Genomic DNA, 72,089 nt, shown 5'->3' on the forward strand with positions numbered 1-72,089 from the left:
CTAAAAGTTGGGATAACTTGTCTTTTGTTTTATAAATCGTAAAAAGTACCGTCAATTTTAGTTATTTAAATGTAAAAAGAAAACATTTTTAATTTATATAAACCAAAATTTTGGATCAAATACATATAAATAGTTGATGAATTTTAAGAAGTAAAATTATATATTTTTAAGTGAAAATGTGATTATTAAATATAATATATATATAACTTAATTTTTTTTTTTTGAAAAAGAAGGGAAGAGAATGGATAGTAATGGCATTGGATGGTGGTGGCCCGAAGAAGAGAAGAAACGCGAAAGAGAAAGAAGAAAGGAAGTAAGGGAAAAGCAAAGCATTGGATTGGTATTGTATTGCTATTGCTATTGCAATTGCAATTACTGTTGTTATTGCTATTGGTGGTTCACCGTTCCTCTCTCTCTCTTTTCTCTTTCTCTCTCTTCCTCTCTCTTCCTCTCTCTTCTGCCATCTCCAACTCTGATGCAACTTCCATCTCTCACTTTCACCCTAATCCAAATCTCAATCCTCGATCGCTTCTCTTTCCTCCCAACCACATTTCCCTTTCACTCTCAATTCTCACATTCTAGGGTTACTCCGCCCTCCCATTTCTCAACTTTACTCATTATTTTCTCATAATCTAATCCAATTCCACCCTCAATTTACGCTTAATTCACCAGCTAGGTTATTTATTTATTATTGTTTCTGTTAACGGAGAATAAGTTCTGCTGATTCCAAAGTCTCAGATCTCGTTACTTTTACATGGATTGGGGTTTAACTATCCCTTCCGCCACGCTCGATTTGTGTAGCTGTGTTGATACAATGCGATTGGAGAAGTATTCATGAGTTCCGATGAGACCTTGCTATTGGAATCGGATCCACGTCCTGTGATTGTTCACCGCCGCGGGAAATCGGGTTCCCGGACCTACCTCTGTGGCCATGGTTCCTTCTCGTCTTCGGTGTTCGAGGCGGCTATTGCTGACATCGGCGATTTGGATGTGAAGGAGCGAAACAAGGAGGTTTTGTCTAGCGATTGCAGCTTCCAGACTGCGTCGTTTAGTAATAGTAACATCTCTGATAGGTGTGCTGTCGAGTCGAAGTTCCCCTGGCAGTTTCCCTTGGAATGCCCCACGCGCGAGAGGAGGCGCTCGGCATCGTGGGGTGCAATGGAACTGCATGGTGCTGATAACCGGAGTGTTCCCTTTGAGATATCCGGAGCTTCGTCTCATGTGCAGGATAGGTTGAATAGTAAATCGCAGAGGATTAGGCATAGGAGTGTGCAATTTGATGATCCTGCTTTTCAGGAGGATGGTGCCAGGTTGATCTATATTAATGATCCCAGGAAGACCAACGACAAGTATGAGTTCACTGGGAACGAGATCCGAACTAGTAGATACACCTTTGTTACCTTTTTGCCCAAGAATCTTTTCATTCAGTTTCATAGGGTTGCGTATCTGTATTTCCTTGCTATTGCAGCGCTCAATCAACTTCCTCCACTGGCTGTGTTTGGGAGGACTGTGTCTCTTTTTCCTCTGTTGTTTGTGCTTTGTGTCACGGCTATTAAGGATGGCTATGAGGATTGGCGGCGGCACAGGTCAGATCGCAATGAAAACAACCGGGAGTCTCTGGTGCTTCAGTCCGGTGATTTCCGATCGAAGAAGTGGAAAAAAGTACAAGCTGGGGAGGTTGTTAAGATCTTTGCTGATGAGACAATTCCGGCTGATATGGTCTTGTTGGGGACGAGTGATCAAAGTGGGCTTGCCTATATTCAGACCATGAATTTGGATGGAGAGTCAAATTTGAAGACAAGGTATGCTAGGCAGGAAACAGCTTCGGTGGTTACTTCGGAATCTTGTGATGTTTTTGGTGTAATTAGGTGTGAGCAACCGAACCGGAATATTTATGAGTTCACTGCTAACATGGAGTTCAATGGACTTAAGTTTTCCCTTAGCCAGTCAAACATTGTTCTCCGTGGCTGCCAGCTTAAGAACACGGATTGGATAATTGGTGTTGTAGTTTATGCAGGGCAGGAAACAAAAGCAATGCTGAACAGCGCAGCTTCTCCTTCCAAGAGAAGCAGACTTGAAAGTTACATGAACAGAGAAACCCTTTGGTTGTCTGTTTTTCTTTTTATCATGTGTTTGGTTGTGGCCATTGGGATGTGTCTTTGGCTGGTACGCCACAAGAACCAGCTGGATACCTTGCCTTACTACAGAAAAATATACTTCACCAACGGACCCGATAATGGAAAGAAATACAAGTATTATGGGATTCCAATGGAAGCATTTTTCTCCTTCTTGAGTTCTGTTATAGTGTTTCAGATAATGATACCAATATCTCTTTACATCACAATGGAGTTGGTTCGATTGGGTCAGTCATACTTCATGATTGAAGACAGGGATATGTATGATGCCAGCTCTGGGTCAAGGTTTCAGTGTAGATCATTAAATATAAACGAAGATTTGGGTCAAATACGCTATATATTTTCGGACAAGACTGGAACACTCACAGAAAACAAAATGGAATTCAAGAGGGCAAGCGTACATGGGAAGAATTATGGGAGCTCCTTGCATGCTGTTGATCATACAGGTATTCAGTGTCTTCTTGAGATTAACAGAAAGTGTTAATTTCTTGTGAAAGTCTGAGAAATGTATCGGATAGTTATGAATTTTGATTGCCTTTTCATGATAATGATTGTTTTGCTGGCATGAAAATTGGGGCCAAAGTAACATCTGCTCTTTGGCTGCTATTTTTCATTCAATTAATTAAATTTGATTCTGGGATAGACCTTGCAAAAATGCTCTGTGAATATATAAATCTCTGTAATTATTGTACGAGGAGAAGAGCTTACTATGAGCAAGATGATATTTTTCTATTCATTGTTCAATTTCTTCTGACTGGTTTGCGAATTTGATGAAATGGATTTGTCTGTAACTTAGGATTCAATCACATATCTTGAATTCCTGGTCTAACGTAGACGCTGTCATCTGTCTGAGTTTTTGTCAGAAGTCATCTTTAAGCTTATGATGAATCGACAAAATGCTGGTACATATGTCACAAAACTCTTTTTCTTTTGACTGCAGCTGTGGATGTTACTCCTAAACGCAGATGGAAGCTCAAATCTGAACCTGTAGTGGATTCTGAACTGATGATGATGTTACGGGAAAACTCCAATAGAGAAGAAAGAGTTTCTGGTCATGAGTTTTTTCTTACACTGGCTGCTTGTAACACTGTAATCCCTATACTTGGTGATGGTGGATTTTCAAGACATGGAACAAATGAATTAAAAGATGATATTAGATGCATTGATTACCAGGGAGAATCTCCTGATGAACAAGCTCTAGTTTCTGCAGCCTCTGCATATGGATATACTCTTTTTGAACGTACATCAGGACATATCGTTATTGACGTCAACGGTGAGAAACTCAGGTAGATGGTAACTTCTTTTTGGTGGGGAACTATTTGTTTTACTTTGTTTTGACTATGTTTCAAATATATAATTACTAAAAATTTGTTATGTAATTGAATAGCCTAAATATTTCAATAACATCAGTATCTGTGATATATAGATTGGACGTATTGGGTCTGCATGAGTTTGATAGTGTGCGAAAGAGAATGTCTGTTGTTATTCGGTTTCCTGACAATGCGGTAAAGGTGTTAGTCAAAGGTGCTGATACTTCAATGTTTAGCATTTTGGAAAATGGCAGTGAGAGTAACAATAACATACTGCACACAACTCAGAGCCATTTGAACGAGTATTCTTCACAAGGTTTGCGCACTCTTGTGATTGGCTCCAGGGATCTTTCTGATGCTGAACTTGAGGAGTGGCAAAGCTGTTATGAAGAGGCAAGCACTTCGTTGACTGACAGAGCTACTAAACTAAGGCAAACAGCAGCTCTTATAGAAAGCAATTTAAAGTTACTTGGAGCAACTGGAATTGAGGACAAGCTACAGGAGGGAGTACCAGAAGCCATTGAGGCTCTACGGCAAGCTGGAATCAAGGTCTGGGTTCTTACTGGTGATAAGCAAGAGACAGCAATTTCAATTGGTCTTTCCTGCAAACTTCTTAGTGGAGATATGCAGCAGATTATTATAAATGGCACTTCAGAGGTTGAATGTAGAAGTCTTCTGGCTGATGCTAAAGCCAAATATGGTGTGAAATCTTCAAGTGGAGGTCGTCGGAGTTCGAAACACAAAACCAATGCTGGACATGGAGATCTTGATATTCCCAATGGTTTCCCCAAATGGAATCCTGGAAAGGAAGAGGGCACTATTGCTCCATTGGCACTTATAATTGATGGCAACAGTTTGGTTTATATTTTGGAGAAGGAACTAGAGTCAGAGGTAAAATTGTCCTTCCATTCTAACTTTTTTTGAAATATTAATAACTTATTGGACGTGTAAAACTTACTTTTTATCTCAGTGTTGTTCTATTGTTGTAGATTAATATACCACAGATTTTGATGGAGGTTGTTAAATAAAATTTTAAGGGTAAATATTGACCGATTTCCTATTTCCTTTCAACAGCTTTTTGACCTGGCAACTTCCTGCAAGGTTGTGCTTTGCTGTCGTGTTGCGCCCTTGCAAAAGGCAGGAATTGTTGATTTGATCAAGAGCCGGACAGATGATATGACACTGGCTATAGGCGATGGTAAGTTCTTTATAATTTTATGAAATGGCAGTTAATTTTTGGTTTTTCTTGGGGAGCCTGCTCACTGGTTGATAATAATTTGCCCATAAAGTTGAGGTCACCAAGCTTCGCTAGTTTTGCCAGGTGGATTTTAATATATAACTTGATTTAATGTGAACTAAATCTTTTTCGTTCTGATTACTTTCGACAGGGGCCAATGACGTGTCAATGATCCAAATGGCAGATGTTGGTGTAGGAATATGTGGGCAGGAAGGGCGCCAAGCAGTGATGGCTTCAGATTTTGCAATGGGACAGTTTCAGTTTTTAAAAAAATTACTTCTGGTTCATGGGCACTGGAATTATCAGCGTGTTGGCTATTTAGTTCTGTACAACTTCTACCGCAATGCTGTCTTTGTGTTGATGTTATTTTGGTATGTATGGTTACTCGTGTTTGTATGAGTTGGCCACTCTTAACTTCATTCTTTCAATATCCCTGATATTGCAGAATTTGGACAAGCTTGAATTAAAAGCATGTGATTTTCAATATTTATTCTCTCTGCTGATGATATTAATAGGCTGTGTGCAGATAATTGACCAAAGGATTTTTCTATATTTAGATGTTAACTTATGTTTATACAGCTCTATCTTATGATATTGTGATGCCAACGTGTATGGGGGAGATATATATATCTTCTCTCTGTTTTGCTATCCTTGTTGATATGTGTAATATGTAGGGCGTGCCATAAATTATGGGTTCAAAGATAAAAGTTACATTATTTTAATGATAGTTACATGTTTTTATGGGATTGTAAACATTCTGATGTAATAATGTCTTTCTATGTCTTAGGTATATATTATGCACGGCTTTTTCTACAACTTCTGCGTTGACAGATTGGAGTAGTGTTTTCTATTCTGTGATATACACATCTGTACCTACTATTATTGTTGGTATTCAAGATAAGGACTTGAGTCATAGGACACTCTTGCAGTATCCTAAGCTGTATGGTTCAGGTCACAGGCAAGAAGCGTACAATATGCAACTATTTTGGATCACTATGATTGATACAGTATGGCAGAGCCTTGTTCTTTTCTACATCCCATTGTTCACCTATAAGGACAGTTCAATTGACATATGGAGCATGGGCAGTTTGTGGACAATTGCAGTTGTTATCCTTGTAAATGTGCACCTTGGTATGGACATTAACCGTTGGGTATTAATTACTCATGTTGCGATCTGGGGTTCGATTATCATTACGTATGGTTGCATGGTGATATTGGATTCTATACCTGTCTTTCCCAATTACTGGTTAGTTACATAATTATTATGTAATATGTATTATTGACCTCGCATTACTGTGGGGTATAAGATATAACTAACTAATCCCTTGAAAACATTGCAGGACTATTTATCATTTGGCAAGGTCCCCTACATATTGGATAACAATTTTACTTATAATTATTGTGGCATTGCTCCCTCGCTTTATTTGTAAAGTTGTCTATCAAATTTTTTGGCCTTCGGACATCCAGATAGCTAGAGAAGCTGATTTAATGAGAAAACGACATGCTACTTTGCGGCCAAGGCTCCAAGTTTCCAGTTAACATGTGTTACTGTCCCGTGTCTTGTAGAAATTACGGAAATCTCAATTGAAGTGGCTTCCCTTATATTTTTCCATCACAATGCATTCTTGTGAGAGTTGGTTGCATAAGTTACAAGGTATGGGCATGCTTTCTCTATTTTTCTGTTCTTAATGTTTGCTGTTATTATTGTTATTATTATTATCACAATGATGATGATTTTTCATTTTTCTAATATTATTTTCAGCACACTAGTTTTTTCGGGTTTGGTGGTTGTCATTATCCAATAATAAATTCATTTTAGATTGCAAATTGACCAACCCATGTTCATATTAGCCTGTCTGAGGTTAGAAGACATCCATTTTTCCATTAAAGTGGTAATTTGTGAACCAGGATAGATACAGAAATTGCCTAAGGAGTGGTAGAAGGCTTAGACATGCATAATATTCAAGAATTATAGCTCAAGGTACTTGGTTGAATAATGAAGTACCACTTCTGCTCTGCTGCGTTCACCCTCCTCATTTGTTCTTCAGGAGTGTGTGGACTCTAGGCATAGTCTACTCTAATTGTATGTGGAATGGAAAGAGTAATGTTTAACATATAGGATAGTTGAGATAGGATAGGAATTTATTTAAATTTGGGTTTCTTAAAGAAACTAATTGGTTTATCGTAGAAACTAATGGGTTTTATTAAAGTTTGTGCTACTGTTTCAGTGCCTTTTTTCTTAGGATGACGAACAGACACATAAGTTCTTGTTAAACATGAAGACGGAAAATTGTTTTTTTTTTAAAGAGTTGCATGGCGCAAATTAACATACGTTAAGCAACTCTTCCGACTGTTACAACGTGTCACTCAACGGATAGATGAATCTGTCTTTTTAATTGTCTGTATTCATACTTTTGTTTATGTAGACGACTATAGATTTTAGTGATAAACAATGGAGGTTTTCCCCCCAACGCATCTTTGCATCTTTTAATGTAGTAAGTTGTGAATAAGGGACCAAATGTCTTTTGGCGTCTACAAAGTACTGCTAGCATAATTTGCTGGTTCTGAGACAAGGATCTTTCCATCCTTGTATCCGAATGGGTTGAGAGTTAGGTAAAAAATGTGCACCACTTTTGCAGTCTGGCTTTAGTTTTATTGGCCATTTGTGTATAGGAATCTACATTGGCTCACTTTAGTTTGTATAATCACCGAGCCTCATTTGGTCAAGAATGGATTTTGTTGGATCATGGTGTCTTGTCAGCGCACACATTTATCATTTCTTTTTTCTTGCGAGTGTTGGTAGATTTTTAGGGAAATCTACATTCAAAGATTTTTGCAGTCGAAGTTAGGCAACTAACTGAAATGATTCTGTCACAAGTTTGTCTTTCCCAATCTCTTCATGTCATACAGTTTTTTTTTTTTTGGTGGTTTTAAAAAGCAGTATGTCTCATTGTTTATATTGTGCTTACACTTCCTACATGTTTAAAATTTGTCGACCACAAAAGTAAAGATCACTCTTGTAGTATGTTCAAATTTTGCTGCACCAGTCGTGATTTTTGTGGTCTATATTTTCCAGTTGAGAGATGGTGAAGCAGACTGCTGTGGTGTAAGACAAATGCTGGGCATCCGAAATAGTAACAGATTATGTCGTTGGGAAGCACAAGGCCAAGGTTGGCATATAGCTTGCCTGGTTTTTCAAATGCCTCGGGTCAAGACAGGAAGGTAAATAGATGGAAGTTGGACAGACTCAGGTATCTGAATCATCAACGATTTGATGTGGGTGGAATTTTAGTGGCGACTTGTTAATAATGATCCACGATCTATAGAAAATAGTGTGGGAGAGAGAATAGAGTGTAACTAAGTGTACTATATTTCTGTAAAAATCAGGCTTGAAAACGTCCTTTAAAAGGATAATCTCTCAGGAAAGGGCATAATGAAAAGAAAGAAAAGGTAATTTTTACAATCTCTGCATCTCATCTATTACAATCTGGGGTCTTATGTTTCCTAGTTTCATTTAATTGCTATGATTAGGATGTACCTTTTTGGCGGTTAGAAAATGCTTCTTTGGCTGAAATTAAGATTTATTTATTATTAGGAAAAAGTTATTTTGCGTTGAATACTAAATTTAATGATTTTTTTTAATTTTCAAATATTTTATTAACTATTATCTCAATAACAATAGTTAATAATAATAGTTAATAAAATGGATTAAGAAGTAAATCGTGCTTCTTTTTCATAAATATGAAGATCCATTAGTCATTTTGGAATTTCTTGGAGGTTGGAGGTTTTCCTCGGAAGTGAATTAGCATGAATCTTTAACTTTTAGAGGGATAATGTAGGAAAAAGAATAAAAATGAGGCAAAGAGATCAAAAGTCATGGAAATAAGAGAAGGATATTTTCTCTTCATTTTTTACTATCTTTCAATATGATTGTGGTGCTGAAGAGTAGTAATTTATCTTGGGCAATTAGATTCAAAGAAAATAAAGTATACAATGGACAAATAACTCTTTTAAAACTATGATTAGATTTATTTATACCAATTTAAACGTAATATTACATTATGATGGGTGGATGAAAAAATTATGAAGAAAATGTACTTGTGATATATATATTGAAGTAACGAAGTCTCGCGAATGAGGAAGATTATATAGTTTCTTCAGAAGTTATGTCAATTAGTTTTAAATTGTTTTCATTTGTATATTCTACTATTGTATTTTAAAAGCTTTCTTGTCAAGTTAAAAATAATCTTAGTAAAATTAAAAACTTAAGTAAACGTTTCACTGTGTTGATTTCTGCAATGGTAAAAATATAATAAAATCCAAATTATTTAGAAGGATGAAGTATAATTTTAAAAGCTTTTTAAAGAAGAAAAAGAAAATACATACAAAAACTGTTACCTTGAAGACAGTAATTTTTAAAAATGCTACTTATCATTTTAACAAAAATGTAATAAGGTAGTACGGTTAAATAAACTTGTTAGGTGTTAAAAAACCAATAAAAGACACTTGAAATGTCTTTTGTATTACAGGCTAAGGTTATGTTTGAAAATATAACTGAAAAATTAGTTTTGGCATTGATACTAGAGATTTGTTAACTAAATAATTACATTGGAATTATTTGTTTGAAGTATGGATAATGATATTTTGACATGAATTTTTTACAACATTTTGACACTGTCATATGTCGTGATGTTAGTGGTCTATGTGTAAAAAGAAATTAGAAAACGTAAATGATATGGAAATGAAGGACGACAAGGGTTTCAAGTGCTCGACTTCATTTTGGGATTTCAAAAATAGAATATCTCTTTGCGTTGGAGAGAATCCTAGAGAGAAGGAGCACCCAACAGACTCGCGTCGTGGTGAGCAGAACCATCGTTTGACAAAGTTTTAACCATTTCGCAGACCGACGTGTTCTCCGCAGCACATTCCGCCGCCGTTCCGTCCTTTGGAAACAACGTCCACTGAAAGCGTAACCTTTCCGCCATTCCGTCTTTCCGTCGTTTTGCCTTTCCATCGTTTGACATACAAGTGATGTTCAAGCAATTATTATGACATTTATATCAAACTCTATCCTCAAGGAACCATTCTTTGTAAAACTTTTGCTGTAGAAACTGTATTGGTATCAAAGGCAAAATCATTGGGGACTTTAGGCAAAGCTTTTGCACATGCAAGTCAACTATGAAAATGTTATTCATTTTGAAGTGTAGAAAATTTTTTCTTAACAGTTATTGCACATACAAGTGATGTTCAGGTAATGATTATGACTTCAATATCAAACTCCATCCGCAACCAACCATTCTTTGAAAAACTCATGGTGTAGAAACTGCATTAGTACCAAAGGCCAAATAATTGGGGATTTTAGACAAAGGTTTTGCACATACCGGTCAACTTTCAAAATCGCATTGAATTTGAAGTGCAATTGTTTTAAGACTTATTGCACATACAAGTGATGTTGAGGTATTCATTATGACATTTATATCGAACTTCATCCCCAAGGAACCACTCCTTTTAAAACTCATGGTGCAGAATTTGCATTGGTACCAAAGGCCAAATAACTAGGGACTTTAGATAAAGGTTTTGTACAACCACGTCAACTATGAAAATGACATTCACTTTGAAGTGCATAATTTTTTTCTTAACAATTATTGCACATACAAGTGATGTTAAGGCGATGATTATGACATTTATATCAAACTTCATCCCCAACAAACCATTTTTTGTAAAACTTTTTCTATAGAAACTACATTCGTACCAAAGGCAAAATAATTGGAGACTTTAGCCAAAAGTTTTGCATAGACAGATCAACTATGAAAATGACATTCATTTTGAAGTGTAGAACTTTTTTCTTAACAATAATTGCACATACAAGTGATGTTCAGGCAACATTTATATCGAACATCATCCCTAAGGAACCATTCTTTGTAAAAATTTTGCTGCAGAAACTACATTGGTACCAAAGCAAAAATAACTAGGGATTTTAGGCAAAGCTTTTGCACAGATAAGTCAACTATGAAAATGTCATTCATTTTGAAGTGCAAATTTTTTTGCCTTAACAATTATTGCACATACAAGTGATGCTCAAGTAATGGTTATGTTATGACTTCAATATCAAACTCCATCCGCAACCAACCATTATTTGTAAAACTCATGGTACAAAAACTGCATTGGTACCAAAGGCCAAATAACTGGGGACTTTAGGCAAAGGTTTTGCACAGACATGTCAACTTTCAAAATGACATTGAATTTGAAGTGCAATTTTTTTTTATACTTATTGGACATACAAGTGATGTTGAGGCATTGATTATGACATTTATATCGAAATTCATCTCTAAGAAACCATTATTTGTACAAGTTTTGGTGCGGAAACTGCATTGGTACCAATGACCAAATAATTAGGGACTTTAGACAAAGGTTTTGCATAGACAGGTCAACTTTGAAAATGACATTCATTTTGATGTGCACAATTTCTTTTTTTAACACTTATTGGATATAAAAGTCATGTGACACTTAAGGCAAATATTTTGAATATGTTCAACAAAGTTCATGCCATTCATTTTTTAGTGCAAAAATTTATTTTCATCATTTAATCTACATACAACCCTGTACATACCGCATTGAAAACAAATAATCACATCCACATTTCGTGGGGGCTGCAGTATAAACGTCCAAAAATGGTCATTCTTCTATTCAACCCTCTGCTTATCAACACCAAAAATAACACAATGATCATTCTTATCTTCAAATTTCATTATCAATAAATGTAAGCAATACATTTCCTTGAACATTTCTAACAAAATATATGTACATTCAGACCTAATGAATACATTTTGAAAAAGTTCTAAGAAAATCACAAATCACATTGCAAGAATCCCTATTGTACAACATCTACACAAGTCCTAAATCTTGCAACACTTCATCCCTCAGCACATTGTCAACATCCAAAATCCAATCGCAAACATACTTCTACCTAACCTGTTGCAGTTCCTCCTACAAAGAAAAAAATGCACACAATATCTATAAAATGTCCAATCTTCTATCAAAGCTCCAAACCATCAAAATTTTTATAACTTACACTTGTGTAATTAGGCATTGTTTTGCCTTCGTATTTCTCAACACCATCCCTCAACTCCATAAATTTCAAAACAATAACTCCACAATCATATTTACATCAAACAAAGTCCAAAATACAAATAATGTAATGGTACTTCAATGAAACAAAAAATATTATAATTAAAAAAAACAAGATTAAAAACTTACGAGTTCGGTTGGATTGGAGTATGCACGTGTTGCACCTGCAACTACGGTTTGTTGTCTTCATAACGATTGAACAAATGTCCAAAAAACAATTCAAGATTATGGGCCTTGGTGTCGCACCATGGCTGCAATCGAAACTACAAAAAACAAATGTCCAAATTTTCTTAGTATACCATTAACCTCAACTATGACTTTGGTGTCGCACTACGACCATAATCGAAACTATAGATTATTTTCAAGATAAATAACCATTAACCAACACTTTTCAAAGAAACTAATACATTTTCAATACATGACATTTACTTATATTGTTATGAGCTTCTTCTTTAATGCAATCAATTACTATCAAACCAAACATAATACAAAACCTAAGTCAAAATAACCCAACAACAACCACAAACCCAAAAAAAATTCAAACTTTCCACCTAAAAACCACATCAACGACAAAATGTTCAACAAAACTTCAAACCACACTTAAAGATACCATAATAAACACCCAAATAACACAACAACCCCTAAATGCCCAATTTTTTTTAAAGAACTTAAACCCACTAAACAAAAATAATGCATTTCCGAAAAGAACAGAGGCAAGCTTCAAAAACCACCTCCAATGGCAGTTTTGGAGTTTGGTGGTTCCAAACAGCGGAATGACGGTGTGTACAACGTTGCGATCAACAATGACACTCCGACGAACTTCAAACTCCGTCAACGACGGAGATGCTTATGGGGAGAGGGACGCTTGTGGGTGGGTGAGAGGAGGGTTCTCTAAAATGCTCTCGCACAAATCATCTTCTCTTTTTTCAAACCCCTCCAAATGAATCTCACCAAAAGAAAACCCTCCAACCCTTCAATTTCCACCTCATTTTCAATTTTTTAAAACATTTTTCACATGGACCAATAGATGAACGACACATGTCCAATGTCAAAATGTTATCAAACATTAGTGTCAATGTATCATTATCGTTCAAGTATACTATGTTTAGGTGAATGTTTGTGTGTGTGTTTGCGGCATAGGTGTATTACTTTATTCATAAAAATATTTTTTATGGTGTCTATAATTTAATTTTAAATGAAATTTTAACTCTTTCTTTTTTATTTATACATCAATCATTTTGATCTTGTTTTATGCATATTCAATTTTGTTTATTCCTTATTCAGTAGGAATTATTTTAGAAAATATATATAATGATGAAAATTCTAAATTAAGTTTAAGTATATAAAATATAATTTTACATATTAAGTTATTTTTTTCTAAATCTTATCCTTTATTTAAATTTTTTATGTACTTTATTAGGTTTTTTTATAGCTTTCTAAAATTATTCTTTATCCTTTTCTCTAACGGCGACTTTGAATATACAAAATAATCATGTATGATAAGAAAAAGTTTAATAGTCAATTTTGTCCCAAGTTTCGTTGATAAATCTCAATTTAGTCCCTCGTTTTAAAAGTGTTTGAAATAGGTCCTTACTTTCAAAATTTTGTTTCAAATTAGTCCCTTCCGTTAATATAACTAAACGACGTTAATGGATTGATGATCTGGCACAATGCAGTGGTGCATGTCGTTTTTAAATTGTAAGCGTGGTGACGTGTTACGAAGTTAGAGTTGAGCTGGATATTAAAGATTGGGTATTTGAAATTGGGGAAAAATTGATTTTAGGTCTTTTTCATTTCTGCGAGATTAAGGCATAGTTCTTCACCTACATTGCATAGAGTTGTTCACCTCCACTGCGAACACAGTACAATTGCTCTTCTTGTTTATCTTCTTTTTGTTTCTATTGTTTTTGTTTTGGGCTTCAATTTGAGTGTTTTATGTTGGAAGTAGTGTGGTGGTTCGTGGTTGGCGAAGACGTGTTCCCTCTTTCGAAGTTGCTTGAGGAAGTGTTTAACGACCCGAGACGAAACCAGCGAACACGCCACCACTGATTGTGCCTCTACCATCGCGAGAGCGAGGACCACCGTGACGTAGCGCCGTCGTGACGCAACGTGACTCCTATTGTCTCGAGCAACCCAACAGGTGCGAAGCACCAGATCTCGCAGACACATCTGAGCTGTTGTCACTCACGACCAAAGTTGTTTCTGCGTTGGCAACGAAAGACGTTGCCAATCGAAGGAGTCACGTCTTCACCAGAGGAAACTATCGCAACTCTAACAATCATTGTTGCACGAGAACCCCATCGTAGACGAAACATGCCAGCTTGAAAACTCAAACCACCGCGACCTAGTTCTCCTCCGTGACAAAAAATGCGAATGGAGAAGAAGAAAACCATCGAACCAGAAATCAGAATTTAAAGGCCATAAGCGTGGTGAAGAACACCGAAGGAGATGAAGTCAGTTTCGCAAAACAGAAGTGCGATGCACCAGAAGGCCAAGAGTCATTCCCAATTTTAGGGTTCATAAGCTTAGGGTTTCAAATTGGAATTTTTCCTTTCTGATTTTAATTAGGGTTCTTAATTTAAGGTTTTCTGAATAATTAAAATTGCATAAACATAAATGGATTCTTAATAAAAAAAAGTCTAGATTTCCTTAATTAAAATCATTGAAAGAGCATTTATGAAACATTTATGAAATTGATTACATAAACAATTCATAAGGTATTCATCGGTATCAGAAAAAAGGGTAACATTTATTAGGATTAAAAAAACCCTACAATTCATAACCTAATATCCCACAAATCAAAATGTCCTAAATAAAAACGACACGTCACCATTGCATTGTGCCAGATCATTACTTCATTAACGTCGTTGGGTTATATTTAACGGAAGGGACTAATTTGAATCAAAATTTTGAAAGTGAGGACCTATTTCAAACACTTTTAAAACGAGAGATTAAATTGAGATTTGTCAACGAAACTGGGGACAAAATTGACTATTAAACCATAAACAAATACTTCTTTATTCTAAATGTTTTCTATTTTTTTTTCACTTTAATTACGTATGAGATACATAGGATTTCAGTAGTTCTTGAGAATGTTTTGTTTTAATTAAATTTATTTCCTATCAGTACTTGATGGGTTAAATAAGTGGTATAGTTTAGGGTTATAAGAATCTTAGGATTTTTGAACTCTGGTCCCTACTTTCAAATGTTTTTTATTGGGAAGCAGAGAACTCAGATAAAGGGAGATAAACTTAGGTAACCATTTTTTAAATTCTTTTTAAAATGATATTAAATTGTATGCTAAGCAACAAATAATTAATGCTTGAATTTGTTGGATTGTACTGGTTTTGTCAGAATATTGAGATTTGATTTAACATATTTTTAACTTGTGTGGTTGACAAGTCTTATAACTACTCTTATATGTCAAAACTTCCTATAGCTTATGATCTTATTATGATTATGTTTACAAGAACATCATTATTTTAGAGGTTTTGATGGTGAGGGAAATACGTAAATAAATTAAGATATTTTATATTTACATTTTTTATTTTTACGTGTATTTATTTGAAGTATGTAAAATACATGTATAGTTATAGTTATGTGAAAAATATACATGTATTTTTTTTTCTTTGAATGTATTCCAATCATTATACTTTTACATATAATACTTGTAACATCCCAATTTAGTAATATAAAACTACTAAAATGAAACATTACATAGATAATGATATAATAAGAACTACAAATTAACTGTGAACTAAATTCTTCACCTGAAGAATTAAAGGTTCAACCTAAACGGCAAACTTCACTCCTAATCTCCCGCTGCGACAACTGAAAGATTGTATCCTTAAGCTCACACCATCAAGGTGATTATTGCAAAAGAGAAAACAACACACAAAAACATACCACAGAAAAACAAAGGTAAGCTAGTGTAATTTAATAGTCATGTAAGCATATAATTCAAACATACAAGTCAGATAATAATACACATGTATAAAACATATAAACACATATTGACTGACCACTTTAACTTGACTATCCGGACTAGTATGAATACATAGCTTTTGGTCATTCGTGCACTCGTGGGTGTAGTAACTGGAAACCCATCAGCTGCCACACGAGGTTAACCCATTATAACTCACCGTAAGACCCCCCCCCCCCCCCCCCCCCCCCCCCCCCCCCCCCCCCCGGCTAGGGCCTCCTGCTATTCTCACGACATGACTTACCCATCTCTACTTGAGACTTGGTAATCATTAGAATGTCAGGATGAACACCGTGGATTTCGTTGTCCATATTCATACTATAATACCACCTTAATAACCAATCACTGAGACATTCCTCCTTGGAGTTCTCTTTTATACCAGTTGGAACATTATGCCTTCTTCGAACATTAATACAATTTCTCATACATAGTAGATTAATGCAACTATAATAATCAATCAGAGCCAACCATGAAATCAACACTTGAATACCAAATAACATTTCGTAGAAGAAGACCAAACGACAACAATACAACCCCTGAACATGACCGAACGGAAAAGATCAATATAACCTACGAACAAGACTGAACGGGAAAACTAACAACATGCGAACATGACCGAACGATCATTTAAGGCTCAAGCATAAGCCTAACACAGTTTGAGGACCGAACCCTAAAATTTAAACCGAACACTTATGTAAGACTAAGCGGTCTTTCACTATCCACAGAATAAGACCGAATGGTCCATACTAGGTAAGGCTGAGGAAATGGCCGAACACTATTAAGGACCAACCACCAGGGAAAGACCAAACACTAATACAAGTCCAAGCACTACCAAGACAAAGCACCCACCTAAAGCCGAACACTCTGGACTTAGATAGAATACTCTGTTAGGACCGAACACTAAAGCATGACCGAACGGTCATTAACAGGTAAGGCCCATCAGAGGCCGAACACAGTTAAGACCGAACACCAATACCAGACCGAGTACTAGTGTAAGACCGTTCGGTCATTAATTGAAAACTCCACAGAAGCATAACTCAGTTAAAACCGAACACAAGAGGGAGACCTCTCCACACCTAATACCGAACGGTCATGAATTGGTAAGACTCTAAAGAGACCAAACCCAATTAATGACCGAGTACCTAAACACGGCCGAGCGGTCAACAGCGCATGGCCGAAGGGTCAACAACGCATGCTCCGCGTTCTACATAATTCTGCAAAAATATATGCAGAATTATGAACAACTCCTAAGATAATGAACTGAGTGTTTAGAAATTTCTATTTATACTGTTAGTGTATTTCAACATTAAAAGCTCAGTTCAGTTATTTTAATACCTCTATCTACTCTGTTATTCTATTTTTTGAGTCTTTACAGTACTAAAACTTTTATTTTTAATATATATTTTAATTAAATTTATAATATAAAAAAATAACATTAAGTAGAAATCATATTTTCATTATGTGTGGTTAAAATTTTTGTGCAATATAATATTATGTTGAAATAATAATGGTAATAATATAAATAATATAAAAGTTAAGTTGTAAGAACCTAGAAAATAGAGTATTAGAGTTAGTAGGTGTATTAAAATAATGAGACAAAGTATTTTATTTTAAAATAATTCAATAATATAAATAGAATTTTCTAAACTCGTCTCATTACTTAAAATATCATCTATCTCTCTAAACCTTTTCTCTTTGCTCTCTCTCACATCTTTCTAAGATTTCTCATCCCTTGATCATCTGTTTGATGATCACGAAGTTCTTAGGAGATCACAACTGAGTTATCTCCACATCTAGCCAATCAATTTCAAGAATAGAGCAAGTAAGTTTTGACTTTTTTTTCCTTTCATTCCAAATATATTTTAGAAGAATCTGGTATTGCTGCATGTGTAATCATGTCTCTCCTACTCATTCTTGGTTCATCTAGAGTTCTAAGGACTCTGTCCGTTTTCAATTTGGTGTTTTGTAGGTTCATCTAGGTATTCCTTGTGGTTCGAGTAATCAGCGAAGCGTTCTATGAGTTGGGGCTATTTTTTGTAAGGTAAGAAAAGCTAGACCTTGCCTTAGTTGTGTTTGTAGTATAAATTTAATATTTCTATGATTTATAGACATATTAGTGAAATTGGTATAATTGGGTAAATGTTATGTATGTTAAATTGATGTTTTAATAATATGGTGTTGTGTACAATTGATGTGATGAAATAGTGATGTTGGATATTGTTATAATTGTGTATAATAATGATGTGTCATTGTTTAAAACTAAATTCAAATGGTTGTTGAAAGTATTGGTTAAGTCTCTTAGGTTTCAAGCTTAAAAATACAGGGTTTTGGTTAGTGAAATTGAGAAATAGGTATGAAAGTGTTATGGTAATTGATTTGGTCTTGTCATGAGGTAAATTGGGATTTGTAGTTGAAGTTTTCAAATGTTTTTGGTGTAAAAAGGGGATTTTGAGTAGTGACATTTTGGAGTAATGAGTATAAACTGTTTTAGAAGGTTAGATGTCTATTATTATACCTATTAGGACTTGTTTAAGAGCTAAAACCAGTAAAATCTGTTATAGAAGTGTTCATGGCTTCATAAGTTAAGTTTTTAGTCCATTTTAAAGGTTTTAAGGGTTGGAAATGGAAAGTAGGAGAGTTGGGATGAAACTGAGGTATTGGAGTGTGCTAGTTTATGTAGGTTGTAAACTGGTATGGAGTTTGGGTAGCTTATAGAAGTGAAATTGGGTTTTAATGGGTCATTTTAAGTTACAAAAGTGTTTTCAGAACTTTTTTACACCACTACAAAAAAGTGCATAGATAGCGCTTTTTTTTATCATAGATAACGCTTTTTAAGCGCTATCTATACGTGCACTATTTATTAATAGATAACGCTTCTAAAAGAAGGGCTATCTATTGGTTGCTGACAACAGATAACGCTTTTTTAAAGAAGCGTTATATATTGGTGGCTAACAATAGATAACGCTTTTTTAAATAAATGTTATCTATTGATCTAAATTTTAAAAAAAATTAATTTTAAAATAAAATATAAAATATTGATTCTATTATGTACAAACCCACATTGGTTCTATTATATACAAAAAATATAAAATATTGAGAAAAATATGACAAATGTCTCATAAAGAATGTTCATTCATATGAATAAAAACTATTGATATAATAATATTTTAAAATTTAATCGTTAAGTCGTCTAGTACGTGTCATGAGATGAGATGAGATGATATTACTTTATAAGATAATATATACAATCATAACATATATATCCTATAAGTACTTGTAAACATGTACATCGCCGTAAAAACAATAAGTAATCTAAATAGGTTAAATGGTAATGAGTATTACAACAAAGAACTTGTGAACTAATTTCATCACTGAAACATGATGACGATGGTAGTAGAAACCAAGCCTCTAAAAACAAATAGAAGAAAGAAATCAATGATATCTTTACCTATATCATTCTAATCATAAAGCTCAGCATAAAATAGATATATTATCTTCCTACTGGATACCGGCATGACTGCAAAGATAAAAATCAAATCCTGTTGGATGACTGAGCAATATATTTACTCATTTATTTGTTTACATGAGCCATTCAATTCAGGTACACTCATCATACCAGGAAATATATTTCCACTCTTATTTGTACTGTTTCTGTCCTTGTGGTTGTTTGCAAACAACCGAGTACGGTGTCTTTTTTGTACAACTATGAAATTTACTAAAGGTTAATAGTTTGGTTCTAAAGAAGCACATGCCTGCCAGCATATACATATATGTATTCTTGTCACAACATGTGGTATAAATTGAACAATTAGAATGTATGTGGGAATGTGTAAAAGATTCTGATTCTGACCTTCCGAATTGCATTCAACTCATACAGTAGAACTTGGTAAAATTTCCCTTCACTTACACCATTCTTGTTCGAATTTCTTGTTAGCAGAATAGTTTCAACAAACTATAATGTTTAAAAAACTAGCCCCTGCATCATAATTAACATACATTAAAAATACATACCTATAAAATATAATCCTTAAAGGCTTTTGTCCTGTTACTTTTTCTAAAGGAAATCAACAAATCTATGAAAAAAAAAAGACAAAAAACAAAATATTTGGATACAGGGGAAAGTGAATCTTGCATTGTCAAAATCCCATCATTCCAAAAAAAAAAACACAACATTGAGAATTAGAAAAGAGGATGTCAAATCTCTAGTATTACCCTATAATTATCCTCTTAAAGAAGCAAAAACTGTAGCAATTCATTTTGCTGTCACATTCAAACATGCAACACTGCTATAATTATCTTCTTCATCTACAAATAGCTCCTCTAATGCCCTTTCATTATTTGTGATGAAACTCTGTATTAACATGACAAAAAGAAACCCAAAAATTGAAGGCACCCATTAATGAAATGATGATGGCATTAGAAAATAATAAAGAATTCCTAACAAGCAAGTTGAAAATTGATATTCGAAAAAGAAAGATCTCAACAACCCAGATCACCAATAATATAGAAGATAAACATGGTCAAAATTGCCCATTTGTAAAAGATAGACTTCCTAATCCGCATACTGGTTGTTAACGAGAAAGAGATATTGATTCATCACTTGAATCTAATTCACGACTAAGTGTGGAACTAGACCAACACAAGTAAGACTTCTACATGTCATAAGTTCTAATATTTATTATTGACCTTATATGGAAAATAATTACCATGCCAAGTAAAGATATTGAAGGGAGAAAAATCTTGAACTGCAACAAAGAAAAACGAAAACCTTGAGGTAGTATAGCAATTTCACCCATGGAAACTTTTAACCTTCCACATTCAATAGTGATTAAGAGTCCTACAATTTCAGAAGACTCAACCTCCTCAAAACGCAGCGCCTTCGCTTCAATCTCAATCTCTTAACAATACAACATTTTGTGCTAAGAATCATTGTGTTTCAATCACAAGAAAGAAGAGAGCGATCTAGGATTTTAAGATTTAGGGATTTTGGGGATAAACAAATCAATTGAGCTTTGAACCAATTAATAAACCCTGGCTATCTTCTCTAGGCTTGCCGTAGCAACGAAGTGAGTGAGAACGAGTTCCTAAATCTAGTGCACGAACATAGATCCTACACCAGTACACCAACATAGCTCTAAAACAAATGTTTCAGAGACAATGGCCCGATCAACACTTGATGTGAAACGCATTTGTTAAGAGAAAATAAATGATGAAAATTGTGTATATTATTCCATCATATAAGAGTACAATTGATATATATAATTGTTTAAAACAATATAAAAATGAAATATAAATATAAAAACAGAATATAAATATATAAACATGAATGCACAAATATAAACGGAAAATAAATTAAATCCAATATCCCCTCAAGTTGGAGCATATATATCCTTAATGCTCAGCTTGGACAACAAAGATTGAAATTGTGCTGGATGCAAAACTTTAGTATGAATGTCTGCAAGTTGGGCTGAAGTAGAAATGGGCAGGAGCTTAATTACACCAGCTTGAACTTTATCCCTTATGAGATGACAATCAATTTCAATATGTTTTGTCCTCCTATGCATCGCTGGATTCTGTGCAATTTGTATAGCAGATTGATTGTCACAAAACAGAGGAACTGGTTGTGGTAGAGGTTGTTTCAAATCATGGAACAAATACAAAAGCCATTGAATTTCACATGTTGTGGAAGCTAAGGCTCTATATTCTGCTTCGGTTGATGATTAGATATAGTATCTTGTTTCTTGGATTTCGAGCTGATTAAGGATGCACCATGGAACACATTAAAACCAGTCACAGACCTTCTAGTGTCAGGGCAAGCAGCCCAATCAGAATCACTAAAAGCCTTGAGAGCATGTTCTGTGTTGGAGGGAAAGAATAATCCTTGTCCTGGATTGTTCTTGATATATCTCAGGATCCTTATTGCTGATGCATAGTGATCTTCCAAAGGATTGGAAAGAGATTGACTGAGAGATTGACTGAGAGTACTAACAACAAAACAAAAATCTGGTCTTGTGTTGGTTAGATATAACAAAAATTTTGTGCCTGGTTGTATGGGAGTAGAAACAGGTTGACATCCCAACAATCCTGCATCTTCTAGTAACTCTAGAGCATACTTCATTTGTGATTAATGCCCTGTTGAGATCTTGCAATTTCTAAGCCCAAAAAATACTTGAGTTGGCCTAGGTCTTTAATCTTGAACTTTGCATTCAATAGAGCCTTCACATTTTGGATTTCCTGGATGTCATCACCTACCAAGACTATATCATCTACATAAACAAGTAAGATGGTGATATGAGCAGAATCACTTTTGACATATATATATATATATATATATATATATATATTATAATTTGGCCTTATCTCTACTCGATGTGGGACTTCCAACACACCCCCTTCACGCCGAGGTATAGACATCTCGTGCGTGATAGTAGAAATTGGGTGGTCCGATAACGGCCCGATAGCGGGTGGAATAGAAGAATAGAATGTCCACTTAGAACTCGCTAGGATAAGCTCTAACCATGGCTCTGATACCATGTTACGAGAAAAGAAAGGATGAAAATTGTGTATATTATTCCATCATATAAGGAGAGAGTACAATTGATATATATAACTGTTTAAAACAATATAAAAATGGAATATAAATATAAAAATAGAATATAAATATATGAACATAAATGCACATATATGAAAGGAAAATAAATTAAATCCAATAGCATTTTCATGAAAATAGGGCAAAGAAGAACGAAACATAGAAAAGAAGAAGAGAGAACGGGATACCTAAAACGACAGCTCTGAAACAAAGGAGCCCTACATCTTGAGGCAACACACACTGATGAAAACGACAACTGAAACAAAGGAGCAAAGACGCCACACATACTGATGAAAGCCACACACTGATGAAAGCCACACGCAGATGAAAATGGCAGAGACTGAATCGAATAAGCATAAACGAATAAGCAAACACACGTCGAAGGAGAAGCGCGAATTGAATTTTTGTTAACAATTATAGATAGCGATTATTATAAAAAGCGCTAGTGTTCCAAAAAAGTGCTTTCAAATTACAAATTAAAAAAATAATATTAAAAAGTTATAAATAGCACTTAAAAAAAAACGTTATTTATTCACATAGTTATAGATAACATTTTTTTAAACAAGCGCTATCTATTGTTCTCCAAATTCATAGATAACGCTTATTTAAAGAAGCGTTATCTATTCAACGTTATCTATATGCAATTTTGTAGTAGTGTTAAGGTCCAGAGAGTCATAGAGGCCTTTAGAAGTTGGGGGTAAAGTGTTCAAAGTGAGAAAATTGAGTTTGGTATCTACTGATAGTGCCTTAGCGCCCAAATTGGGCACTGAGCTCCCGTTTCCAGTGGCGCCTATGCTGAGCACTAGTTCCTAGGCGCTCGGGCATTACTAGAATGCCCTACAATAGTTTTTGGGGAGTTTTCAAGGTTCTAGACATCGAGTTTTGGCGTTTTTTAGGTCGTTGTAGGAGGTTTTGGACTCTTCCGGAGCTGTTGGTGAGGGTTTCAAAGCTGTTTTCCTTACCTAAATGTGAATATCAAGATGCCATGAAGAAATTGTGTTATTGTGTGATTTCTGATGACTTTTATGAGTGTTTCTATTTCTTTAATGTATGATCAATAGTCTCATGTATTGGTGTACTATGTGAATTTGAAGTGATTTCAATGGTTTCAAAGGTATGGAAGAGAGTTCCAAGGAGGAACTTCTTAGTGGTGGTTTCAAGTATTGTAAGTATGAATATGGGAAGCTCAGTCTTGGAGTTCATCTTGACATTCTAATGGTCACTCATTCTCAAGTAGAGAAGGGTGAGACATATCGTGAGAATAGTAGGAGCTCCTAGTCTAGGGTCTTTACCTTGGCCTAAGGCGAGTGATAACAGACTAACCTTGTGTGGTAGCTTGGGGTGGGCCAGCTGTTTCACCACAATAAGTACATGAACTGCAATAGCTCAATATTCATGATAATCCGGATGGTCAAATCAAAGTGCGATCATACATAAAGTGTTTGTTTGGTTGGATGTGTTGTGTGTATCTTAGGTGAATATTTAACATGTTTTAATATATTTTTAATTGTTTGTATTCTAGCTTACCCTTCTACTTGTATTTGTGTATGTATATTTCTTCTGGTTTCTTTTCTTTACTATGATCATCTTGTGAGTGTAAGCAAAGGGAGATGAGGTTTCCCTAGAGCAGACACTAGATGAAGGATATGTGTAGCCGTATTAGATATATAGTCCTCTTGTTTATAGTTTTGGTATCTCTAATTTGTATATAAAGTGAACTTTTATAGTTATTTTAGATGACTCTAAACCTTACTTTATTTTTTTGTCTTTGTCAATTGTTTTTGTTAATATTAGATTTGTGATGACTCTTTTATATAGTTTACTATTATATTTTTGAGATGTTAATTAAGTAAATAGTATAATAAAAATAAAATATAATAAGTATCTACCTTCATCCATATCTTATATAAAAAAACAAGTTAAAGATAATTTTAATACGAAGAAGACAAAAAAAATGTAAAAAAAAACTAAAATATGGCGTTTTGAAATACAAAACCTAAAGTAAGCAACCTAAAAGAGGATTATAAATTAAAAACTAAATATTCATCAAACACTCCCATTTTTAATCTAATGGTTAAGTAAAATAGTATAATATAAAAATCACTAATGAAACAAAAATAAACTCATTATCTATCTCTATCAATATCTTATATATTAAAAATGAGTAAAAGAGGAATTTAATTTAAAGACAACAAGAAAATAAATACAAGAAACTATAATATGACGTTTTGAAAGTAACCTAAAAAGGACCTTAAACACTCCGAATTTTCATTTAATAAGTAATGAATTTTCTACAACTTATCCCATGTGAAAGCAAGCATTTACCTATGAAAAAAAATCATAAAAATAAATAGATAAATCGACATCATACTAAGGGAATTAATTTATTTTATTTTTATGACAAAGTGGATTAAAATTTAAATTTTTGATGAACGTGACATTCCCATAATACTGTGTTTAGTTTAGTCTCGTAAAACGTGATAACGATAGATAATAATGATGTAAATCGAATCTAGCAAGCAACGAAGTATGATTTGACTGGATTAAAATAGTGCTTAGCACGTCTCTCGTTCCCTAACAATGCATTAGTTTATAATTAGTACAATTATTTAAAAGAGTGCGATGGTGGATATACCTTAACTAACACTAGTTGAATGTTAAAATAACTATTCAAAAATAGTTTGTTTACACTTGTCTTTTCTTCGATTCATATCAACCATTACCAACCTTTTATTTGTTTGTTTAGAATTATAAAAACCATTAGAGACTCAAATTACACAATAAGAAATTGATTTAGATCAATGTATCAATCCTAAATCTTAATATTGTGAAATACCATCAAAATCTCATATTTTTAAAGATTTGTAAGAACAAATAGTCATTTTATCATTATATTTCTATTGATAATGAGTGGAAGTGAAACTAGTTTTTGGTGGAAAAAGAAATTCATGATTTATAACTGAAGAAATCAATTTTGTAATGAATTATACATGTATTTATTTTTAAATCCATTCATTTACTTCCAAATATCTTAAAAAAGAAATAACTAAAATTCATTAACTCAAGTTTATTCAAATATTCACCTTCTCAAAGGAATACATTCTAAATACTATGATAAAGTTATACAAGTAAATTTTTTTTATACAAGTAAATTTTTTGTAAGCGTTTTTATCTTTAAACGTAAACGTGAAATTATAATTTATTATTATCTCAATATTTGGTTAATAAGTTTTGAAAATGCATTGTGTAGTCTTTCTAATCTAATAACATTAATTTTGTTGTGCATATTAAACTACAATTTACACTGATGTTTGAGTTTAAACGTGTCAACTGTAAAAACAACTTAAACACCAACTAATGTCAACACGTCAAAAAATTTAACATAATTGAATTAAAAAGATTATATATATATATATATATATATATATATATATTTTTTTTTTTTTTCGTTTTTAAAATTTTAAAACCAAAATATATAAAGTCTGAAACATAGATGAATTTTAATTTTGTGTCTAAATTTAAAGATTAAAAATATATTTGAATTTTTAAATAAATAAATGTATATTTAACACAATTTCATAAAATTAATTTATAAAATAAAGTTTTTATTGTTTTTATATACTAGTTGATATTATCTTTAATTTAATCGGTATAGATATTAAGCAAAATTGTTATAAATTGAAGATTGTATTAATTGATTAAATTTAACTATGATTTCAAACTTTGAATAAGAGTTTTTTAAAATTGAAAAAATTTATTTTTTTGTTTTCAATAAAAAAATATGTTGTTTATTAATTAAAAAAAACAACTCGGAAACTAGATTTGTGGAGAGAGCACGTGATTATCAAACGGTTAGCTCTTGTGTTCACGTGCGATACCATGAATGAGGGACTGAATCTAAACTGGGGATGGAATAGAATTTAACATGTTGTTATTATTCTATAATAAATAATTATTAAATTTTTTAGATTACATTATTATTTTATTCACGATCAAATGTATCAATTGATTATCAACTAATTGGCACATTCTTCGCTGTTAAATTTATAAAACATTTCTATTACACCTTGCAATTTAATCATATTTCTACTTTATTAATGTTACTTTTTTTTTTATAATCTAATGATTTGTTAACTGAAAATTAATTGTTAATTTCTCGAAACATTAGGAATCGTATAAAATTGTGCCTTTTAATCATGTCGTATTTGAAATTAAATAAATTTTAAATATGTATAACTTTTTATTTGAGGGGTTAACATATTAATTTGTTTTAATTACTAAGCACATATTATTATTTTCGGTTAAGTTTATCAATCATAAACTAAAATGATGAAAACAATAATTTTAGAGATTTAAAAGAATTTTGAAGATTTATTTTAGTTTTCTATGTTTTAATAAAATATAACTTTCTGAGGTTTAAGGGACAATTTAGTTACTTTTTTCTTAAAAAAATAATTATATTTTAGGATATAATTTTGCTTAGAACATCCATAACGTAAGATTGCTAATGAATTTTTTATTTTAATTTTATGGGACCTAGAATGCGCATAAATTTATGCATTCACACCAATTTTCAGTAGAATGAGTGCGTAATTTAAATCTTATAACTTCTGTCCAATTAAGAAGTAAAAAAATTAAAATATGAACATTGTTTTTAAAGTTTGAGGTTTAAAATACAATTTATTCACTTATAAAATACAAATTAAAACATGAACAATGTTTTTATAGTTTGAATCTTATAACTTCATCTACGGAATGAAACAAAAAATTATACACAATAATTAAAGTTTGAGGTTTAAATTACAACTTTTTACTTAATCAAACTATAATTATCTCTTTCTCTCAAACCAAACTATAATTTTTTTTAATTTAACGTTATATAACCAGTATTATATGTGATTTTCCTAGAAATTATTATGTGTAATCTTTCATAATATTTATACCTTTAATTATAAACATAATTTAGATGATCATTAACAATATTAATCTACAAATTTGGTAATTATTAATGTTTACAGTTATAGTAAGATTTAATTTTAACATAATTGATATTTTTTATCGTCTTTAATTTCATTTTAGAGCATATATATTACAATAGATATTTTAGTTTAATTAATATTGTTCTACATTTATTTCTTTAAATCTCTCTCTCTCTCTCTCTCTCTCTCTCTATATATATATATATATATATATATATATATATATATATATATATTATTGTATGTGTTAATTTCATTTAATATTTTTAATTGTTAATTAATACATGAAGATAGGAAGATAAATAACAATGAATTTATATATTTTTTCTTTCTTACTCATTGTAAAATTATAAGTTTTTTTTCCGTAATCTTGAGACTTAAAATTAAATTATATTGAATCATAATGTTAGTGTCGATAATTTAAATTATATTAAATTCTAAATAGTCAAATTTATAATAAGTTAAGTCATTACATATAAAAAGTTTTTTAAAATAAATATATTTTTAAACTCTTTTTTCAAAGAAAATTTATTATTAAAAAATAATGCCCATCATGGCCCATTTGAGTGGGATGAAAACCCTAACAGATACTTCTCATCATCATTCAACGTTATCTTAATAAATGCTAACTGTGATCCTTATCCAATGGATAAATTTTTTCCACAAAAACTACTCACTAAGGGTATAACAGTCTTTCCATCTTCACTCAGGACCACTCAAATTCCGCCACCTGTTTTATGACGTCTCGCCAACGCAATTCCATGACGTCACTTCCTGCTCCTAAGAGTAACCCACGCACTATCCCCTTTCCCACGTTCCACCCCGAAGCCCCATTCTTGATTAGTCACAGGTGGCATAACTCTAGTCGCTGTGCTTGACACGCGCATACATTGCGGTTGGATTTATGTTGATGTTGAAAGGTGTTGGAATTTTCGTGCTAAGGTTCCTTTGAACATCAGGCATGTGCGCATTGCGACAACTTGTTGCCTCTTTTGATATTTAATTGATCGCATATATAATGCTCACCCGTGTATAATATGTAGCTGAGTTGAGCATGAATGTGTGAGTGATAAAACAAAATCTAACCAAGAAACAAGGCCCAATTTCTGAGCGTGTTCCATCAAAGTTTCAGAGATCGGTAGGAACATGGACAAGCTTGGCGGTTCTACTATTCGTATGAAAGCAATTGAGGAGCTTCTCAGAGGTCGTGATTCTGCCACACAGCTCAGGAGTGTCATCAATGGGAATGGTGAAGATTCTCCTTCAGCGGAGAAACTCGTGAAGGAGGTGCTCATGTCCTTCACCAACTCCCTCTTGCTCTTGAACGACAACCCCACTTCTGAATTTCACGATGCCTCCAATGTTCAACTTTGGGCCTCTCCCAAACTCGAGGACTCTCAAGAGAGCAATTGCAAGAACTCCACGGTTAAAGCACGAAGAGGGTGTTACAAGAGAAGGTAATTAATTAATTAATTAATTAATTAGCTAATCAAAACCTTTAATTTATGTTCCCTTTTCCCATTTTTCATTTCACCAACACGATCATGTTAAGTGCTGAATTGTGAATAATTAGATTTGCTAATTTGGTGTCTCTTTAATTTGATACCGTGTGACTTTATCCTTTACGTGTGCCTAACATTGGACCCCGTGAATTATTGTTCATATATATAAAAACATGTGGTGAAGTACTGTGGTGTTGTTGGGTAGACCCTGTCTAATAGTCTTTGTTTCTTTGTCTTTAGTACCTTTGGTTATTATGTCTGTTTGGCACAGTAAAAAATGATTGTTGCAGACACTGCGATTGGTTTTGGTTTATGAGAACCAATTAAAAAGTTTATCTGAATTTGCAGAAGAACTGAACAAACAAGAGAGAAGGAGTCTGAAGCTCCAATCGATGATGGCCACCAATGGAGGAAGTATGGTCAAAAGGAGATTCTCAATGCCAAATTCCCAAGGTATATATATATATATATATATACATATATGATCATATTTGAATATTTAACGTGTCTTAGCATTTGAAAAATCTTCTGAATAGATGTTTACGCAGAATGAATTAAGCTTTTCTAACTTGATATCAGTCTATATTTTGTGTTTCCATAGGAGAAATTGATGTGTTGTGGTTTGAATTTTCAGGAACTACTTTAGGTGCACTCACAGAGACCAGGGTTGCCAAGCGACAAAGCAGGTGCAAAGAGTTCAGGAGGATCCAATCTTGTACAAGACAATCTACTACGGTGAGCACAGTTGCAAGAACATGGGAAACCCCGAGATCATACTCGACATGTCTCCTTCATCTTCTTCCAAGTTTCTTAGCTTCAACAACTCCTTCTCTACCCAATCACAACAAGAGTGTCCCTTTCTCTCATCATCTTTCCCTTCATCTGTCAAAAGGGAGTGCAAGGAGGAGATTCCACCCTCAACTTCCTCCAATGATTACCTCATCTCTTCTGACCTCACCTTTGATGGTTCACCAAAACATGTCACTCTATCATCTTCAACACCTGACTCAGAGTACAAGGCTGTCGACTTTCCAGATATCTTTGATGATGTCTTTGAAGGCTTGCTTGAATTTAGATAGTTTCCCACTTTCTTCTATTTTAAGTTTTATTTGAAGCTATGCAAAAACAAACTGTGTAATATAAATATATATTACTTTTCTAAGAAATTTGTAGTAGTATCCATCTTTTATTCTCAATATTAATGAGAAAAAAAAACCAATGGTGTTTTGACTGGTTCAGCCAACAAAAGTTAATTTAATTAATCCGTGGGAATGAAGTGGTTGTCTCTTATTTTCTATGAAAATAATGAGTAATTTGAAGTTTGATTTGTGTGTAAGAAGATAATGGTTTTGTAGTTATTTATGTGGTTAAATGAAAAGGGAGATGAAAGCAGCATGCAGAAGCAATGAATAGATGGTTGGGGTTACTTGGAAAAAGGTTAAGGGTAGATTCAATGCATATATGATTTTTGGAATAAAGCCAACCATAAAAAGGTGATAGAGATGGCTTGCTTTCTTGTAATTAAGGTTTGATATCGAATTTACAGGGAGCAAAATCCTCTACTTTATCATCGGAATTGGCTTTTGTTATACAAAATTATGTATTGTTGCTATTACTACAAATATCACTTTTCTATGCATATTCATCAAAGAGACTCCTGATAAAAACAAAACATAAATTGCATTTTTCATCATTTAAAGGATACTCTTTAAGTATGTGGCTAAAGAGAGTCATTCAAAGGATGTTTTCATTCTCCTTAATCGCTAAACTAGAAAATAAAAATTGCATATATGTTTTCATCAAAGAATATCCTCTCTCTATATATTCTTCTAAATTAAATATTTCAAATCAAACGTTTGTATACTTTTTAAAAAAAAAAACTAGTTATAATTTAATTGTAGTGATAATTTAGTCTTAACCAAATGTTATTTTCATTCATCAAGTCTAAGAGGAGGGGAAAAGAAGTATTAATTAAGAATTAGTTAAAGTTTGACTAAAGATATAAAACATGATCTAATTTTTAGAGTGAGTTTAGATACTCGTATTAATTAATAATTTTTCGGGATATAATTAATTTGTTTTTAGTCTTTATATTGATACGCATTATTCATTACCAAATTTAACAATTAACATGGTTGGAGATCTAAGCATAATCATATATATATAAATTTTCTCCAAAATGGTTTAATTATTAATTGTTTTATTGAATTAACAAATTAAAATGTCTTTATAGCTATAACTCAACATTAAAGATCTAAATATTAACTTAGAATAACACGTTTATAATAATAATAACATAGTTAAAAAAAATGAAATTTGGTCAACCACACAGGTTGATTCTTTAAAATATTTTCAAGGACAAATATTCTTTTAGGTTTTTTTTTTAAAAAGTAAACAAGCATAAAATTATTTAAAAAAAAATAACTTAAAAATACTTCTTAAAAAAAGTTTTCACCTCTTCATGGTACAAAAACAGATGTGCATATATTCTATATGTGAACATAAATAATGAGTTCATATGCAGATGATGAACCTTCTGATAGACTTTTAATATCTACCCATATAATAAAAGATGGCTTAAAAGGAAAATGAAAAAAAAAAGTGAATACAAAACAAACTGAAAGTGGAATATAATTATTTTTCTGTTGTTACTGCTTCTAATTTTCAGTTGTTTAGTAATCAAAAAGTTTAAATATTTATTCTCTTTTTTTCATCATTTAATGTGATTTTTAAAGATAAAATTATGACCCTACATAACTTTAAAAGAGACAATACATTATAATTGACTAGTGATTGATCATAATAATAACACTCCAGAATAATGAAAAATATAATTTTAACTATTAAAAAAATTTAAATCACGATTAAAATTTTGTTACATCTTCAAATATCCAAACATAAGATCAGATAAAAATATTATCAAATAAGAAATTGAGAGGTGGTGTAACAATTAATGGAAAATGTTTAAAAAAATGGAAACAAAATTAAAAGAATCATCATAATATTAAAATAAAAAAAAAATTATTTCCCACTTTGATCTTTTACATATTTTTCTTCGATGAAGAGCACAATTATTATCGACTTTTTAGGTTGGTAGGGAAATAGTGGCCACTATTGAACAGCAACGTGGATCTTTTAGAATGTGTTCACATTGTGAATCACTGTCCATAAAAGTGTCTGAGTCTACTTTTTGCAAAAAATAAATTAATTATTTTTTATATTAAAAAAATGAAACTATTTCTCTTCCTATATTTTAGAAAAATATTTGTTAAACGTATAGGTATATAAATAAGTAAAAAGAATTAAAACCATATATTCTTTTAATCTTATCGGAAAACTTGTTCTCTATTTTGAGTGAGATTTTTATTTTAAGCATGTTATTTACATGATAAAGTTCAATACTCCAAATCTTACTTAAATAACATAATTCGATGTCACTTCAATGATATATTAATTAATATTAGAATTTGAAAATAATATTGATTTAGAAACGAACGTTGAATAGGTGTCAATTCTGGAAAGTCAAATTGGAAAAGAAGAAAATGAGAAATGATTTTCCAGCATTTATTTAGAAGAGAAAAGTATTGAATTTTTGGTGGACCCATTTTTGCAAGGTTAGTAAGTGTAGACTGTTTTACTAGCAATTTTTAGCATTGTCTTTTAGAAAAATGGGAGTGTTCACACTGACCTGAGGAAAAGCTTGGTCATGTTGTTTGAATTGAAAGACATGAAATATCTTTAAATTTGTTTTCCAATGTTTCTTTTCTTGAATACATATAGTAGTTATAAACCTTACCATGGAAATTGTCTTGATGTGAAGTGTGAATTAAATGCATATTCTTATGGCCAAGTCAAGTTATATCAAGTAATATTCTTTCATGGAAGTCTTTTCATTCTTTTAAATATAGTTGTTAGATTTCGTGTTAATTAAAGATAAAAGGAATTTTTACTATTTAAGTGATGATAAATATCAAGTTTAAGTTCACTTATTGAAATGATATAAGATTTATTTGAAATCTATCCTATTAAGTTTTATTATATATATATATATATATATATATATATATGAGCATAAATGGATGTATTAGATATTTCATATATAAGATAAAAATTTAATATATAAATGAATGTAAATTTTATTTTATAAGCTAATTTTATAGAATTATGTTACCCTTAAAATTTACTTTTTAATTTTTTTTATTTATTTTCAAAAAATATATTTCATGGACCATTTTTATTTCACACTAAGGGGTCATGGAAATGAAGAAAGTTATTGATTGTATGAACATGTTGACTTTCGTTTAAACTTTTTCTTTTCATTCTGATTCAACTATCATCTTTTTATAATAAAATCCTATTAACTAAATAAAAAAATATCAGAAACTTCTATCCGATCGAATCTTAATATAGAGTGATTCATTTTTTCTTTTTCTTTTTTATAATTTTAATTATCTATGTAATTTAAATTTATTTGTCAACAATTCAGTTTTGGCTGATTATGTCTGCTGAGAATTTTCGTTATCTCAATTAGAAAACTTTTATATTTGAATCTTAGTTAATATGATGTTTTTGATCAGGTTTCTATAAGCTTGGTGTGATTTATCATTTCTTATCTTTTGGAATCTAAGCAATTTTTATATAAGGAGAGATATTTTGTTTTTTAAGTATTATTGAAATATTAGATCTATTATGATTTGGATTAGTTGGTGGTAGCATGTTTGTTAGGTTAGATTGAAATAGAAATTTTGTTTGTATATATTTGGAACTTTGGATGTTAGGTTTGACTGGTCAATATAAGTATTGGATGGTCAAAATTTAAGACGTTTCTATGTACTCGTGAAAAAGAAAGATGAGCCATTAAGTTTTACAATGAAATTAGGCTTGAAAAGCTCAGTTTGAGAAATTTTAGTTATTAAATGCAATTTATGCTTTAGAGAACGTTTTCATAAATTTTTAGCCTTGTACAATGAGAAAATGAAATTGTTTATAATTGAAAATGTTTTTGGTAGAATTATATATAATTTAAAATTTTGTATTTAATTCATGAAATTGATAAAATTTCGTTCAACATATTTCATTTAAAGAGTGAGTTTCACTTGTAAATTTGATGTTCTTCAACAACCTCCATTCGCATAAAAGGAGTTGGGTAACATTTCTTAAAGGAATAGTGTCACCCATTAGGTAAACATTAATCCAACGACGGGTATTCGCTTTCATTCCTTCTCCTTTTTTCATTTCTTCATACGCAATTTCTCGATTGGTATTCGCTTTTATTCCTTCCCCTCTCTTCACCCAAAATATATCTCTCTCTCATCATGCCTTTTGGATGGATAAGACTAATAAAGTTTGTTCCATCTTGTGATAAATATCATTATTTATGTATTGCATATAATAATTTTTTTTGTGTGATTATTGGATTTCTTATTATGATTATACTTAATATATAAAGAATATATTTTAAACTCGTTAAGTGTACTGAAACACATATAGAAACTTAATTTATTATGTCTCCTTATATTTTTATATTTTTATTTTGAAACTTAGGTGATCTTATTTGGATTTTTAAAGTGAATTTGCATATAGGTAGTAAGATCTTAGAATGAAATTCGTTGTTGTTCCAAGAGGAAGATCCATCTACAAAATACTCTACAACACTCAAGTTAATAAAAAAATTTAAGATATTTTTGAATATAAAGAATATAAGTGTTTATGAGAGTGAGTATTCCTTGAGAAGTAGTAGTTGTATTTATAAGATTAACATAAATCGTGAGCTTATGTTCCTTTTGAAATAATACTCACCATAATATAATAATAGTGTAATAAATAATAATTGAATGGTAAATAATAACAATCACACCAAACTGTCGATATTTAGTTATAATATGTGTATATGACCCAAATAAGTGTAGGTTTGGCCTGTTACATACTGAAGAGGCTTAAAAGACCTTATTGGATCGTGCTCTTTAATATGCCTATTGGGTCGAGTAGCAACAAAAGACCTAAGTCTTGGGAGTTTGGTTTGGTGCATGTGTTGGTTTAGGTGCTATAGACTTTAGGTTGCTTAGTGTTGCTGACCTTAAACAGTGCTTAGTTGTTATTGATTTTAGGAAAGCTTCATTTTGACGCGGTTGACTTTAGGCTGTTAAGATAAAATCATCTATAAGACTTGTATGTATAAACACTCTCATGTTTTAAAGTTTAATAAAATAACATTAAATGAGACAAGAATGTGAAATGCTTAACTAGAAGAATAGGATAGGCAGAAGCATAAGTGCTAGGAACAAAATCCTCAATCATCCAACAACATAAGAAAGTCTTAGGAAAACACTTAGGGTTATAAGAAACGTAAAACAACTATGCTAAAGCTTCCAAACACAATGCTAAACGACTTGCAAGTCAAAGCGTCTAAGAGAGTTATGCTAAACGCGTAAGCTATACTATATCCCATGGTAATCAGTTGAACTCTCAAGAAGTGAAAAGGTGTCGAAAAAATGTATTTGACTAAACCCTCTAAAAGCTTTAAATAAAGATCCAAACTATGTAGAAAACAAAATGGGTTAAACGCTCTAGCTCTAAAAAGGCAATATCCCAAAAAACGTAGAAATCAAATACTAACTTTGAAATGGAAAAACATATGCATTAACATCACAAAATACATAAGATTTAGTTTATTACATCTAATCTCAACAAAATAGGGAAAGCCATCTATGGTGGAGAACTTAGGGTTCTACAAAATTAGAGAGATAGGGAAGAAATTGAAACCAAAGAGAAGATGCACGACCTTTCTCAAGGTTCTTAGTAGTTGCTTCATGCTCCAATTGCACTTTTCCTTCGCATTTCCATCTCTAATTTGTGACACATCTTCTTCCTCAAAGGGACAAAATCATCATTGATGAAGCTTGAAGACCCAAGGAGGGGTGGAAGACCTTCTCAGCACCTCAAACAGCCTCCAAGGGCCTATCCTAGTCGCTCAAGGTGAAGAATGAAGTGTAGAAGGAGAAGAATTCTCAAAACCTCACGAGAAACATGCTTAAATAACTCATTTTGACATGTCAGCAACGTCACCGCTCAACCTTCTTTTTGTGGCGCTCAACCCTGTGGCGCCATGCCCCCTTTTGGGGCACTCAGCCCCATTGCACTCAATCATGTGGCACTGAACCCCCTTTTGGGGAGCTCAACTCCTTGGCACTTTGACAACATTACGAAATTTAAGCACAAGTGTGATCCCAAGGCGCTCAACATGGATATTTGCTTCAAATTGATCTTTTTTTGTCCCAAAACATGTTTCGTTGAATTGTTGCTTGTTTTCCTCCATTAGAATTGCTTCTTATTAATTTATTTCACACACTCAAACAAAGAGATTAGAGGTAAAAACAAACATATAGTAACTAAAACACAAGAAAACACATTAAACTTGGAGATAAAACAAAGTAAGAGTTATGAAGGAATTGATTTATTCACCAAAATATACACAAAAGCACATAAAATCAATCGTTATCAGAGCTCGACAACCTAGCCAATCTTCACGACAACTTATCTTAGAAGCTTGGCCATTAGGAGGGAAGCTCGACCAGTTATACAAGATCTCAGATAAAACATATGAGCTCAACTAAATACATAATGAACTTGACACCTTATTTAAAAGTACAAAATACAAAGAAAGTGACATAGAACTTATATAATTCTACATTATTGTTATATATTAGGAACAAAGAAACTAAATTAAGGTCTAGCCATGGACCTTTGTTGTAATCCGTTAAGGTGATTGTCATCAACTAACATGGGTTGTGGGTCTATGTTTCTATTGGAATAATTCTTATTTAAGGAGTATAATAATAGTTTAATAAATAATAACTTAATGGAATAATAACCAACACACCAAAGTGTCTAGATTTAGTTATAATATGTGTATATGACTTAATAGGCATAGGTTTGGGTTGCTCCATAATGAAGAGACTTAAAGGGTCTTATTAGACCGTACAATTTAATATGCTTATTAGACTGGATAGAAACATTAAATTTTATAAATCGTGAGATAATTAATCTTTAATTTGATAGGTAAATATTTAATTATTAAATTTAAGGCTTAATTGCTTATTTGGTCCCTATATTTAGATATTTTTTAAAAAATGCCTTTATTTTGTTGCAATATGGTATAAATTGTATCAATAAAATCTTTTTCGTTAAATTGACATAAACAAAATTAATTTTGTGTTAACGTGGTTATTAAATCTAATTTTTTTTTCTCTCTCCTCTACTCTTCTAGTTTTTTCTCTCTCTTATGCTTTTCTTCAATTTCCTCTCTTTCTTTCTATTTCTTAATTTTCTTTTTCACTTCAATTCAGACCTGGATGTTCTTCAGAGGGAAGGAATGTGATTGCTTGAGTTACTCCATAGTCAAGTTATTAGATAATTTCTTTCTCCAGGACTAAATCATGGTGTTCTGAGTCCTGGTGTTATGAGTCCTTACATTTAATGAATAGTATATTTAGCATAAATTTTTGCGATTTTGGTAAAGTTTTTATTGATTGATAGCATTGGTATTTATCTAGAATATTTAAGTTATTGAAAACGAATTTAAAATAACTAATTAAAATTAATATGTTTAAATCTTACTTGCTTTAACAAACGGAATAAATAAAAAATAATTTATGATAATATAATTTGAAATTAAATCTTTTATTATTAATTTTTTGAAAAATAAAAATATTATAATATAAAAATATTTATCGTCAATAATAATAATAATAATAATAATAATAATAATAATAATAAGTATAAGTATAATAATGTTATATAATTTTAAACTTATCTTATATTTCTCATTGTTTTAAACATTATAATAATAACAATTTTTATTTTAAGTTGTATTACACAATTAATATCTTCAAATCTTTTCCTAAATAATATATATTTTTTTAAAACAAAATCTTCAAATAAAACTAGTAAAACATTATTTTTTCAAGTAGATGAGAGTGATATTCTCAACTGATTTCTTTATGCCCGATATCAGAAACCCCTTTAGAAATCGACTTCCAAAAACCAAATTCCTAAAGAAGTTTGTTTTTTTAATTTCATTTTAAAGGATGAAAAAAATTAAAAATTTAAACATTTAAAATTAAAATATGAGAAAATTAATTTAAAATAATTACATAAAAATGTTGAGCTTAAAAGTTAATTATTTTAATAGAAAAAAAGCTAAAAAATAAATTAAGAGTGAATATCGGACCACCAAAAGCCATAACTTTTTCTTTCTCTCCCTTCTCTCTGAACATCGCCTCTTCAATAAATGTATGTTCTCTGAAGATGAAAGACTTGTTTCCTTTTTGAAATCCAATCCAAATAGGAAAAGTCACCATTTTTAAATTTGAAGTGAAAAAGAAGATTAAGGAAAAAAAAAGAAACAGAAAAGAAATTGAAATAAAAGGAGAAAAGAGAGAAAAAACTGGACTTGTAGAAAGAACAGAAGAGAGATAATAAAAAAAAATCAGATTTCATAGTTATGTTACCACAAAATTAATTTTGTTTATGTTAATTTTACGAGAGAAACTTCATTGATACAATTTATACTACATCAAGATAAAATAAAGACATTTTTAAAAGTAGATACTAAATAGAAAAAAAAAACGTAGAGACCAAATAAACAATTAACTCTGAATTAGTATACATTTAATATATATATATATATATATATATATATATATATATATATATATATATATATATATATATATATATATATATATATATATATGTTAACGGGTGATATATGTTTAACTCTACTATGATTTGATTTCTATTTTACTTTTTGTTTTTTATTTTAATTATTTAAAAGTAATTAAAAATTCAAGGAACAGAAAAAAATTTAACTAAACATAATTTTAAACATGTCTATTAACAATCATCTTATTATAATATTTTTCAAATGCATTTCTGAATCATAAATTGAAATAAACTAAAGTTGAAATAATGTGTACATTGTTTTTTTTTTCACGTTTCAAGTGTCTCAATGAGCTTGTGTTTATTAGGAGAATGCATCTAAGCGAATTTGGAAAAAATAAGTGAAAATAAGTTTGTTTGGATGAAGGAAAATATTGAAACAACAATTCCTCGAACTATTCACTATGAGGGAGGACTTCTTCGGTGATGCTCTCCTCTTCAACTCTTCGCTTCGTTGCCTTCTCGATTGTCAAAACACTATTACTAAAAGCACCGCCACCGCTTCTCATTAATGACTTTGTATCACACCACATGTACCGCACCATAGTTTCTTTTTTGTTTACTTTTTCCCCTTTCTGTTTCTTCCTTTTCCTTATATAAACATTTTCTGTATTGTATAATTACATTGATTCAAATAATACGAAAGAGGGTTATACTATTTTCAGCTTTTGTTGTTGTTCTTCTATGATGGTATTAGAACTCTTCTTTGAAGAGCTCTATTGCGCCAAACCTAAATCTCCTTTTCTTTATTTTCTTTTGCTTTCTTTCTCAGTTTCTTGCATAATGATAGAAGATTATAACAAATCTTCTAGTTTTCTGTATCTTCATTCTGGTGAAAGTCCAGTCGTTTCTCTTGTGTCTCCACTCCTTGAATCAAATAATTACCATGCTTAGAGCAAATCCATGTTTACTGCCTTAAGTGCCAAGAACAAGGTCTAGTTTGTTGATGAGACTGCTAATGAACCGCACAAGGAGGACGACACCCACAATGCTTGGAAGAGGTGCAACAATGTGGTGGTCTCATGGATTGTCCACTCTGTTTCACCTTACATACGTCACAATATTCTTTGGATGGACAGCGCTCAAGCCATATGGGATGATCTCAAATCCATATTTTTTCAAGGAGATCTTGTATGCATCTCTGCATTGCAAAATGAAGCAGCTTGCTTGCGTCAAGGAGATAGAACTGTCACAAAATTCTTCACCAAGCTTCGTATCATATGGGATGAACTTGAGAATTTTCGTCCTAAAACGGTTTGCTCGTGTGAAATACATGTTCTTGCACAATGACTATGATTATTGCCCAAAGAAAGCATGAGGATCGTGTTTTGCAGTTTCTTCGAGGGTTAAATGAGGAATATGGTAACATTCAATCCCATGTCCTTCTAATGGATCTCATGCCCTCTATTTCCAAAATTTTCTCATACGTTGTGCAACAAGAAAGACAAGTTATGAATAACAACTTTCTTAATGCTTTAGAAACAAAAAGTGTGTATGAATCCATGCATGCAAATAACGACCATATGACTCTGACTGTCCGGACTGTATGAATCCTGTGTAGCTACGACGTTCACGCACCCGGGTGATGTAGTAACTGGGATACCCTCAACAGCTGCCACCTGAGGTTGATCCATTCCGTCCAAGTTAACCTTATGGACTAGGACCTCCTGCCATTCCCACACGTGACTTACTCCTCTCTACATGAGAACGAGTAATCATGGAATATCAGGATGAACGCCCGCTAAGCTTTGCCCACATTCATACTTTACCAATCAATAACCACTTTCTGAGATATTCCTTCCTGGAATACTCATTCATAATCAAACTATTTCATACACATCACATTTCAAATTCTCTCATACTTTATCATCCACATATTCAAATGAAATAAGATCATACGTTCTTATAATAGTTCAAGTACGACTGGTATAACGCTTCTTAGAAACTAACAAGACTGAGCGCTACTCATCTACTTCAATAAACAGACTCCTAAGAGATAAAACCGGACGCCACGAAGCCTAGGCCGAGTACTAAGACTCTAGGCCGAACACCTTTTAAAGACCAACACTGATTTACACTAAATACTAATACTGATGAGAAACTATGAAGTAACAAACGCTATCTAGTTTGAATGAAGACTCTGATTCTAAGCACAGTAATAATATATTACAGAAAACAAGACCCAACGCTTGGTTTAAGACCGAGCCCTGTAGAAAACGAACACTATTGGATGAGCGCTAGTCCAAGACCAAGTGATTATCAGGAACGAGCGCTACTGAGACTGAACGCTTGGTCCAAGACCGATCACTAATAAACTTACATAAAACGAATGAATATATATATATATATATATATATATATATATATATATATATATATATATATACAATTGAGCCACCACTTATTCTGAATGAAAAAGAATGATAACGTCTACGACCGTAAGTAATATATATAACACATTTACTAAACTGTTTAGGAAGTCTAAAGAAGAACTACATTTAAGTCGAACACTCACTCATACATATCTATTATTCTATCACGATCGTTATTAACGAAATTCCTTGTATAAGAGAACCTAATATAAACGGACGCTCGACCAGATTACCACCTTTACTCAGAATATTACAGTTGACGATCAATCCCTATCTCAACTCAATTCTCCACATGCATCATTCATCCATCCACACGTCCAAACAAGCAGTACACACATATCTCATATTCATCAAATAATCAAACAAGGTATCATGCAAACATGCCAACGTTCAAACAAGCATTTAATCAAATTATATAAGCTTCCCTTACCTCTAAGTGTGACCGAACGCTCAACTATGCAGAATTAGAGCTCCCTACTACCAAAGACTTAACGTCCGACGACCACGTTTTAGGAATATTGAACCACACAGAAAACCAGAAACGCTCAGAATAATACTACCCACTCAGACGACCAGAAATAGAGGGTTGTATGCGAGTCTAAACGAACGTGCTTAAAGAGAAGGAAACTCACCAGCTCAGAATTACAAACCGATCGGTTTAAACGGAAGCTCTTGACGCCGGGAGTGTTCCAACGGTGCCTGAGAGGTGATCGGAAGAAGAAATGGTGAGGTTTTCTTAGAGAGAAGGAGGAGATTTTAGAGAGAAGGAAGGGAAAAGAGTTTCAGTAGTTTGAAGAAGAAGAAAGACATGCAGAGAAGTGACACGTTATTTGAAATTTGGCCTTAAATACTGTTGTCACCCAAAACGAACGACCACTCTCCTGCAACAACCTGTTTCCCACTAACTGAGACGCTCACTTTCTTCTTGGCACATGGATCCCACTACTTGGGGTTTTGGGTGCGTTTTAATGGGGTCTGACAACATTGGCAATTTGCCATGTAGGAAGAAATCCTGCATTGAAACAAAATCATACGTGGACAATCACTACTCTTCCCTCAAATAAAATGGTTGTAGGATGCAAATGGGTTTACAAGACCAAACGCAACGCCGATGGCACAATAGATTGATTCAAGGCTCGTCTCGTTGCAAAAGGGTACACTCAAATGAAGGGCATTGACTACTTTGACACTTTCTCCCCTGTGGTAAAACTCACTAGTGTGTGCCTTATCTTGTCTCTTGCCTCTGCACAAAACTGGCATCTAAAGCAATTAGATGTCAATAATGTCTTCTTACATGGAGACTTGCATGAAGAAGTCTACATGCAATTACCACCAGGAGTCATTGCAACAGGTCCTAACCAAGCTTGCCTCCTCAACAAATCCCTCTACGGTTTGAAACAAGCTAGTCGTCAATGGTATGATAAATTATCTTCTTTTCTTCTCTCTCAAGATTTTACACAAACATCAGGTGACCATTCTCTTTTTACTAAACACAATTGTGATAACATTACTATCATGCTTGTCTACATAGATGATATAATATTAACAGTAAATGACATCAATGACATTAATCACATTACCAATATGCTTGATGATCGTTTTAAAATTAAAAATCTTGGTAACTTGTCTTACTTTTTGGGTTTTAAGCTGGCACGAAGTAGTGAAGGTATATATCTCTTCCAGCGCAAGTATGCTTTGGATCTTCTCAACGAAACAGGGATGCTTGATACTGCTCCTGTCAGCACACCAATGAACTTCTCTACCAAAGTTTCCTCTCAAGGTGAACCTGTTGATGATCCTGCTGCCTTCAGAAGATTAATGGGGAGACTTATCTACCTCACCAACACTCGTCCCGATATCACATATGTGGTCCACTGTTTGAGCCAACACATTGCTTCCCCAACTAAGCTGCATCATCAAGCTGGTTTCAGAATCCTACACTACATCAAACAAACACCAGGTTAGGGTATTTTTTTAAAAGCTACTAACACTCTCACTTTGAAAGCTTATAGTGATTCAAATTGGGCTGGCTGCCCTGACTCCCGCAAATCCACCACAGGATACATTGTTTACCTAGGCGATTCCCCAATATCATGGAAATCCAAGAAGCAATCAACTGTCTCGTGTAGCTCTTTTGAGGCTGAATATCGTGCTCTTGCTCAAATTGCCTGTGAAGTTCAATGGCTCACCAATCTTCTAACTGATCTTCGCCTTCCTTTCTCTCAACCTGCCACCATCTTCTACGATAACCTCTCTGAAATAAAATTGCTACTAATCAGGTCTTCCACGAAAGAACCAAACATATCGAGATAGATTGTCACCTTATTCGCAAAAAAGTCCAGCAAGGCACTATTAAGCTTCTCCCCATCCATACCACTTTACAAGTTGATATCTTAATGAAGGCCCTTTCTCCTTCCATCTTCCATACCATCAACTCCAAGCTTGGCACTCTGAACATCTACGCCAAGCTTGAGGGGGACTGTTAGAAAATTATCATTAAAAGCATCGCCACCGCTTCTCATTAATGGCTCTGTTCCGCACCACAGTTTCTTTTTTGTTTACTTTTTCCCCTTTCTGTTTTACTTTATGTTTCTTCCTTTTCCTTATATAAACCTTCTTTGTATTGTACAATTACATTGATTCAAATAATATGAAAGAGGGTTCTACTGTTTTCTTTCTCTGCTTTCTTCTTGTTCACTTCTCTAGGTTCATTCTCTTCTCTTTCATTATGCCTTTGCCCACACACAAATACGACTTCATGGACTTCCACAATGCACAAAAGCTCTCACTACTGTTCTTCTATGATCGATCGACGAGTTCTCCTAGATTGTCAGTGTTGTTGTACAAACTCCTCCCAGAGAATCACTTTGAACATCTATAACACTATCATGTTTGACCTTGATATTATCAAGAATCTCTAACACCTCATCAAGATTATGCGCTATAAGTGATGCAATTAGGCACAAAATCGATTCTTAGCAACATGAGAAGATGATAGAATCTTCTTCAAAATTTTCTAAATACAAGTAGAAAAGATGTGAGAATCGATTATAAGTGATGAGAATCGATTCTCATGCACCTTTCAACTCTCAATGATTGAATCTATGGTTTTAAGGGCACGTTTTGATCATCACGTGTGTTCAAACAATTGCAATCTTAATTAACCCATCAACACTCTAATAGTTTTACTATGTGTGAGGAATATCTGGACCTTCATTCATGCATTAGTCACATTATGTAGGGCTGGGCAAAAATAACTTAACTATACTAAACTATAGTTAACTGTACTATTTTATACTAAAAAAAACTAATCTATTTTAACTAAAAACTAATTATACTGTTATCTAGTTCAGTTTAGAAAAACTGAACTTATTATATTTCTAGTGCAGTTAACTGAAAACTGGATTTTTACTTCTGTGTTTAGTGAGTTCCTATCACTTCTACTTTCATTTTGTTCTAAAACTGTAAGTTAGATGGATAACTCCATGGAAAACCCAACCTAGTTACGTGTAGTATTAATCTTATCTCATTTTTAAATACTTATTTTTTCTTTTTTTTAAATACTTATTTTTTATTTATTTAAATTCATGTTCACGCAAATCAACCCAATGGTACTTTTTGGAGATACTGCACCATTTCATTCTCAACTAATCTAACTCAACTTAAAATAAATAAATTCTGGCTAAAAAATATTGATTCAGTATAAAAATTAATATTTTTAAATATTTAACATTTTTAATGTTTTTAAATATGATCCTTAGTTATTTTTATTTTAACATTAAAATAAAAAGTATCAATTAATATAATTAAAATAAAAGTTAAATTAAGATAATTTAATTATGTTTTGATGTATAATTTAATTAATCAATGTATTTTTGTCAACTAATACAGTTAAAATAACTGTAAACTTTGTTTTATACTTTATTTTAAAGTTTTTATATTATTATTTTAAATAAACATTACCTTTTAATAAATTGTATATATTCCTTATTTTGTATCTAAACCAAAATTAACTAAACATAGATATGGACTGGAACACTGTCATCTTCTCAATTTTCTTTGATTTTACGATTTAAGAGTTTATCATTATATATTTTATTTACCGTTGTAGTTAATAATAGACTTAACTTTTGAATACAAAATCCAGTTCAGTTAGTAGTTAATTGATATAAGTTTAGTTTTTCAAAACTGAACTCTTAAACAGTACAATTAAATATTATATTAAGTAGTTTAATTTTTTTAATTTATTAAAAATATAGTTAACTATAGTTTAGTATAATTTAGTTAAATAATTTAGTTAAATATGTCCAGTCCTAACATTATGTATGCACAAAACAAACAATGTAAAAATAACGTACAAATTTACGTTTATTAAATCCTCTCGAATTAGCCAAATCATATACACTTTTTTCATATTTTTCAATCGCGATATACAGTACCAAACAAACATAAAGGTGCATTTGTTGTAAGGAATGTCTAATGTCCCAATTTTCAATTTTTGAGCTTAACAATTTATAATTTTATAATATTTTATAATTATTATTTTATGCTATGAGTAGTCATTTAGGGTCGAAAATTGAATCCCCTTATGCATATAAAAGCTTGAAGCAAAGTTTCAGAAAGTGTCTTTGTCTTTGGCCTACTTGGTTTTGGATACGCATGGCGTGCGATGTTGTCGAGTCATTGTATGAAAAGTTTTGGCAGTGCCCTGTGCTGAAAAAAAAAGTTAAATTGGAAAGAAAAGGAAATGAAAAGTTATAAGGTGTCAAAACTATGATAGCTGGACTGTAACATTGCCTACGTAATGTAACATCCCAAAATACAGTAATTACCATAATTCAGAATTAATTACAATTAACAGTAACATAAACAGTCTTTGCATTAAAATTAGGAGTTAAAAGCCGAACGGCATCAGTACGAAAAAATGCGCATAAACGCATGCCAGGAGAATTTGAAACGAACGTTCTTAAATGTATAAAACACGTACGACATAATAGAATAAAAGATACTTAAGACGAACGACCTTACAAAATACTTGGCCGAACGTTCAAAACTACACTAACGTTTACAGTTCTATTCTAACGAGCGCTCTAAAGGCTCGGCTTTCACATCAACTTCCACCAGATTTGTTTCATCCAAATTTTCTTCTTCCAGCATTTGCTCAAGGGATGCACCACCATCTGCTCACACCCACAACGGATGATCATTGCATTTTGACAAGACGAAAGTACATGGACAATAGACAACACCAAGGAAATACAAGGGTAAGCTTATAATATTTAAATTCATACTTCATCGTTTCTATTCAAACAAACACACGATCGACACATATACATATACATCAATCAACACATGAATATACCAATACTAGACCGACCGTCCGGACTGTATGAATCTGTGTAGTTACAAGCGTCCTTGCACCCGAGTGATATAGTAACTGGGATACACCAAACTGCTGCCACTCGAGGTAAGTCCGTTCTTACGTCGCCCATGTTAACTTATGGACTAAGGACCTCCTGCCGTTCCCACACATGAATACCCCCTTCTACTTGAAGAGGCGTATCACGGAACATCAGGATGGACAGCGAGTCTTAACTTATCCACAATCATACTTTACCAAAGTTAATCTCCAATATAGAAATCAGAGTCGTTCCTCCTTGGAACGCTCGTTCAAATATCAATATCATAATTTCATTTCTTAAATCGTTCACACACCTTAACTCTTTCATTAATTCACATTTTCATTCTATGTTCCACTTTCATATAAAGACGAACGTTAATTAACTGTATGGACGAACGCTAATTGATATCAGGACGAACGCTATTTAGAAATCAGAACGAACGCTATTTAAGAATCAAATAATTACTCACTTGCACGAGCGCTGGATAGGAGACCTTGCGCGATTTAGAAAGAACGTTCGATATAAGACCGAACGATATTAAAGACGAACGCTCGACATGAGGCCGAACGCTATCAAAGACGAACGCTCGACATGAGGTCGAACGCTTTCAAAGGCAAACGCTCGACATAAGGTCGAACGTTTTCAAAGACAGACGCTCGACATAAGGGCGAACGCTTTCAAAGGCAACCGCTCGACATAAGGCCGAACTTTATGTAATTGTAAGGTTTCAAATATTTATATACAGTTGAGCTGAACGAACGCACAGACATTCAAATGGGGACGCTCGTTCTCGAGCAGAATTCTTTCCAAATGAACGAATTCCATTCTAAGTTATTTTTAAAAGGAAACCGAACGGTTTAAGACCGTACGGTGACGAGCGTCATTTATCAAAGGGGATGAATAAAATTTCAGATTTCTCAACCTTAGCAGAATTTTTCCAGATTTCAAATTTATAAACTTTATAACTTTCATTCCAGATTTATTTCACATTAAACATCATCATCATACAAATCTCAACATTTTAATCATTCCAACTATTCAATATCCATACTCCGTTCATACATCATCAGATCAATCATACATTTCAAACCACCAAAACATATATAATACATGCAAACAGTGTTCGTTCATGACAGATCAATCAACATACGTCTTATACAACCAAATCAGATCATACAACAGCAAGTATAAATTAAACATATAAGCTTCCCTTACCTGGATAGCAGTGTACGCCCTAAAATATGACTTCCACACGTTCAACTACAGCTCTTCTATACGCAACAGCCACTTAAGTTCCTTCTACTCAATCTAACCACTTGATCTAACACCCAAAACCAGAAATTTCTCAGATACAGTCCATGCATGGACCGAGAGCATGGTCTCGCACGAAACCCTAATGGACAGCTACTAGGAAAAAGAACTTACCAGCTTAGATTCCAGTTCTGTTCGGTTCCAAAGAAAGACCACAGCCGGATGAACGTTCCTACGGTTCTGAAATGGGATTCGGAGAAGAAAAAAATGAGGGTTTGCAGTAGAGAGAAGTTTACTGGTTTTAGAGAGAGATTGGAGAAGTTGAGAGGGTGAGTTTCGTGAGGAAGAAGATGAGTGATGCAGGTGAGAGAGTTTTCAGAAAAATCTGGTTTTGTTAAACTCCCGTTCGTTTGAACGAACGTGTCCCTGGCTGCCACCTGCACACCCATCTCTGATTTAGAAGCCTCTACCGCAACACGTGGCGTGCTTGCATGCAAAGAGTGGTGCGTTTTCAATGTTGCAGAGAAATGATTGTGGCTCAGCTTTCCATGCACGGCAGAGGTGAAAATCAGAGTTGAAAGTGGGTTTTTAATTACCCGTAGCAGTGACGTGGTGTGTGTATTAGTGGTGATGTGTCAGAGAATTATTACTACTAATTATTCAGGGTTTCACATTCTCCCTAACTACAAAAATTTTCGTCCTCGAAAATTTAGAACTTACCCGCGAACAAGTGTGGATACAAGTCCCTCATTGCACTCTCCACTTCCCAAGTTGAGTCACCAGTCTTAGCGTCCCACACTATCCTCACCAAACGGACGTCCTTTCCTTTATGTAGCTTGGTGCGTTCATCTTCAATGCGGACTGGTTGTAACTCCAACGTTCGGTCTTGGCGCAGTTGAATATTCTCCAGCTCCAAGACGTGAGAGGGATTAGCTATATACCTCCTAAGTTGGGACACATGGAAGACCGGATGTAGATTTGATAGTTGAGGAGGCAAGGCAAGCTCATAAGCTACTGGTCCAATCTTCTTCAAAATCTGGTACGGCCCTATGAACTTGGGAGACAGCTTCTTTGGACGAACGACTCTGCCTACTCCAGTGATTGGGTTCAGTCTCAAGAATACATGGTCTCCTGCAGCAAACTCCAATGGTCTTCTTCTTCTATCCGCATAAGATTTCTGCCTGCTCAAGGACGTCTTCAATCTATCTTGGATCAATTTTACTTTCTCAGTTGTTTGTTGGATAAGCTCAAGTCCAGTTAGCACGTTCTCTCCTTCCTTGAACCAACAAAGTGGTGTTCGACATTTCCTCCCATAGAGTGCTTCGAACGGTGCCATTCCAATGCTCGCCTGGAAACTGTTGTTATACGTGAACTCCACTAGCGGCAGAATCTCATCCCATGCACCTAAGTGATCTAGGACGCACGTCCTCAGTAAGTCTTCTAACGTCTGGATGGTCCGCTCAGACTGGCCGTCCGTCTGAGGGTGATAGGCAGAACTCATTCGTAACTTGCTTCCCAATTCTCCTTGCAACGATTGCCAAAAACGAGAGGTGAATCTCGGGTCTCGGTCTGAAATGATGCTGGACGGTACTCCATGTAGGCGAACGATCTCTTTGATGTAGAGCTTGGCCAGGTTTGTCATAGACATCTTTAAGTTGACCGCTAGGAAGTGAGCACTCTTTGTTAGACGATCCACTACTACCCAAATAGAATCGTGATTCTTGACCGTGCGAGGCAAGTGAGTCACGAAATCCATTGAAATGCTGTCCCACTTCCATTCGGGAATCTCTAGAGGTTGTAGTAAGCCGCCCGGTCTTTGATATTCCGCTTTGGCACGCTGACAGATTAAACATGATGCCACAAAACGTGCGACATCACTCTTCATTCCAGGCCACCAGAATGAACTCCGAAGATCTTGGTACATCTTGGTCATTCCGGGATGAATGTTAAGACGACTATGATGTGCTTCCTCCAATATGATTCGCTTCAGCTCTCCATCATTAGGAACGCACGTCCTACCCAAGTAACGCAACATACCGTCCGTTCCCGCATTGAAATGCTTAGCTTGATCCGTACCAAGCGTGTTTAAAATCTTCACCAGCTCATCATCCTCACGTTGCTTCATCCAGATTCGGTCGAACACATCACTTGTTATTCTAAAGGTGCAGCATTTGATACTGTTCGGCTTCAACTCGAACTGCAACCTTAAATCTCTAAAGCTTTCCACCAAATTGAGTTCTTTCACCATCAGAGTTGAAACATGAACTGACTTCCTGCTTAGCGCGTCCGCAACTACGTTAGCCTTTCCCGGATGGTAAAGTAACTCAAATTCATAATCTTTCAAAAATTCTAGCCACCTCCTTTGCCTCATATTTAGCTCCTTCTGATCAAAGAGGTACTTGAGACTCTTGTGATCACTGAAGACTTGGAACGTGGATCCATACAAGAAATGCCTCCAGATCTTTAGCGCAAAAACGACCGCCGCCAACTCCAGGTCGTGCGTTGGGTAATTCCTCTCGTGAATCCTCAACTGCCGAGACGCATACGCTACTGCTCGCTTTTCTTGCATCAAAACACAACCCAGACCTTGATGAGAAGCGTCGCAATAGACTTCAAACGGTTTAGACGCGTCCGGAATAACCAGTACTGGGGCGCTCGTCAGCCTTACTTTCAACTCCTGAAAACTGGCCTCACAACGGTCGGTCCAAGCGAACGGCTGATCTTTACGGGTCAATTGTGTTAACGGCGCTACTATCTTAGCAAAACCTTCAATGAAACGTCTGTAGTAGCCCGCCAGTCCAACAAAACTACGTACTTCCGTAACCGAACGCGGACTCTCCCAATCCAGTACCGCTCGCACCTTCGTTGGATCCACTGAGATGCCTCCAGCCGACACCACATGACCCAAAAACTGAATCTCCTTCATCCAGAATTCACACTTAGACAACTTGGCATATAATTCTTTCTCCCGCAACACTCCAAGTACAAGTCTAAGGTGTTCTTCATGTTCGTCTTCGGTCTTGGAATAGATGGGGATATCATCTATGAAGACAACTACAAACTTATCCAAATAAGGCCTGAATATGCGGTTCATATACTCCATGAACACAGCCGGGGCGTTCGTCACTCCAAAAGGCATCACCACATATTCATAATGTCCATAACGAGACCTGAATGCCGTCTTCTGGATGTCGTCTTCTTTAACCCTAATTTGATGATATCCGGACCTCAAATCAATCTTCGAGAATACTGCAGCCCCATGTAGTTGATCCAGCAAGTCATCTATCCTTGGCAAAGGGTACTTGTTCTTGATGGTCAGCTTGTTTAATTGCCTGTAGTCAATACACAACCGAGAGCTGCCATCCTTCTTCCTTACTAACAGCACGGGCACTCCCCAAGGTGATACGCTCGGCCTAATGAACTTCTTCTCTATCAACTCTTCAATCTGCCCCTTGAGTTCAGCTAATTCCGCAGGCGACATCCTATATGGTTGAACCGAGATGGGAGCCGCTGTAGTCACCAAATCAATCGTGAACTCCACTTCACGCTGAGGGGGAAGTCCAGGGATCTCTTCCGGAAAAACGTCCGCAAACTCGTCTACAACCGATCGTCCATTACCATTTCTAGTGGACGATCGTCCTTCTACCACTCCTCTGGATTCCTGATCCTCGTGGGTCATAATCAGGAAACAGCTGGCGCCTTCCATAATGTCTTCTTTCAGCTGACCGAGCGTCACTGAAAGAACTTCTTCTTCTTCACCAGGGAAGATCAACTCCTTCGCTCCACAATCAATAAGAATGCGATTGGCAGCCAACCAATCCATTCCTAAGATCACCTCTAAACCTTGAAGAGGTAAGCAGATGAGGCTAACTTTAAACCTACGTCCCTCCACTTCTATAGGACACCTGACGCACATAGTGGACGTCCTAACCTCGCCAGCTGCTGGGGTCGACACCACCAGATCAAACTGCATCTCGCTCACTTCTAATCCCAGCTTTTCAACACACGCCTTCGAGATGAAGGAGTGCGTTGCCCCCGAATCATACAAAGCACAGCAGGGTTTACCAAACAGCATGCATTCACCAACAATAAGATTACCTGAGCTCGCTGCTTCAGCGCTCGTTATAGCATACACTCGCCCACTAGCTTGGGCTCGTCCTCCTCTCGCCTGATTCCTTCCAGCATTGGGTGGCCTCATCACCGCACGTCCACTCATATTGCACTCATGATCCGAATGTCCGTTTCTCCCACAACTATTACAGTGCTTGACTCCCACCAAATGAGGGCATGAAGACCTATAATGTGGCCCTCCACACCGGAAACAAACGACACCTCCCTGCCCAGACTGTCCGACAGGAACTACTGCTTGAGATCCGCTCGTCTGAGAAGACTGATTTGGACGAGCGTAAGGAGGTCTTCTTTGTACAGCTCCTCCCCTGGACACGATCGGTCCTCTACTCACTTGTTGCGACTTCTTCTGACGTTCCGCTTCTGCCATGTTCCTCTCCAAGACCTTGGCTCTCTCAACCATAGCAGGGAACGTTCGGATACACAAACTGGATATCAATACTTTCAAGTCGCTCCGCAATCCGTTTTCAAACTTTCTACACTGCCACACTTCACTCGTGGCCATGGTATTGAATCTGACGAGGTGCTTGAACTTATTGGTATATTCGGAAACAGACATACCTCCTTGAACTAGTTGTAAAAATTCCACCTCCTTCGCAAACCGAACGCTGTCCGGAAAATATTCTTCATAAAACTTAGCCCTAAACACTTCCCAAGTGACCGGCTGTTGTGTATCTGCGAGAATGGCTCTCGCGCTCGTCCACCAATGACTTGCTTCTCCCGTCAACAGATATTCCGCGTACGCTAGTCTATTCTCGTCTGGGCATCTCTTGGCATTGAAAATTTTCTCTATATCCCTCAACCATTGATCTGCTTCATCTGGGAGACCCTTCCCACTGAACTTAGCCGGATGGTGTTGAAGGAAACTCTCCAAGCTCCATTCAGCAGTAGGCGGGGCAGCGTTGGAAGAAGACGCTCCCGCGGTGTGCCTTGTTGCTGCTAGAATCTCCATCAGCTGTCGTTGAGTTGTTTCCGAACTAGCCCGTGAAGCTTCCAAACCTTGCATGGCAGCTTGGTTTTGCTGCACTAACGTGGCATTTTGTTCCATCAATGTGGTATTTTGTTGTTGAAGTCTCTCAATGATGTTCTCCAACAATCTAGAGTTGTTGGAAGCATCAGGTTCACTCGGTTGAGGAGGGGGAGGCAATCTAGGTGCCATTGATTCTCTGGACATAGAGAAAAACGAGCGTGAGTTACGTTCAAGAGTTAAAATAAAATTAACTCATTAAACATACAATAAGCACACAGCAAAAACGCAATGCACTCATAACCTACAGCGTCCTTTTAAGAGAACAAAACTACTCTGATACCACTAATGTAACATCCCAAAATACAGTAATTACCATAATTCAGAATTAATTACAATTAACAGTAACATAAACAGTCTTTGCATTAAAATTAGGAGTTAAAAGCCGAACGGCATCAGTACGAAAAAATGCGCATAAACGCATGCCAGGAGAATTTGAAACGAACGTTCTTAAATGTATAAAACACGTACGACATAATAGAATAAAAGATACTTAAGACGAACGACCTTACAAAATACTTGGCCGAACGTTCAAAACTACACTAACGTTTACAGTTCTATTCTAACGAGCGCTCTAAAGGCTCGGCTTTCACATCAACTTCCACCAGATTTGTTTCATCCAAATTTTCTTCTTCCAGCATTTGCTCAAGGGATGCACCACCATCTGCTCACACCCACAACGGATGATCATTGCATTTTGACAAGACGAAAGTACATGGACAATAGACAACACCAAGGAAATACAAGGGTAAGCTTATAATATTTAAATTCATACTTCATCGTTTCTATTCAAACAAACACACGATCGACACATATACATATACATCAATCAACACATGAATATACCAATACTAGACCGACCGTCCGGACTATATGAATCTGTGTAGTTACAAGCGTCCTTGCACCCGAGTGATGTAGTAACTGGGATACACCAAACAGCTGCCACTCGAGGTAAGTCCGTTCTTACGTCGCCCATGTTAACTTATGGACTAAGGACCTCCTGCCGTTCCCACACATGAATACCCCCTTCTACTTGAAGAGGCGTATCACGGAACATCAGGATGGACAGCGAGTCTTAACTTATCCACAGTCATACTTTACCAAAGTTAATCTCCAATATAGAAATCAGAGTCGTTCCTCCTTGGAACGCTCGTTCAAATATCAATATCATAATTTCATTTCTTAAATCGTTCACACACCTTAACTCTTTCATTAATTCACATTTTCATTCTATGTTCCACTTTCATATAAAGACGAACGTTAATTAACTGTATGGACGAACGCTAATTGATATCAGGACGAACGCTATTTAGAAATCAGAACGAACGCTATTTAAGAATCAAATAATTACTCACTTGCACGAGCGCTGGATAGGAGACCTTGCGCGATTTAGAAAGAACGTTCGATATAAGACCGAACGATATTAAAGACGAACGCTCGACATGAGGCCGAACGCTATCAAAGACGAACGCTCGACATGAGGTCGAACGCTTTCAAAGGCAAACGCTCGACATAAGGTCGAACGTTTTCAAAGACAGACGCTCGACATAAGGGCGAACGCTTTCAAAGGCAACCGCTCGACATAAGGCCGAACTTTATGTAATTGTAAGGTTTCAAATATTTATATACAGTTGAGCTGAACGAACGCACAGACATTCAAATGGGGACGCTCGTTCTCGAGCAGAATTCTTTCCAAATGAACGAATTCCATTCTAAGTTATTTTTAAAAGGAAACCGAACGGTTTAAGACCGTACGGTGACGAGCGTCATTTATCAAAGGGGATGAATAAAATTTCAGATTTCTCAACCTTAGCAGAATTTTTCCAGATTTCAAATTTATAAACTTTATAACTTTCATTCCAGATTTATTTCACATTAAACATCATCATCATACAAATCTCAACATTTTAATCATTCCAACTATTCAATAATCATACTCCGTTCATACATCATCAGATCAATCATACATTTCAAACCACCAAAACATATATAATACATGCAAACAGTGTTCGTTCATGACAGATCAATCAACATACGTCTTATACAACCAAATCAGATCATACAACAGCAAGTATAAATTAAACATATAAGCTTCCCTTACCTGGATAGCAGTGTACGCCCTAAAATATGACTTCCACACGTTCAACTACAGCTCTTCTATACGCAACAGCCACTTAAGTTCCTTCTACTCAATCTAACCACTTGATCTAACACCCAAAACCAGAAATTTCTCAGATACAGTCCATGCATGGACCGAGAGCATGGTCTCGCACGAAACCCTAATGGACAGCTACTAGGAAAAAGAACTTACCAGCTTAGATTCCAGTTCTGTTCGGTTCCAAAGAAAGACCACAGCCGGATGAACGTTCCTACGGTTCTGAAATGGGATTCGGAGAAGAAAAAAATGAGGGTTTGCAGTAGAGAGAAGTTTACTGGTTTTAGAGAGAGATTGGAGAAGTTGAGAGGGTGAGTTTCGTGAGGAAGAAGATGAGTGATGCAGGTGAGAGAGTTTTCAGAAAAATCTGGTTTTGTTAAACTCCCGTTCGTTTGAACGAACGTGTCCCTGGCTGCCACCTGCACACCCATCTCTGATTTAGAAGCCTCTACCGCAACACGTGGCGTGCTTGCATGCAAAGAGTGGTGCGTTTTCAATGTTGCAGAGAAATGATTGTGGCTCAGCTTTCCATGCACGGCAGAGGTGAAAATCAGAGTTGAAAGTGGGTTTTTAATTACCCGTAGCAGTGACGTGGTGTGTGTATTAGTGGTGATGTGTCAGAGAATTATTACTACTAATTATTCAGGGTTTCACATAACTATCACATGAAATTTTATAGATGCTTTGGATTATTTTAAAATAAAATCACTACCAAATCTTTCATAATTTATCATTTTTTATTTTCTTATAAAAATTTATAAGAACTTTTTTTTGTTAGATTACATAAATATATAATTTATCAGCCAAATTTTACTTGTTTCAATACATGGTTCATAAATTAAGAAGGTTTAGTTTAATCATATTAAATAAAGTAATAAATTAGGATCAACAAAATTAAAACACCAATATAATCGTAATTACTAAAATGTTTGACTTCATAAATTAAAAATTAAGATGATGTTAAAACACTAATTAATAACATAAAATTGTCCATAAGGTAAACTTTCTAATATACTATAAAAAACAAGGTTAACATGTTTAATAACTAGTTCATAAATAAAATAATATTGCTTAAAACAAGTAATAGGTCTAAACAATTACGAAATAAAAATTAGGATGGTTTTGAACTTATTTTCAAATGTTCATGCAAAAATAAAAGTCAATTAAAATTACTATAGGAAATTATTTCAAGATATTTATTACGATACTAAGTGTGGATTTATTATCAAGTTGTCATCTTTCCATGTTAACTTAAGTGATATAAATGACTGAATGTAACATAATAGTATTTAGTACATTAAATTTAATCAGCAAGAATAACATAGTTTTACAAGGATCCTTTCGGCCTTATAAGAATATTTTGACACGTATCATAGTCTCAAATTTTTTTACTAAGAATTACATGATTACAATACACATTACCATAACATGATAAATAACAAAAGACTTACCCCTAAAGAAATACAAGAAAATTATACAGGCTAAACAAATTTATGGCTAGAACTTCAAAAGGTATTAGAAACATTAAAACAAACAAACATGAAGTATAGCACAGACAACTCACTAATTAGTTTCTAATTTTACTTAGAAACTAGTTTAAACACTAATTATTTAATGACTAAAATCTTGATAAAATTTAGAATTTAATTTACAAACTAATTATAATTTTTTATTTATAATAAAAACTTATTTACATATTAATAATTTTTAGTTTATAAATTTGTATGTAAATTAATCATTATAGTAATTAACTATTTTTTATCTCTAAAATTGGTTGGTATTTAATTATTTTCTTGTAGTGATAAATTTAGGTATATTATTAATAAAAGTATATTTGCTTCATTTTATTATTATGCATAAAGAATTAATTATCTAATAATTATATATATATATATATATATATATATATATATATATATATATATATATGTGTGTGTGTGTGTGTGTGTGTGTGTATTACATTTTATTAAAATTACTATTAAGCGTAAATTAATAATAGTGTTAAAAGTTTTATTGCTTGGCGGTAAAAGGAATTTAATTTTACAAATGTTTTAATTTGTTGGTGGAATATTAAATTTGATAATACTTTAATAGAATTATTGCGTATGCAAATTAATATATTTTTATATGTTTTGACACAATCATTGATATGAAATAGATTCATAAAAAATGAAAAGTAATAGAATAAAATAAGTTAATTGGTAAGAATTTGAGGGTTTTTTCTAAGTGTTTCAAAGATAAATTTTGATAATGTTATTGTCCTATAAAATAAAATAATTTTAATTTTTTTTTGTGAAAAAAAATGATTAGCAAAATTAATCTCACATTAGATCTTAGAACTTCTAGACTCAATTTTTTAATTGGTAAAAGAAAATGTTAATGATAGCAAATTATGGTCCCTATTTTTTATTTGTATATTTATTTTTTACCCAGACATTTATTCTAATTTAAAGATGATGTTGTATCACAACTTAATTACTTTAATAAATATATCAAATATAATGTATGTGTTAGAAAAATATTTCTTGCATTCAACACACACTTAAATGATTTGTTTTAATAATTAAAAAAACGTAAAATACTTTAGAAAATGATGGAAACTTTTGTGAGAGAATATCTAAATACGATTTCTGCATAATTATCTTTAAAAAATAAAAAATTGAATATTTTCATATTAATAATTACACCATATCTTATCCAAATGGCGAAAAGTGGTTGATATTTGCTTCAAGATTCTATCGAAAACCATATATTTGACATGATATTGAAATAGCTGTGTCTAATAAGATGATATTGTATTTTTAGAAAAAAAAAAGTGGAAAACAAAATGAAGTTAATGCATGAATCACAAATATCTTGGAATAGATAGGTGCCAAACATATCTTCAATTTATTGTTTGAAAAATGTCTTAATTTCCACATATTGTCCTTTGAATATTATGGTTGTGGGGCACGTGCACTTATCTACACATCACTAAAATGAATTCAAATTATCATGTTTATTTCACAAAATTATTTTTTATAAAATAGAATTTATTTATGCATATATTTCTTTCTCATCCATTAAATTAAAGAAGGTATATTTTCTTTTTTTTTTCTTTGAACTTTTTCCTATCTTCGCATTCATAATCAAATTCAACCAGACAGAACATAAAAAGAAAAACATTTCTGTTTATTTTGAAAGAAAATAAAATCAAATTTCCTCTATAATCTTTTGTTATTTGAACTTTTGCTATTTGAAAGAAAAATGGAGAGAAAGACTTAAATGTTTCAAATAATTTATGTACCAGTTGTAGCTTAACCAGTATAAAAAAAATGGAAGGGAGTACTCAAATGTTTCAAATACTTTATAAATACTTTCTACAGTTGTGCTTCTTCTTACACTCATCTCCGCTTAATATATATATATATATATATATATATATATATATATATATATATATATATATATATATATATATATATATATATATATATATATATATATAAACTCTACCGTGAGAGAAATTTTTTTATCTAAAGTGTAATGGCTGCCGTGTAATTCAAATTCTGTTTTTCTGTTATTGTATAATCTTCAGGTGTATATAAACAATGTACCCCATTCATTCTTTTAATGAGAGTTTATTTTCTGATATACTTATGTGATATTAGTCTTCTCTGCAATAGCTTTCGTTGGTTCCAATAGTGGTATCCAGAGCCAAGGTTATAGAACCTGGTGCGTGTGTGTTTGCTTATCACAAGAAAACCTACTGTGGTAGAGAAGGGTGGTTGTAGCATCTTAACGAAAGACAAGAAGACTGTTCTTGATCAAGAAGTTGGCAGAAATGGTTGATGTATCCTCGATACAATTTCCGGTTCTTTCAGACAAGAATTGGAATCGCTGGAGCACCCAGATGCGTGTGATGTTTCGGGTACAAGGAGTCAGTGATGTTGTTGAAGGATCAGAAGCAGATCTTTCTGGCAAAGAGGAACAGAGAAAAGAATTAAAGATGAAGGATGACAAGGCGTTGTTGCTCATTCACCAGTGCGTGGATGATGCCCATTTTGAAAAAATTCAGAACGCAACTACAGCTAAGGAAGCATGGAGTATTCTGGTACGATGCTATGCTGGAGGTGAAAAAATCAAGAAGGTAAGACTTCAAACCTTGAGGCGACAGTATGAGCATTTGGTTATGGAAGAAGGTGAAAGGGTGAGTGATTTCTTCTGCCAGATATTATCAATTACAAATCAGATGAAAGCATGTGGTGAAGCTGTCTCAGATACGATGATCATTGAGAAAATAATGAGATCATTACCGCCGTCGTTTGATTACATCGTTGTGGCCATCGAAGAATCTAAAGATGTTGAAAAACTCAAGATAGAGGAGTTTCAGAGCTCATTGGAGGCACGTGAGATGAAGATACTAGACAGAAACTCTGTAAGACGCGATGATCATGCTCTCAAGGTCAAGCATATTAAAAGCGAGGAGAAAAAGAAGCCTAAGAAACGAGAAGAAAAATTGAGAAAAGGAAAGTGGAGGAAAGATGGCAGTGATGCTGATACAGAAGATGGCAGTGGTGTAGATACAGAAGAACCAGATGATAAAACTAGTTCAACAAGAAAGAAAAATTTCAAGAAAGGGTCAAAGAAGAAAGACAAAAGGAATATTGAGTGTTTCAACTGTCATAGATATAGACACTTTGCATCTGAATGCTTCCCAGAAAAGGCGAGTCAAAAGAAATCTCAAGGCAAAGAGAAAGAAGCTCTTATTGTACAGGAAGAATCGGATGAAGAGACACTAACATTGATGGTGATGACAACCATGGAATGTGAGAAACCGGTGAATAACACATGGTATCTTGACTCGGGTTGCTCGAATCACATGACATGCAATAAAGGATGGCTTGTTAACTTCGATGACACAAAGAAAAGCAAAGTAAAATTTGCTGATGACAGTACTTTGAGGGTTGAAGGCAAGGGAGACGTGGTTATCAACAAAAGAAGTGGCTCACAGGCAGTGATTTCCAGCGTGTTGTACATACCTGAAATGAAATGTAATCTCCTTAGTTTAGGACAATTAGTCGAAAAGGGATTCACAATGGTCATGGGTAATCAGAATCAGGTAAAACTATATGATAAAAAGGGAAGATTAGTATTAACCAGTAACCTTTCAAAGAATAGAACGTTTCAAGTGCGTTTTGATGCAGTAGAAAATGCACAATGCCTATCTGTTTTGAAGAATGACGAGAGTTGGACATGGCACTTGCGCTTTGGTCACTTAAACTTCAGAGATTTGCAGAAACTCAAGGAAAAATCCATGGTGTCAGGTATGTCACATATTTCTTTACCTATTGATGCTTGCAAATCTTGTTTGACAGGCAAACAACCAAGAAAAATGTTCCAGACACAAGTTGAGACAAGATCGAAGGAATGCTTGAACGTGGTACATGCTGATATTTGTGGACCACTGGACACGTTGTCATTGGCTGGAAATAGATATTTCATCGTCTTTGTTGATGAATTTAGCAGGATGTGTTGGGTGTTTGTGATTAAAACAAAAGGTGAGACACTTGATGTCTTCAAGAAATACGTGGCTAATGTGGAAAGAGAAAGTGGCAAGGTCTTGAAGATTTTAAGAACTGATGGCGGAGGAGAGTTCACCTCACACGCGTTTGAAGCTTTCTGTCAAGAGAAAGGCATAACACATGAGGTAACAGCACCATACACGCCTCAGCATAATGCACTTGTAGAAAGAAGAAACCAGACTATAATGAACATGGCCAGATGTCTTCTTAAGGAGAAGAACTTGCCACAAAACCTGTGGGCTGAAGCCGTGACGACAGCTGTCTATCTCCTCAACAGGTGTCCAACCAAACGGATAGAAGGAAAGGTTCCTCTGGCAGTCTGGACAGGATCGACACCATCGGTAAAACATTTAAAGGTTTTTGGTTCATTAGCATTCGTTCATACTGCAGATCATAAGAGAACCAAACTTGAAAGCAAAAGCGAGCCAATGGTGTTTGTCGGCTACCATCCGACTGGTGCTTACAAGCTCTATGATCCGATGAGGCGGAAAATGACCATTAGCAGAGATGTGATCGTGCTAGAGAAAGAATCTTGGGATTGGAATTACATGCATACAGATTCAAAGAAGTTTCTGGTTCGTGAGCCCACTGATGATCTCGAACATGAAGAAACTGAACTTGTTCCTAGGACAGAGGGTGTCTCTGTCGATCATAGCAATGAAAATCAACGACCAAAGAGGCAAACTGTGAGATCATCCAGACTTGAAGATTATGAAGTGTACTCAAATGCTGCACTCGATGAAGAAGGAAGGGTAATTCACATCGCTTTAATGGCAGGAGCAGAACCAGTGGATGTGAACACTGCCTTAAAGCAACCTGAATGGAGAAATGCCATGATAGAGGAGCTTCAGTCGATTGAAAGGAACAACACATGGAAGTTGGTGGATCTTCCACGTGGCAAGCGAAGTATAAGTGTCAAATGGGTATTCAAAAGGAAGCTGAATCCTGACGGAAGCGTGTCAAAATACAAAGCGCGTCTTGTGGCAAGGGGTTTTTTGCAGAAGAAAGGGGTCGATTTTGACGAGGTGTTTGCACCGGTTGCAAGGTTGGAAACCATACGACTTGTTATAGCAGTTGCATGTGCACAAAGATGGCTAATTTTCCAGATGGACGTGAAATCTGCCTTTCTCCATGGCACAATCGAAGAAGAAGTCTATGTTCAGCAACCCCCAGGATTCGAAGAAAAGGACAAAGAAGGGAAATATACAGATTGCAGAAGGCATTGTATGGCTTACGTTAGGCACCCAAAGCCTGGAACAGAAGGATCAACGCATCACTCATTCATCATGGATTCGAAAAATGCAAAGTCGAGCACGGGGTCTATGTGAAGCAGACTACAGGAGGTAATTTGCTTATTGTTTGTTTGTATGTAGATGATTTACTTGTAACAGGTTCACAGCTGAAGGACATAGACAGATTCAAAGAATTGATGAAGTCAGACTTCGAAATGACCGACTTAGGAGAACTTAGTTATTTCCTTGGAATGGAGTTTACACGTTCAAGCAGAGGACTCGTTATGCATCAACAGAAATATGCAAAGGAGTTGCTCGAACGCTTCAAAATGCATGAGTGTAATGCTGCACGAACCCCTTTAGAAGCAAATGTAAAACTTGGGAAAGATGAAACCGAAGAAGAGGTAGATGAAACAAGATTCAAACAGATTATTGGATCCCTGAGGTTCTTGTGCAACAGCAGACCTGATTTAGTGTTTGGGGTGGGCTTAGTAAGTAGATTTATGAGTCAGCCGAGGAAGAGTCATATGGAATCTGTGAAACGCATCTTAAGATACATAAGAGGCACCTCAAATTATGGAATATTGTTCCCATATGGAAGTCATGAAGATTGCTTGGAGCTCACAGGGTACTGCGACTCTGATTATGGAGGTGATACAGTTGAAAGAAAGAGTACATCAGGGTTCATCTTCTTTATGGACGGTGCACCAGTCTCATGGTCATCCAAGAAGCAATCTGTTGTGGCTCTATCTAGCTGTGAAGCAGAATACATCTCAGGGTGCCATGCTGCCTGTCAAGGAGTTTGGCTTGAAGAACTGTTGAGAGAGCTGCAGATGATAATGGAGAAACCAGTGAAGTTGAAGATGGACAACACCTAAACCATCAACCTTGCACGAAACCCAGTAAGTCATGGGAGAAGCAAACACATAGAGGTGAGGTTTCACTTCTTGAGAGACATTGTTAACAAAGAAAGGATTGAATTGTGTTACTGCAAAGCTACAGAACAGCTAGCAGACTTGTTTACAAAACCTCTAGCTGCTGACAAATTTGAAGTCATGCGGGAAAAGATTGGGATTGTGTCACTCAAGGATTTGAATTAAGGGAGAGTAATGGCTGCCGTGTAATTCAAATTCTGTTTTTCTGTTATTGTATAATCTTCAGGTGTATATAAACAATGTACCCCATTCATTCTTTTAATGAGAGTTTATTTTCTGATATACTTCTGTGATATTAGTCTTCTCTACAATAGCTTTCGTTGGTTCCAATAAAGTGTTGACTAATTTATTGATGAAATGAGACTCTTGATAATTGTAATGATAAAATACTAACCAATATCATCGTTAATAATAAAAATTTTAAATAATAAAAATTGTAATTAATCATCTGACAATTTTTTTTTTCATAATTGCAAAATTGCAATGATAAGTTATTAACAAAAAACAATTCATTAGTAACAACAATTGTGATTTATCAACAAATTTTTTTTAAAATAAATTATGGATGGATTTCGTATGGATGAAAGTTTCTGTCTCCATTAATAAATTTGAGTTTACTGTCGGATATGTTATCATCGACAATATTGTATCAGTAATTAACAAAATTTTCGTAATCATACTTACATAGTGACTTAAAGAAAAACAAAAAACCATAATTTTATTTTGCATATGAACTTGTTACTAAATCAACTACCGTATTTTCTTTTCAACTTTTTAACCATCCACTTAAAATTTAATAACAATTATTCAACTCTAATTTGTATGTTTTTCCTTCTCCTAAATCTAACATAATGTAAAATGTTTCCTTACATTATATCCATTCTTTTAAGATTTGATATAATTTTTTATAATGAAATAGTTTCGATATTATTCATGAAATTTTTCTTTAATTTCCATCCATCCCAAATTTAAAATCGTTCTTTAATCTCATCATTAATTTGCGTAGACTTAGAAATTGTAGTTTTGATTTCTAAATGTTTACTGATTCCTCCTATCTCTCTAAAATTTAAAACTTTGATTTTTTTTTATTTGTGTTTTCTTTTACGCAGCAAATTGAGCAAATTTTGTTAATCCGTCTGGCTTTTATAATTTAGTTAAAAAAGGCCTTCATAAAATTCATAAGCATCAAAGAAACTTAGTTTGGAAGAATGCGTTTCGTGAAGCTAATCATGTAACTGGGGGAACTATGACATCATTATAGATTAATTGGAAAACATTAAAGCAAGAAAAATACTAAATTAATATATTGTGATGACATTGTCTTTTTCTTTTCATAGTAAATGATCAGAAAATTTTAAACATATGACATGAATTTCAATTACACGAATCATTCTTTTAACACGTGAGAATTCATAATATATTTAATCGCCACGTAGACTTATGAAGTTATCTTGTGATATTTTAATTAACATTGGCTAATAAAAGATGAGTCCGGTCACTGTTTGGATATTTTAATATAAATCTGTTTATGAAAGTGACTAAATATAACATAAAAATAAATTATAATATATAAATAAAAAACAAATTTGATATTATGATAAAAGAGATTGTTTTAGGAGGGCTATTTTGCAATGATAGATTGGGTATGTTTGTGAGGAAATTTGCAGACAAAGTCCAACTCATGAAGGACAAAAACCAAGACCAAGGAAGCCATGAGTACTGGAACTGGACCCAGCATCCATAGCATCAAAGGAACAGCAACACAGAGCACCCTACTTCCCACAAGAGCTAAGGTGAACCCTCTTTCTAATATGGTGTGTGTGTACCCTCCTGACAAAAACTCCCCGTACGCATTCATCAGAAAATTCGCATCGATCAGAAACCCTATCGCCATCGAACTGAACACGAAGCTCATCACCAAACAAATTGATGTTGATCCATACTTCAAAACGAACGTTTTATCTGACTTAGAACCGAAAAATCCACTGCTAAAGAGATGGCTAGCATTGTAGCTGTTGTTGCTCAAAGCTGCCAAACCCAAGTTTATCAGAATGGTTATAGTAGCTGTCAGTATTGTAGACATAAGAGTGTTCCTCAAGCTTTGCACTGTCAACATAGCTTTGCTCGCATCACCCTGCACATATATATGCCAATCAAATCTTATAAACATTGAACTCCAACTATATTATTTATGTTAAGAAATTGTAATACTTACCTGATTTAAGTTAAGGCTCCAAGTTGTTCTTTTGAGCTTGTCGATTCCGTAAGTTGTACGCGAAGGATTGTTCTTGATGGTGTGGCAAAGATAGACATGGTAACTCAGTGTGATGAGGAGACTCAAAGGGATGAAAATGGTGTCCAAACAAATAGCCACTCTCATCTTTTTCCCTGTTTTGATGAAGAAATGAAAAAGTTTTGTAAGAATGAACGAGACATGAGATGCGTGTTTTTATAATGGGGGTGTTGTATTAGAAAGAGAATGTGAATGATGCATGAAATATTGTTTTTAATTGTTGTTAGTGCATGCTACGGCTCCTCTATCAGTGGAAATTATATAATGGACACCAAACTCGATGTGGGATTTGAGTCATACGTAACTCATACATATATGCGTCAATACCTAATTAACATGCCACCACATCATATTCAAACCAACCAATTAATCACTTCATTAAATATTCGTAATATCATTCAAAATAATATTATCAAAAACATGATCTTATAATCTCGATGAACAATTCATAATAACAATTCTTTTCATCTGGCAAAGTAACTCTATTATATAAAAAGGAAATGTTTGAATAGTGTAACAGTGAAAAAAAATAAAGGAAAAGAATTAAAATGGTAAACAAAATTATTTTTAAAAAAAAGGAGAGGAAATTCAACCGTGTATAGGATCATCGATTCCTAATGCAATAGATGATTCATAAGTTAAATAAAATTATTATATGGTTTCATATTTAAATAAGATTGTAAATATATTATTGTTATATCATATAACAAATAATTTATATTGTATGGTAAGAGTGAGTACAAGTCTAGATCATAACATTCATTTTTTTATGCTATATTACCTAATATTCAACAATGTATTGATTTCTATATCATTGATGATATATTACAAGAACGATACAGTAAATATATATATATATATATATATATATATATATATATATATGAATGATAAATTACTGTAACATGTTGGTGCAAGGGAGACTAGATTTAGATTCTTTCTTAAAAGGTTTATGTTTGTGAATGAAAAAGAAAATTATTAAAAAGGTGAGATTCTTAGTAACAATCATATGGAAATTTTAATAACATAATAATTTACATACCAACCTTATTCCGTGAGTAATTATTTATAAGAAATTGAGTTATTTCTTCAAACAATAATAAATATATAAGAAAATGCGTTATATAAGAGTGAAGAAATTTTTAGTGAAGAGTAATCACGTATAAATTAATTGACTATGCAACTTAAATAATATAAAAAACAATTAAAATCTACTTTTAAAAAGTTAACTTTGTATTCGTTTATTAATATAATCATATATATAAAGTTCACATTTGGTTACCAAAATACCATTATGCCTTTGTTTTTGTCTTTTTCTAGTCCAACAACATTGAAATTGCGACCTAAATGCGTTTCTTTTTTTGCAACTAGTGTATCAACAATATATATGAGATAATAAAGCTAAGTCTAATATTTAAAAATTACTAATTGAGATTAAATTTAACTAAAGTAACCGTCATCATTATAGTTGGGTTATGTAGAATTATTTGTTCATGCAACATGCTCCATTTTCTCCACCACATCTTCACCTTTAAAGTTTATATATATTTGATGTAACATTCCAAAAATATAGCATAAAGCTATATACAGGTGTCATCATTTAACAATATAATAGAACAGTTGCTGAAATAATAAAGTTAAACTTACAGTTAGTACAAAATAATCATAAAATTTAAAACTTTACATAAACTTCCTATACTACTACCAAACTATACTCATATAACCGAACGATTATATTTACAAAACAAAATAGTGACCGAACGGTTCACCAAAACTATCTATACTAATATGACCGATCAGTCATGACCTAAACAGCAGGAGTCTCGCCGTCCAGCTCCTGTTCTAGAGTGAACTCTTCCCCTTCTGCTCACATCCAAAAAGGATGATCATTGCAAGAGAAAACCGAACGGTAATATGGACAAAACAGGAAATAAGGGTAAGCTACTATAATTTAAATTGAACATTCATACATACAATTCATACAAGTATAACAATACAAAACTGAACACTATAGCATACCAAAACAAATGAAGATACAAACTTAGCCCTATATTACATGCATAAACCGAACACCTGACTTGACCATCCGGATTGTATGAATACGTAACTTGAGGCCATTCATGCACTCAGGTGGTGTAGTAATTGAAAAACCATCAGCTGCCACCAGAGGTTAGTCCGTTATAACTCACCCAAGAACCTATGGGCTAGGACCTCCTGTCATTCTCACACAATGCATTAACCATCTCTACTTGAGAATTAGTAATCATCAGAATATCAGGATGAACTCCATGAATTTCACTATCCATATTCATACTTTACCACATCAATACACATTTCACTTAGACATTCCTCCTTGGAATTCTCTTTCACATTACATGAAACTTATACCTTATTTGAATAACAATAAAATTTCCCATACACCTTAGATCCATACAATTATCTCAAATAATCAAAGTCATACTTTGAAAATATTATTTAAATATAAAATATTCATTCATAGAAGAAAACCGAACAGTAACAACACAACCCCTGAATATGACCGAACGGAAACTCACTAACTTACAAAACTGAACACTAGAGCTTAAACCGAACACTTATAATTTAACTGAACCCTTGGTGTAAGACCGAACGATATTTCACTATTCACAAATCAGGACCGAACGGTATTTTACTATCCACAAAACAAGACCGAACGGCATTTCATACTAAGGATGAAAAATGGTTGAATACTAGAACTAAATAAAATACTACCACGAAACCGAACGCTATAACCTAAGACAAACACTTATAGTTTAGTCCGAACACTTAGGATAAATCCTACATACTATTCATCAAACTTAACACTTTTAACGAAACCAAACATTAAAACAGTATGACCATATTGTGTACCAAAACTACTATTCCGATTATAACCAAACGTATTTTAAGCCTAGTATAAATACAAAGTCTAACTCTAGTATAAGAATTATCTTTAACAAAATATTACACAACCTAATAAGACCCACCATTAATACAGAACCATTTACCACTAGGGGACCGACCACGCAACTAAGACCGAGTGGTCATACTCAGATAAAACCAAAGAAAATATAACTCATTGAAATTCTAGTGTCTGACCATGACCGAGCGGTCAAGACCGAACACTCAACTCTTCTGCATAATTTCTGCAGAACTCCTACAGACTTATACAGGATTCCCCAAAACCCAAAAACATACATTTCATACAATCATATACCAATCATCAAATCAATTCATTCCATACAAATTCATATCACACACAATTAAATTAAATAGCTTCTCTTACCTCTTAACAGACCGAACTGCTCACAGAATCTGCCCACCACCAAACACGTAAAGCCAATATTCACTGTTTGAGGAAACAGACCACCCAAAGGACCAGAAATGTGATCAGATTTGAAGAAGAATACGAAGATAAACACATGCAAACAGAAACTTAGTTTGCATGTGCCCAAAACTAAACTTTCTTTAAAAGTAAAAAGACCTACCAGCTCAAACCACCACTTGACCGATTGAAAAGAGAACCTTTGCCCCCAGCCAACTTCAAACACAATCTGATGAATGATCGGATGAATGAAAACATGAGAATCAATGGAGGAAAATTTTATTTAAGTACTACCGTCAAAACCGATCGGTCCACTCTGCTGCTCACATCTGTCTTTCACTTTCTGAATTTCTCAATTCCCACCCTTCCACCTGGCTTCCACTTCATCTTCAGAATTTAAGGGTTCTGACATTTGTCGTCTTTTATTGGATTTTTCTATTGCTTTGTGTGGTGACATCATTTCAAGTATGGAACTTTTCTTCATTTTTTACTATATTGTAATTAAACTTCTTCATGTTGCCTTTATTTAGGTTATACTGTTTATGAGAGTCTATTAATGCTCTAAAACATCTTATGGATAATTAAGTGGGTGTAGCATTAATTAACACTTATTCATTATAAATCATTATCATAACATTGTTTTTGTTGTTTAAATTTATGCTTAGGAAATGCAATCACTATATTAAATACTTTTATAAAAAGTTTACTGCTCATACAAATCCCATAGAATTCAACTGAAGATGTTTGTGATATATACCAAAACAATCACAACTTATTCATGGATTTTATGATGACTTAAGGCAGGGACCCATTACTAGAAGTATGGCTAGAAGAATCCAAGAAGAGCTTGAAGATATGGATACAACAGGGCAAGTTCTTTTCCTTCATTTTAAGTGGAATTTGGAGATACCAAGAGAAGGGGCAAATCTGTCCATATGAATGTCCAAGTTGCTAGCTGCACCACCACTCTTTGCTAAGCACACCATAGCAACATCAACACCCATAGACCACGTGCTGATTTGGTTTTTAACACATTTTTAATAAGCCTTTCTAGAAGGCCTTCATATTTTACACATGGGTCACCACATGGCAGTTGATCCATCATTCTTTGTACATCATTTCCTTGCTGCAGCTCCATGATTAGCCTACAAAATCATGGCAGCTACCTTTGTAAAAACACTTTTGAAGAATATTGATTTTTACTTTGCTGATGCATTTGCAGCACCTAAAACTCTGTCCAAAAGTCATCCCAATGAGCTTCCCTTCTCCATCTAGCTTCCTTCCAGTGGAAGGCCGCCTGAGCTAGCTCTCAACCTCCCTTACCCTGACTGACTACTTCAGTTGAAGTTTCTGTACAAAGTATGGATTTCTCTCGCATAATCGTTTACCAAGACACTGTAAACGATTACCACAGGGTTTTTTTGGCAGACTCACTCAGCCCTTCCACAACTTGGTCCCCCCACTCACATTGCCTCATTCCCCACTCCTTGGGGTCACATCACATCACCAATCACCATCTACCAACACTCAAACACCAACATCTTCCAAAGACAAGTGCAACTGTGAGTCAAACATACTGGTTTTGATAATGGTCACCCATGTTACTCTGAGTGACTACTTCAGTTGAAGTTTCTGTACAAATTCTGGATTTCTCTCTCGTAATCGTTTACCAAGACACTGTAAACGATTACAACAGGGTTTTTTTGGCAGACTCACTCAACCCTTCCATAACTTGGTCCCCCCACTCAAAATGGGTCATTCCCCACTCCTTGGGGTCACATCACATCACCAACCACCATCCACCAACACTCAAACACCAGCATGTTCCAAAGACAAGTGCAACTATGAGTCAAACATACTGGTTTTGACAATGGTCACCCATGTTACCCTGACTCACTACTTCAGTTGAAGTTTCTGTACAAAGTCTGGATTTCTCTCGCGTAATCGTTTACCAAGACACTGTAAACGATTACAACAGGGTTTTTTTGGCAGACTCACTCAACCCTTCCACAACTTGGTCCCCCCACTCACATTGCCTCATTCCCCACTCCTTGGGGTCACATCGCATCACCAACCACCATCCACCAACACTCAAACACCAACATGTTCCAAAGACAAGTGCAACTGTGAGTCAAACATAGTGGTTTTGACAACGGTCACCCATGTTACCCTGACTGACTACTTCAGTTGAAGTTTCTGTACAAAGTATGGATTTCTCTCGCGTAATCGTTTACCAAGACACTGTAAACGATTACCACAGGGTTTTTTTGGCAGACTCACTCAGCCGTTCCACAACTTGGTCCCCCCACTGACATTGCCTCATTCCCCACTCCTTGGGGTCACATCACATCACCAATCACCATCTACCAACACTCAAACACCAACATCTTCCAAAGACAAGTGCAACTGTGAGTCAAACATACTGGTTTTGATAATGGTCACCCATGTTACTCTGAGTGACTACTTCATTTGAAGTTTCTGTACAAATTCTGGATTTCTCTCTCGTAATCGTTTACCAAGACACTGTAAACGATTACAACAGGGTTTTTTTGGCAGACTCACTCAACCCTTCCACAACTTGGTCCCCCCACTCAAAATGGGTCATTCCCCACTCTTTGGGGTCACATCACATCACCAACCACCATCCACCAACACTCAAACACCAGCATGTTCCAAAGACAAGTGCAACTGTGAGTCAAACATACTGGTTTTGACAATGGTCACCCATGTTACCCTGACTGACTACTTCAGTTGAAGTTTCTGTACAAAGTCTGGATTTCTCTCGCGTAATCGTTTACCAAGACACTGTAAACGATTACCACAGGGTTTTTTTGGCAGACTCACTCAGCCCTTCCACAACTTGGTCCCCTCACTCACATTGCCTCATTCCTCACTCCTTGGGGTCACATCACATCACCAACCACCATCTACCAACAGTCAATGACTAACATCTTCCACAGACAAGTGCACGTGTGAGTCAAACATATTGCTGTTGACAATGGTTACCCATGTTACCCTGACTGACTACTTTAGTTAAAGTTTCTGTACAAAAAGTGAAATTCTCTCATGTAATCGTTTACTAGGACTGTGTAAACGATTAGGACAGGATTTTTTGAGAAGTCTCACTCAGACCTTGCCCAACTTGGTCCCCCCACTCACGTTGCCTCATTCCCCACTACTTGGGGTCACATCACATGACTAAGCACCCACTACCAGCAGTCAAAGACTAACATCTTCCAAACACAAGTGCAAATGTGACTCAAACAAACTGTTTTCGACAATGGTCACCCATGTTACCCTGACTGACTACTGCAATTGAAGTTTCTGTACAAAACCTGAAATATTCTCTCGTAATCGTTTACCAGGACAGTGTAAACGATTACGACGGTGTGTTTTTCAGCAAACTAGCTCAGGCCTTGCCCAAGTTGTTTCCCCCACTTAAAATGGGTTCTTCCCCACTACTTGGGGTCACCTCACATCACCTACTACCTTGTAAGACCACTAAAACACCAACATCTTCGAAACACAAGTGCAACTCTGAGTCAAACTAACAGTTTTTGCCAATGGTCACAAAAGTCACTCTGGTTCACTATTTCAATTCAAGTTTGTGTACAAAACACACATTATTGTCGCGTAATTGTTTACTAACCCACTATAAACGATTACCATTTAGTTTTTTCACCAGCCTAACTCAGAACTTGTTGAACTCCCTCACAGTAATCACCCTTAATTTCACTTATGAAACCCTCCCTTACTTTTGAAATATGTCAACACTCAATTTTGTCGGGGTAGTAAAAATGTGTTT

The 72,089-nt window shown here is 34.2% G+C and overlaps 3 protein-coding genes across 4 annotated transcripts; 2 read left to right on the forward strand and 1 right to left on the reverse strand.

Moving 5' to 3' along the window:
• The first annotated feature begins 252 nt into the window (after nucleotides 1-252).
• Nucleotides 253-8,145, forward strand: LOC108321340 (phospholipid-transporting ATPase 1). 2 transcript variants are annotated; one of them, XR_008247308.1, is made up of 8 exons: nucleotides 253-2,581; nucleotides 3,076-3,421; nucleotides 3,562-4,336; nucleotides 4,520-4,643; nucleotides 4,834-5,053; nucleotides 5,470-5,928; nucleotides 6,023-6,336; nucleotides 7,759-8,145. XR_008247308.1 is itself a non-coding variant. In XM_052873781.1 (7 exons), exons 1-7 carry the CDS (start codon nucleotides 835-837, stop codon nucleotides 6,219-6,221), a joined length of 3,870 nt encoding a protein of 1,289 aa, XP_052729741.1. In that variant the 5' UTR covers nucleotides 253-834; the 3' UTR covers nucleotides 6,222-8,145. The 2 variants fall into 2 exon arrangements, 1 of the variants encoding a protein (XP_052729741.1); XM_052873781.1 differs by having other exon boundaries at nucleotides 6,023-8,145.
• A 20,246-nt stretch (nucleotides 8,146-28,391) lies between these two features.
• Nucleotides 28,392-30,037, forward strand: LOC108321334 (probable WRKY transcription factor 70). Its single transcript, XM_017553060.2, has 3 exons — nucleotides 28,392-28,817; nucleotides 29,211-29,315; nucleotides 29,497-30,037. The coding sequence occupies exons 1-3, from the start codon at nucleotides 28,507-28,509 to the stop codon at nucleotides 29,939-29,941; spliced, it is 861 nt and encodes a 286-aa protein (XP_017408549.1). The 5' UTR covers nucleotides 28,392-28,506; the 3' UTR covers nucleotides 29,942-30,037.
• A 34,179-nt stretch (nucleotides 30,038-64,216) lies between these two features.
• Nucleotides 64,217-65,055, reverse strand: LOC108321338 (uncharacterized). Its single transcript, XM_017553067.2, has 2 exons — nucleotides 64,864-65,055; nucleotides 64,217-64,782 (listed from the first exon to the last, which is right to left on the reverse strand). The coding sequence occupies exons 1-2, from the start codon at nucleotides 65,026-65,028 to the stop codon at nucleotides 64,270-64,272; spliced, it is 678 nt and encodes a 225-aa protein (XP_017408556.1). The 5' UTR covers nucleotides 65,029-65,055; the 3' UTR covers nucleotides 64,217-64,269.
• Nucleotides 65,056-72,089: the final 7,034 nt, after the last annotated feature.

The sequence above is a fragment of the Vigna angularis genome, chromosome 2 (genome assembly GCF_016808095.1).
Source record: "Vigna angularis cultivar LongXiaoDou No.4 chromosome 2, ASM1680809v1, whole genome shotgun sequence".
NCBI lineage: Eukaryota > Viridiplantae > Streptophyta > Magnoliopsida > Fabales > Fabaceae > Vigna > Vigna angularis.

Bases quoted from the DNA above. Each gene is read 5' to 3' on its own strand.
- LOC108321340 (XM_052873781.1), top strand. From the start codon at position 835: ATGAGTTCCGATGAGACCTTGCTATTGGAATCGGATCCACGTCCTGTG. The intron at 4,337-4,519 runs GTAAAATTGTCC...TCCTTTCAACAG, and splicing joins AGAAGGAACTAGAGTCAGAG to CTTTTTGACCTGGCAACTTC. The intron at 4,644-4,833 runs GTAAGTTCTTTA...TACTTTCGACAG, and splicing joins GACACTGGCTATAGGCGATG to GGGCCAATGACGTGTCAATG.
- LOC108321334 (XM_017553060.2), top strand. From the start codon at position 28,507: ATGGACAAGCTTGGCGGTTCTACTATTCGTATGAAAGCAATTGAGGAG. The intron at 28,818-29,210 runs GTAATTAATTAA...CTGAATTTGCAG, and splicing joins AGAGGGTGTTACAAGAGAAG to AAGAACTGAACAAACAAGAG. The intron at 29,316-29,496 runs GTATATATATAT...TTGAATTTTCAG, and splicing joins CTCAATGCCAAATTCCCAAG to GAACTACTTTAGGTGCACTC.
- LOC108321338 (XM_017553067.2), bottom strand. From the start codon at position 65,028: ATGAGAGTGGCTATTTGTTTGGACACCATTTTCATCCCTTTGAGTCTC. The intron at 64,783-64,863 runs GTAAGTATTACA...ATATATGTGCAG, and splicing joins GGAGCCTTAACTTAAATCAG to GGTGATGCGAGCAAAGCTAT.